Raw genomic sequence first — 72,089 nt, 5'->3', positions numbered from 1 at the left:
GGGTCAAGAACTGCTGTTTAAACCTGAATTTTTATTTTAAGCATCTTGTTGCTACCATTTGTGGAGGCTGACGGGGTTTCAGTGAGTTTTCCAGGATTACATTCGTTAATGTCCATGTATGAGGTTTAGGGATGTTATAAAATGTTCCTGTGCAAAGTTCTGATGGAGATGGCAACAAAACAGGTGATTTGGTGTTCTTTGGTCCTGACTCCCTGCACCAGAAATCTTCTGGCTTCGATAGAATTAGTAAGGAACCAAAAAAACCCACTTTGAAGCCTTGCCACAGTTTCTAAAGTCTGTGTGAAAGCAGCATTGGTTATTTTTTTAAATTAGCATAAAAAGCTCGATGATGCCAATATTCACATTTAATTTGCATTTTAGACCAAAACACTGTTGGCTTCAAAAGATGGTAGACTTGGATAAAAACTGAGAAAATGGATGAGAGCAGGTGAGCTGACCCAGGCAGGGTGTGAAGGAGGCAGGTCTGGCTTTTGTGGGGAGAATCATGGAAAATAACGAGTATAAATCCTGTAGGAAGGACTCAGAAGGAGTTAAGATCAATAAAAGATTGGTCTAAAAATCTTTTTTACTGCTGCTAGTCTCTATTAATAAAATTTCTGAGGCTGGGTAATTTTGGGGGAGGGGAGGGGGTAGAAACTGTGATTTCCTTCTTGAGGGGTTTCTTTGTGTGTGTGTAGAAACACAGGCTTGAAAAAGAGGATGAGTGCAGGGGAACAGGCTCTTTCCTGACATTTGGCCAGAAAATCCCTTTCCCTGGTCTGTGGGACCCCTCAGTGAGGTGTTCCCAGCTTTGTCTTCCCAATCCATGGATGCATCCTGGGCTTCACATCCCTGCACACCCACAAGAGCAGCAGTGCTGATGAAAAGTTGTTAAAAGTGATCAAATTCTGTGAGACAACATAAACACCAAAGGTGGGCCCTGCTTCATCTCATCTAAAATAACAGCAAACCCCTTCTTCTCTTTTATTTATAGCCCTTTCTACATAAAATGTGCACATATATATCCTGATGTCTAGTGAAGAGCTTGCTGAGAGGCTGCTTTGCCTGTGTTGTGAGCAGACTAATAGACAAATCTCCCCCAAATTTGTGCATTTGTCTTTTGGCAATTCTTGCAATCTGTTATATTTGTTACCAAAATATATCCTGGGTCTGATGGAAACCTGCTTGGCCTTTGTTTGTTGCTTGTTTTTGTTTTTTTCCATCTGACTGATTTCCCTCCTTTGGGTTGTTTATCCTTCAAATGTGTGTTAAAGGGATGAGGAAAATATTTACTGAGCTCTTAAAGAATGGGCCATAATCAGGAAAAAGTAAATTCCCCGTCCTCCCTTGGCAAGTGCATTTCAGGAGATATTTTAATAAATCACCTCTATGAATTGAAGGTGTGAATAACACCTGCTTCTCTACTACAGGATGATAAAAAATAATGCTGCCAAAAGTGGGAATTTTGGGATAACTGGGCTTTTAGTTATGCAGGGAAGGGTTTGCAACGTGATGCTTCTACAAGGTTTTTTCAGTGCAGCTATTTTAGCTTGGAATTATTGTATTATTACACAGGTATATATAATTTTAATATATTTTTACTATTGTATGGTATTATTATAGCATTGTTATAATATTGTTATAATTATCTTGTAATAATTATTTTTTTACACCCAACAATGCACCAATGATTGATTTAGAGATTTTTTTAAAATCCAAGTGCAAATGAATCTACTTGAATTAGAGAGGGAAGAAGGTGATGGGTTGTGTTGGAGGGCACCTTATGGAAGAGAAAGAAATAAGGTTCACTTTGGACATCAGGAAGAGTTTCTTCCTGGGAAAGGTGGCCAGGCACTGGAAGGAGCTGCCCAGGGAGGGGATGGAGTCCCCATCTCTAAAGGTGTCCAAGGAAGGACTGGATGTGGCTCTCAGTGCTCTGGGCTGGGGGACAAGGTGGGGATCAGACACAGGTTAGACTCGATGATCTTGGAGGGCTTTTCTGACTTCCATGATTCCATAATTCATACCCACTGCAGCTCTGGATCCACACTAAAAGATCAGGCCTGACTTTACGTAGCTTTTGGCCAAAATTTTAAGCTCAGCTATCTCATTTTTCGAATAGTTTGTTTTATTTTATTTATTTTATTTTATTTTCAGTGAGAAATTTATTTACATACCTATGCTGGGCAATTCCTGTTCAGATTAGCAATTCCTGCTCTACAGTCTCTGGATAGGAAGATGATTCTCATTTGCAGATAATTCCAGCATTTTTTCTGTTCTGTGAGGCTGCAGAGGGTGAATCAAAACAAAAGGTGCTTTCAACCAGATGTGTCTGAAACAATCGGCTCGTAAACAAAATGACTCAGAAAACAGTGCTTTAAAAAACTCTTGTTATCTGTACTCCTTGCTAAATGTTTATTAGAAGCTGATAAGGTAACATCTTAAATGTGAAATCCAACAGAATCTCAGAGCGCTCGTGGGATACCCCCCTGATGCTTTAGTAGGATCTGAAACACAAGATTTTGAAAACATCCTGTGTTGTCTCTGAGTAAAATGGCACTTTTTCATTTAGCTTTTTACCTCTTTTTTCCTAAGAGCTGCATTGCCCACAAAGCTGCTATCAAATTAAATAATGAGGGATTGAAATGTTAGAGGAAGAAAAGGCTACAGCCACTATTGTTCCTTCCAGTGTTTTGAGCTTAAGTAACTTCAGCTTTCTTATTTCTTTGATATATCTCAGATTGGCATCTGCTTCAGTCAGATCACCTTCCCCCTGCCACCAGGAAAAGGCAGGAATGCTTCACATAGCCTTGATTTTTTTTTTTTCTGGGATCCCATCTTTTCTGTCTGGGGACCTGCTCTCTCAGCAGGGTGAGCTGGTCAATGGGTTGTACCCTGGTGAGGATCCCAGAGCGCCCAGTCCTGTCCTCCCTCCGGTGCCTCCCAGAAACGGGGCAGGGAAGGGTTAAACCAGCCTTGAGGTTCCCACATCATTATTCCTGCCCAACTGTCTCCAAGTGGAAACTCCCAATTTGTTCCCACTTAGTTGGTTTTGGTGAATGAAGAGGATTCATTGCTTTTTGCCGCCGTTCAGACCTTTTGTTCCCCGTTTGGAGAAAATTGCAATCTTTTCTTGCTACTGTTCCAGCTTTAGCCATGCTCGGTTAAGCCAATGCTCAGGTTTCTCTGGATTCATTCACATCCACTAATCTGGGAGCATGCAGGGTTGTTTTTTTGGTTGTTTTGGTTTTTTTTTTCCTGGAGTATTTTGTTTCCGAACTGACACCAGCGGAACATTTATTTTTACAATCTTAATATTGTTATGGTGACTCCACTTTCTAAAATTTCCTTCTCTGTGGGGTGGACATTTATCTGAATCATATGTTAATGTTTTCTGAGCTTCACTAGAGGCTAAAGAAATAAAAAAAAAAGGAACCATTGGCATAGACAGAAGTAATAAAAACGATGTAGCAACATTATATAAAGCAGCATCCGTGTGCTTGTTCCTAGGTGAGTTAACTTTGTGAGTGCTGTCAGGAGCTCCCATGGGATAAGCATGACTTGCATCTTCATGGAAAAGATCCCAGAAAGTTTAGGAACTGAGGGGTTATTTTTTAATAAAGAGCGAATGAGTTGTAGCACACGGATCCTGATTAACCAACTGTGACAGATGGTAATTCTTCCCTTTAAACGTGGCTTAGAGAAATTAAATTCAAGGTGATTTAAGAACTCTTTAAGAACTGCTGAACTCAAAGAAAAAAACAAAAAGCAGAGCAGAACACCTTGAGGTATGCTCAGTTTGCTCTTGCATGGGTGTCTCCCAAGATGTGGAGGCAGTACCATTCCCAGGCAATGACAGGGACCTTTCCACTCCAGTGTAGTTGCCAGGGTCTGTGGTCTCGGCCCAGGAAATGTCCCCAATCTTGCAACCCTCTTTCAACCCGAAGAATAGCAATTTATTATCATCTCAGGAAATCCTGCTGCTCAAGATAAATGTTTTGAGGTCAGAAGAGAGAATTATTACACATTTTCTGGGAGGTTGTTTAGCTGAGTTCTGCAAAACTTGTTCCCTACATCTTCTGAAGGATATCTGGGGGCTTGGATCGATGGAGGAGAGCTGAGACCTCCCCATTGCATTCTCCAAGCATTGATTGGTACTGAGATTTCAAGGGATCTCAGTTTGCCAAGGCCTAACTAGTTGTATTAATGTGGTTTCATACCAACAGTCCATGACTAGAAATAGATTCTCCTTCACTGAATTGCATCATCATAAAGTGTAAATACAGTCTCTCAGAGTGCACTGTTTCACTCCAAAGAGTTGGAATGTGACTGTACAGCCTGATCAGGTGGCTTAAAGCAGGGTAGGGAACCTCAGGCTGAGCAAAGCTTGCAGTTCTTTTTCTGCCTGGGAGACTTCCACACAGAATCAAACCATAACCCCTCAGGGCATTTTTGCTAATCATGTTTCGAGAAGCAGCACACAAAGACAAATAACTCCGATTTTTAAAACCACGAGAAAGCAACTTGTGAGAGGTGTGGGAGTTCTCTGGGTGTAGCTGGGGGACAGCATCCCCCTGGATGCTCCTGGCAGATCAAACACAGGATTATACCTGGGCAGGGACAAGACTGAGCCTTGATATCAAGTCTGGTACGAGGGGATGCATCCCGTGGGAGCAGAGCAACACATCCCTGTGCTGGATTAGAGTCTGAATTCCTGCTTGTCCTCCTGTCCCGGTGCTTTAGTTGAGATGCACGTGAAGAAGAAAGTGAACCAGCTGCAAGTGTGATGTTCAAATCCTTAAGGGTTTCCCAGCTTTCCAGGATGGTTCCCTTCAGCTCTTACTCCTTGTGTAGCTGAGCCATTGTAGTGCAAACATAAATCTCTTTATTTACAAAACACGGTGTTTCAGCTATTTTGTGTTATCTTGGTGTCAGTGGTTTCAATGTGATCTCTTGAAATTGCTCCTGTCAGCTGTGGAGTAGCTGTGAGTCTGAACTATATTTATGTGTATACCTTTTTGTTTCATTCTATACATGTGTATGTGCACATCTCTATATCAGATACTATTTTCAATTAAATTATAGTTAAAGTCTTGCACTGATTTCATGAATTATTACAAAATGATGCAGAATTATTCATGGCACAGTTTTTAAGGATAATTTTTGGCCTCAGTGTGAGCTGTGGAGTTTGAAATGCAGGTTGCTTTGCCTGGACACAAGCGATATATTCATTTTCCCTTTTCTGGTTGGGTGAGTTCAGCCCTCTGGAGGACTTTCTAGGGTGCATGTTCAGAGGTATTAGTTGAAAATATTCATTTCTGTAGGTATTCCCTACTATGAACATACACTGCTGGTTGTCCAGCTCATCCCTGGAAGTGTCCAAGGCCACGTTGGATGGGGCTTGGAGCAACCTGGTCTAGTGGAAGGTGTCTCTTCCAACCCCAACAATTCCATGATTGTTTAAATAATCCTCTCATTAAGGCAGAGCCTTATGGGAAAGGAAGGAGTTCTCTTTGGTTTCTGATAGTTGTTTTATTTCCTGTAAGACTTGTGCCAGTGCAGTCTCAGACTAATCCCAAACTGCCTTTTTTTGGACATGCTCCTCTATGATACTTTACTTGAGAGCTGTAATGGTGAAAAGTAAGGGTAAATGGTGAAAATTATCATCCAAAGAAGAGTGTTACAACTGTTACCAAGTGGATCAAACTTAAAGTAAAACAGCACAGAGGAAAGGTTGGATAAATGGCAAGTGATGGCATTTGTAGTCTGAGATTTTAAATATACAGGGATTTCCATGAAGTCATCGTGTTCTGCATCTTGAGGGTTTTAGGGAGAAATGACAGACTGCAATTAACACTTGGTCATTATTCTTCTATCATGTGCTCTCATTGCTTCCTGAGGATTAGTGAGCTGGTGATCATAGATCTGTATTTCTGGGTGCCAAGACATCATCATCAGTATTTCCTCTGGTTCCCCTGGTGGAGAAGATGCTTCCCATCATCACAAAATGATCTTAAGTGGGAAGATTTTGCAACAAAGCCCAGTAGTGCCAATCTGAGGAGATGTTGTGAAGTGTTAATATGTTCAATAATCAATATTTAATAAGAATTACAGAAATAGCTCTTCCTCATGAAGGGTATTTACTGATTGTATTTGATTCTGAAGATTGATTGTGAAGCGTGGTGGGTTGTTTTCTTTTCTGTGCTGGGTTCAGTTTCCGGGGGAAAGCCTCGAATCTTGATGAGTAACTCTTCAAATGAAAATTAACAGCTTTCATTCTGCACTCCCATAGCTCTGATAGGCTTACACACTTCAAAAATCTTTTTTTATTATTATTTTTTCCCCCAGTTTTTAATTTGCTGCAGAGCAAAGATGTTTGAAGTCGTGTTTCCCCCCTCACGAGTGGCACTCATTGGTGGTGAGAGACTGAAAGGAGGTGGCTACATAACAAAGTTCAGCTTTGTTTGCCTTCTACCTGCAAAGCAAGTGAGAAGTGCTCCTGAAAGACAGAAAAGTTCATTTTCTTTAGTAAGGTTACTCTTCTTGATGAGCATTAAAAGATAGCTTTGAGCCATTCACAATTATGACCTTGACTAGGAAAATGTAAGTTAATAAGGCTTCAACAAATTATGGTCTTTTTGGTCGATTTGCCTAGTGAACTGTTAATTGTAAAACTGAAAGACATTATGTTCAGCTTTCTCTCTCACATCTTTTGTGTTTTAACAGTGACACTTCATTGAGTGCAATTAACAAAGCCTAGGAGATTTATTAACACACTTCTTCATGGCCAATGATCCATTCCACTTAAGACATAACACTGTAAAATGCACATTATCTCCTTTTGGCACTTACAATAATGCTTCATGAACTAGGAAGGCATATGTTAAAGCAGATAAAATAGCATTATTAGCTGACAAATCTTACAATTTATTAGACAGTTAATTTATCAGCTTAAAAGACACTTAAAACAGCTGTGCATTTAATGTCTTTTTAATGTATCCAGTAAAACTTGCATAATTGCCTGTAGTGCAATTTATTTTTAGCTATGTTGCAAAATGTCTGCATTTACTGTTTACATCTCCTTTAATTTTTCCTGCAAGGCTCATCACATCTCGGCACAAGCTCTAACAATGAGGGCAGATAATCAGATAAAAGGCCTTCTTGTCCAAATGGCTGCCCATGAATGAACTATTCAGAAGTCCACGCTGAGCTGGACCAAAGAGTTCTCGCATTTTATCTCCAGCCCAAGGGCAGGAGGGAGGGGAGGGGAGCCCGGGAGGGTCACGGGCTGCCGAGCGCGGCACATCCGAGCCCTCGGTGCCTTCGTGGAATTAGCATTTGGAGCCACATGGCTGGGGTGGAAACTACCAAGGCTCCAGGACTGCATTAGCAGAGGTGTTTCATTTTATAATTAAGGTAACTGCTCCCTGCAGATCAATTGCACCAGCCCTAAGTACTGTCTGTGAGGGAAGTGTTGGAGAGGATACACATTTAATGACTCCGCTGCATAAATTGGCTGTGTTTGTTTATTGCTCTCTAATTTAATGGAACCTTTTGTTAAACCTTTCTGCCTTTTTATTTTATTTTATTTTATTTTTAACATCCTGCTAGTAATGATTTCTGTGGGAACAAAGGGTGCTGCTTATTAAAATAAAAAGTCAAACATCGCCGTTTCCATTAATTAAATGTCAGATTAGCTTAATCTTTTTATAAATATTGGATACCATCTATTTACAGAGTGAAATCAGATCTGCAGATGCTGGTGTGGGGAGTAGGAGCGTGGAGGTGGAATTCTGCTTGTTTGGCAGGAATCAGGTGGGGTGGGAGCTGGGCTCCCAAAGCAAGGCAGGTGGGGGACTCACAGAACACCAGGAGCACAGGGATAGAGGTAACCCTTCTGCAGGAATAGGTGAGCCCCGTGAAAGGGAAAAAAAGCTCTTCTGGGGAGTTTCCACACTGAAGAATCTGAGAGGAGCCAGATCCCCGAGTGCCCAGAGACTGGAAATGGAATCCATCAGCGGGGGTTGTGCACCAAAAATAAGTGGATGAAAGGAACAAAGCACAGTCTTATGAAATCACAGAATTGTTTAGGAAAAGCCCTCTAAGTGAGTGAGTTCAACCCTTCTCCCTGCACTGCCAGGGCCACCTCTAACCCATGTCCCCAAGTGCCACATCTTTTAAATCTTCGTAGCGTTGTTGACTCTGCAGCTTCATCTACCGCAGATCCCAACTTTTAGTTCAGGTGTGAGCTGCTCTTTGTCCCAGGCTGGGCAAAGCTTTGCCTCCCTCTTCTCCCTGTGTTTTGGGAAGGAGCAAAAGACAAGAAACAGGGTTTTCACCTTGCACAGCAATCTTGATGTGAGAACTGGAGATTTCAAGCTTAAATCCTTCTGAAATACTTTCATTGAGACGGGATGGTCTTTCTTTTTCCTTCTAAATTTAGTTATCCAGCAGAATTACCGTGTTCAGTGCAAGTTTACAGGAGTGCTGAACACCTCCTGTGACTGTGATAATCCTACTCAGCCTGTAAATTACTGTAAAAACTTTTCTCATAAATGACTTACATTAGTGGTCTGGCAATATGATAAATTATCCAAGGAGGGGATGTGAGGAAAATGGATGAATTATTGAAGTCAAGTATGATAGAGGTGTATGGACACCTATAGCTATTACAAGAAAATGTTCTCTATCACATTTAATTAAACCTAAACAGGTAATAGTGCATTATTCCTGCAGAGCCAGCCACCTAATGAGAGCTGCTACTCACTCTGGCTGGTGCAGCATTGTTGGCTATTCCCTTGGTGCACAGGGAATTGTTGGAGAGTTGTCTCTGTCCCAGTTACAGCTGAATTCTGACATCAGGTTTCTGGTGAGGAGCAACCAGGTTGGCATCTGGTATTTCTTGAGTAACAAATCCTTTACAAGAGATTTTTAAAGGCTACCCCCCTGCAGAAGTGAGGAGCTCTCAAAGTTCTCCCTCTGGACATCACCCTCCATTTCGTGTTCTCCCAATTTCTCATGATGAATTTAATTTCAGGTAATTTAAAGGTAAAACATTTCGAGCAGGAAATTGTTGGAATTATCTGTTCTTGTTTAGGCCAGCACCAAAGTTTGGGCAATGCTGTAGCTGAAGAACAGCTTCAGATTTAAAGCAATATTTCCTTAGGAGGAATAAAATCTAGCCTTTGAGATCTTTCTTAGCCATAATCCACCTCATTGCAGCAATAATTATTTTACAGGCTGGTGGTGTTCTCTCATTTTGTGAGCAGCTTAAAAATAAGCTCATCTGTAACCCCAAACACTCAAGAACCTTTTCATATTCCATGTTTGAAAGCTTTCAGGTGTGGAAAGAGCAAAATCCATCATTGCAAAATGATGGGTTGAAAGTACAATTTTCCCCATCTGTTTGTTTTTTGGTTGGTTTTTGTTTTTGTTTTGTTTTTTCCGTTGTTGAATGAACAGCAATTTTATAAAATATTACGAAAAAGTTACAAAGCCAGGGATTGAAAGAAGTGTTGTTTTTGTGTTTGTTTTTGTTTGTTTGTTTTTGTTTGTTTGTGTTTGGGTTTTTTTTTTTTTTTTTTTTTTTTTTTTGGGGCAAACTTTGAGAGCCCTTCTTTCCAAACCTGGTGGATCCTTAGGAAGGTGCTTTATAAATAAATCTGTGGGGTCTTTGACACAGAGCATGTGGCTGAAGATGTCACCTCTCCTCAGAGGCTTGTTCCTACCTCACAAACTAGGAATGTGTGTGCAAAAAGAACACATTGACTCTGAAATTCAGAATTTTTTGTGCAAGCCCTGTCATTTGAGAGGTAAAAAGTCAAAAAAAAGGTTTAGAAAGCTCATCTTGATATGAGAGAACAGAAAAACTTGATGATGAGCTTCTGGCCAGCTGGGCAAGGGAAGGAGCTGAGGAGCAGGAGACCATAGGCCTGTAATTTTAATTTCACTGGATGACTATTTCCTGTCTTTCCTACTTGAGACCATGCCACTTGAAGAGTCTAAGGAGTAATAATAACCTGGAAACAGGTTAATAGTTCCTCCCTGGGGTTGTTGGTGTATTAAGCAAGTAAACCTTAGCTCTGTTTCCATGGGGCAGCTCGTTGCCTTGCGTAGGAGCCTGAAAATAGTTGGTTTCACTGTGCTTTAATAACATTCCATTCGAGATTATTTGTAGGAAAAATCCTGTTTAATTCCAAGGCTGTTACGCCACTAGGTGGGATTTGCCTTCCCTGATGTGTGAAATATCCCTCCCCACCACGGTAATCTTGACAAAAGCCTGGTTTTAAAAAACCTACACGGGAGCAGGCTGTGCTGGTTTTATGAGAAACACTTTTGGTGTCGTGGGGAAAGGGTCCCAGGGAAGCAGGAATGTGTGGGAGTCCCTGCCAGGGCTGGAATCTTTCAGGGAGAGGCTGGTGGGGGAGCAGTGATGCTCTGAGCCCCCAGCCTGGGATTCTCCACAGCGTTAGTTACTTGTACAGCTCTGCTCGTGCTGAACACCCGAGGAAAGGAAAAGAAGCAGCTCTTCCCATGGGGTTTTACAGGCAGCAATTAAAAAAAAAAATCACATCCAGTGAGCTCTCCTAACAAAAAAATCCCTTAAAACTTATACCTTGTTCCGTCCTCTCCAATAGTGAATAAAACTTCTTGGTTTTTTTTTTCCTCCTTGGTTGTGAATTTACCCTGCCCTCCTAGAAGATGAACCTGTAGTTAAAACTAGTTTTGGATCATGTTGTTTTTCCCCCCGAGCATCAGAAGCCAGATGTTTTCAGTGAAAAGGAAATTAATGGCCTAAATAATGAATATATTGAAGCACTGCAGCCACAGTCCATCTGCTGCTTTAGGCACTGCTATTAATGAAGCAGGATCAGCCCCTCTTGGAATTTTGGAGAATATTTGTGATATATATATATTTGAAATATGAATGAAAGAAATAATAATCTGGTCTGTGAGTAGCTTTTAGCTTCCACCTTTAACAGGAGCAGGAGTAGAAGGGGCTGTGCCAGCTGGGAATGGCTGGAGAAGTCATACAGATCCCATCCCTCCGTGGCAGCTCCTTGGAGCCCTGACCCAACCCTACAGCTGAGGGGGGACCCTCCTTGGCCCATGTTCCAGCAGTGTCCACCCAGGGATTGCTGCGAGCCTCAGACTTTATCTCTAGGAATGTTTTTGTTGTGACCCACCAGGAAGCTGTAATGACCATTTTGGAGTGTCCCCACAGCAATATTTTATATAAAAAGCTGTGTGGGCAGAGCCCGAGGGAGGGAGAGGCACCAGAATAGAAAATGACCACAAAGTTTGAATTTGTTTTCCTGGCAGCTCTTTTTAAAAGGTTTTTTCTTCTTCTTCATTATTATACATGGAAATTCCCACAGAAGGGAGGGACATTTCCAAGTGGAAAGGTGGTGATGCCTTGACAAGCAATGGTCTTTCCAGCTGGTTTTGTATTCCACAGCTTGGGTGTTTGACTGAAGTCTGGTTCTCTTGGATGTGCTACATCCATGACTCCATTCAACCACTTGGAGTTCAAGTCCAGTGAAAATCTGCTCTTTACACTTTGGAATTCACCCCTTCACAGTTCCTCTTCTGTCCTGAATTTCGTGGAATTCCCAAATCATTGCCACCAGGCAGCCAGTCTAGTAGAGTTCTAGTTCTCCATCAGCCTTTTATCATAACCAGACTTACCTGGGCCACCCAGCCCTTTGTAACTACAGTCCTAAATATCTATATAATGATGTAAAAGCCATTCCTAAGTCCAGGTCAGAGCAGTTGGAAGTTCCAACTTCCTGCTATTCTGTGACAAATCTAGAAATGAGCCTTTATTTGCTAAAAGTGTGTGAGAACTTTACACAGATCCAATATTAAAGGAACAGCAGAAAGATACAAATATCTGTTGGCCATTTCAATCCTGTGAATGAAAGATTGTTGCTTATAAAAGTTGGCAAAAATAAATGGTGTTAGTGGGCTGGGAGAGAAATCTGTAAAGCACACACAGGTATAAATGCAAATGGAGAATTTGAATGCATGTAGTGTTTATTTATGTTTGGAAAACATCAGGGGGTCTGCCTGGGTAAGGAACTGGGTGCTCTAGAGAGTGGGAAGAGATGTACAGTAAATTCTTCAAAGTTCTGGTGGTTTGAAAGTCACAGGAAGGGAAGAGGTTTGCCTCCTATGGAGGGAAAATATTTTCTTGCACCAGGTCAGTGATCTTCAAATGAAGAGGGGAAAAAAAAAAAATCTGGAAGTAGGTTTAGAGATATTGGAGAGCAACATCTCCTAAGAAATCGTTTCAGAGGATTGGCCCAGTGGGCTGAGTCAACAACACACTTTTATAGCCCTGTGGTGCTGTGCTGCTGAATAGTCCTGTCATTGTGGAAATACTCATCTGCAGGCCTGGAATTGGGAGTTTTTGCCTGATCTGCACAATACAGACATGAATTCAAGGTGCTCCACTGCCATCAGCCAGTGGTGTGTTGTGAAAGGTGGGAATTTCAGCTGGATAATTTAAGCTCTTGTTGGTGCTCTGGTCCCCTTTCCCCGACCCCAGTTTTGTTCCGTTGGTGCTGCTGTGTCAGCCTGCATTTTCAGCCCATTTAATCATCTGCCTCCGCCTCTCCCCGTGTTTGTTTCTATCCCCACACTAAAGAGGCTGCTCCTAACGGGTTATTGGCTGAGGCAGCTCTCTGGGTGCAGCACAGCACTTTCCCTTAGTGCTGATAAAATGGTGATCAAAACCTGAAGTGACACTTCAAACACCAGCCCTGCTTTGGAGCCTCAGTGTGCGCTGCTTTTTCTCCCCCAAACACAACTCTGGATTTTCCCCTCTCGACAACTGATGGTTTTGAAAGAGAATAAGAAGGATGCACATATGGCACAGCAAAGCTTCCCAGTGTCTGTGGGTGAGCTGCAAAAATGAGGTGATCCAGCAACATATTTGAGCCTTTGGTACTGCAGAAGCTGCTGATGTTTAGGGAGAGTATTTTGTCTGCTAGAAAGGCTTCCATCTCTGCTGTTCCTGTGGGTTGGGCTCCCCCATGTCCTGCAGCTTCCTGTGGGGATGCAGAGCAATATTAGAACTGTTTGGAGTTACCTCTCTATTGGGTTTGCAGCAGCTTTGTGTCACCAAAAAGCTCCATTTCAGGTGCATCCACTCCCCCTGCTTCCCCTCCCACCCTCCCTCTGATGGCCTAAACCAGAATAAAAGTTGCTGCATTAATTATGCTCTCCTTTTAATTAATTAAAGAGGCTCAGAACGTGGATGTGCTGAAGTGTGGCTGCAGGGGCAATTGGGAGAAAAATAATCCAGGCTGAGAGAATCTCCCTTGGGAGGTTCCCTGGAGCTGCCCTGACCCCACTGGTGGGACCCCAGTCTCCACACCCACTTGGTTCAATTTTCTGCACAGAGCTTCTCCAAACCCCAGTTCTTACCTCTCTCATCTTTTCTTTCCTTCCCTCTTCATATTGAGCTTTTTGAGAATCTAATGGTTTGTGTTTAAAAGGAGAAAACACTTTTTTTACTGCCCATTCTTTGCCCTCTTCTCCTAAAACTGGGTGCCTTCACAAAGCAGTGCTGGGAGGGATTGGAAAAAACGCTGTCCCCTGTAATTTATCCTCGAAGCTTTTCTTCATACTCATTTCTGTTTGTGCTTCAAACATTTTTTCCAAGCTGCCTGTGCTGTTTTTCTGAAGCCTGGGGGCAGGGCAGGCTCTGGGTGCTGCAGCACCCTTGCTTAAACAGGGAGCTTTAAGGATGCTGTGCAGGAATCAGAGCTCTGGAAAGGGCCAAAACTGATGAAAGATTCAGAAATAGGGGCTTGGAGACAGGGCTGAACGAGCTGGATTTGCTGGCAGAAAAGTCAATATCTCTTTCTCTCTGTTGGGTTTGGGAAAAGAAGGAATTAGCTTCCTTTGCAGCAAAGATATTGGATAAAAAGGGTGGTTAAATATGAAGACAGCCCTGTTAGGAAAGAGGGCTTCTCTCCTCAGTGAGTTTTTGTGAACAGGTTTGTCAAAGTGCTGCTGGAAATAATGCAGCTGAACTCCTTCCCCTTGCTTAGCAGGGAAATTAACTCAAATTTCCTACCACCTTTCTCTGTTTCTAATGCCTGTGTAAATATGGGAGCAGAAAAATCTTGCCTTTTTTCCACACAGGGCTGTGGAAAAATAAAGTCTGATATGGTTAATATTTTATAACTGCTCTGAGCTATAAAAAAATTGGCACTGCTTCCAAAGTTGCTGCAGAGAGGATGGATAATTTATAAGAAAAATGTGGGGAGCATCCCATCTCCTGATTTCAAAACCTGTCAGGTTGAAATTATGATCCAGGGGGTGAAAAAGTGCCTATTTTTATTTAGGGGTGTGAAGTTGATAACTCCATGTACAATTGTCACAACGACCTTGCAGAAAACTTCATTAATGTGTAACTCCCAGAGAAATGGCCAAAGATTTCCTTTTTTGTGTATTGGGCACTTAATGCAACAGCAGCCCATGGCAAGTAAAAATGTAAATAATTCTTTAGTGCACAGTGAGGGGGTTTAGGGATGGTTGGCATCTGATGACGTGGAGGTCTTAAAAGAGCATCTGTGCATTAATTGTGAAGTTAAACCTTTAGAGTGCTGTGTTTGCCATGGTTTGTTGTGGGTAGCCAGGCTGGATGGGGATTGGAGAAACCTGCTCTGGTGGAAGAGCCCCATGGCAGGGGGGGAATGGGATGGGCTTCAAGGTCCCTTCCACCCCAAACCATTCCACCATCCTACAATTCTGCCACCTCCGTGCACACCCCTCCCTCAGCCCTTTTAATACCCACAACTCACCCCTCTGAACATCCCAGTAGCTCCAGGTGAGAAAAGAAAGAGCAATTTATTAATTTTTTTTTTTTTTTTTAGTTCTGTCATAACCTTGATGCAGATTTCAAACTGGAGTTTGCATTTCATGATTTGCTCTTCCCACACACACTCACATATTCCCACTCCCCCTCAATGAGGTAATTGCATGACAACTAGATTAATATCTTTTACATACTTATTAAACTCAATAAGTGGTCCTGAGCAAACAATTGATATTTAATTAGCGTATTATCATCCTACTAAATTTTAATTACTATTCATTTAAAATACCTCGTATGTTATCATTCATGTTAATGCAGATTTGTTTCTCTGTAAATGTTTCTCTGGAAATCCGAACTTTAAGTTGAACTAACCTGCAAAATAATCTGGATTTCTTGAGGTGATTGGGTGTTTAATGCAGGGCCAAGGTATTGCAATACAATATAGAAAGGGGAATTCAACCATTAGTCCTATTAAAGAGCATGTTTTTAACCAGGATTCAGAAAAGGTTGAATGACTTTACTTTTCAAACCACCTTTCAATGTCATTTCAGCTTAGAAGATGTTAAACCAAGAGAAATTAATAATTAGCAGCTGACAATAGCTGATTGTTACGAACCAGAACAGTTCCAAACTAGGCAAGGAACGTGAGAAAAGACTAAAATCCCAATTCTATGGTAAACTTACCTTCTGCACTGATCATTGTTTTTACCTCTGACAAGTATCAATTTTCTAGATCTCATCCATGAGTCACTTAATTACTTCTGAGAGAAAGGAAAATACATGACAATTTCTGTAGTGAAAAAACAACCCCCTTAGATGAGGTAAAATCCTCACACCTGCAGCAGAGATGGGGGGCTCGTGGTTGGATTTGCTTAAATCTCTTTGGTTTTGGAATTGATTGATCAAGGGTTTAAACTGAAAAGGGGTTTCTTTTCTGTGTTTCTGTGTAGAAGAGCTGGAGCAGTTGCTGATGGCTCTGCTGAGAGGGGTCAGAGGCTCTAAATCAGAGCACTTTGCTCAGCTCCTTCTTGTTTCTTACGCTCATGGAAATGAAATCTCTTCAGAGAGCTCCTCAAACCCATTGTGCTTTTCACAACCAGGCACGTGAAACTATTAATATCTGTACTCTGGCAACAAGATTGCCCAAATTTCTGCAGAATCTTGCATATCTCCTCATTTTTTGCAGTTTCTACAGGGGGTTCTTGATCCCAACTATTTCTTTTCATTGTGAAAACCAAATTCAGCTTGGTCCTTATAGAATTCATAAATTCACAAGGTCTTTTTTTCTTTCCACCTAAAATATATATTGTAAGAAGGAAGTTCAGTAACAGCTTGGAAAAAGCTTCTTCCACATGGTTTGGTAATTTGAGGGGATTCAGTTTTGCGGGATTATTTTGGTTGTTGCTTAGTTATCTTCCAGGAAAGTTCATCTAAAGGACCAGCCTTGTATCAATATGTTAAAAATATACTTTTTTTTTTTTTTTTAACTGCAACCACGAGATTTTTCTTCAGCAATTAATTGTGTGACTCAGTCCCATAAGCTCCTGTAATGACTTTATAGCCTGTCAGTGATATATAACCTATTGACTTTCCTTTGGTTATAGGACTATTACTTTCCTGATTGATTTAATCATTTCATGCTGCCTTTATCTATCTCCTTGCTCTTATGAAACTCTATTGACTGCCTGATCCTTAAAGGACTGATCCAAGGGCAAGGGAAATCAAGGGGAAGGTATGGGAGCCCTCACAAGCCTCTTGGTTTTTTTCTGCTGCCTGAGGTGGACTTTACTCCTGGATGAATTCCAGAACAGACCTCTCAGTATGATAAAATAATAATTATGTGTTTCTTATTGGTGTATTTGTCACAATGGAGAATAGGCAATTTTCCCTCTTCACACAACACCAGAATGGAGTCCCTGGGGGAATTATTGCTTTACTAATTACACCAGGTTTTATTCATTTTTTACTGAGACAAACAATCCCATTCCCTTCAGGTGAGTTGATTTGCATGAATTGTGAAATCTCTGGATTGGCATTTCTATAAATCAGGCAGAAAACCAGAATTGTTCCTGCCCTGTGTATAATGGGTATAATAGAGCCTTAATTTTCCTGGAAACATTTCGAATGCAAACACTTCCCCGAGACCAATTTTACTTATTGGAATGAAATTTGTCCAGTGCAGGAACCACTGAACTTAAAACACTTAAACCAGCACTAGACTTTGGAGGCAATTAAATTATGTGGCAGTGAAGATTTTTTGCTGGGCACGTGGAGGGGGGCACAGGGGAACCCAAAATGTGTCCCCAGGGTGGTTTTTTGGGCTGAGTGACAGAAACCACAAATTTACTGACAAGAGCTCTGCTCTAGACCTCGCCCATTGTAATTTTTATAACACATCTCCACTGTAACACTTTAACTAAGAGAGTTTGTGTATTAAATGATGGTAGATTAGGATATTTAATGGCTTATAGGATAGAGTGAGTACCCGGGAGGCTAATTTGTTTGCATTAGTTGGACGGGTCAACTGCTTCAAACATGCAGATTATAGAACTACTGGTAGATTGCATTACACAATTTAAATAAATAGTAGCAATTTGTCAATGTCATCTTAGCTTCAACATTTTCCTTTTAAACCCCAGGAAATAGTAGTTCCAATTAAATTGACCTTTTCTTTTCTGCATCTTCATGTTATTAGTAGATAATGCTTAGTCTTTTAGCAAGTAAAAAAAAAAAAAAAAAAGAAAAAGAAAACAAAAAGGAATAAAAATGCTTCCAAAGCAATGATGCTCTTGTAGGGAACTTTCCAGACAAAGTGATGTTGTTTATAAACAGATGAATAATATTTAGTAAATTTTACAAGTCATATATATATATATAAATACACACCAGGAGTAAATGAAGACACATGAACTGGTTTCAGGGGACAACTGCAGGTTCTTGTCACTGCAAACTTCAGGTTGTATTATTCATTTTGGGGGCAAAGCAGAATAAAAATGCATATAATGGCTGAATCATCCATATGTGAACCTCTGTCAGCAAATCCAGGATGTCTGGAGCGGGAACTTGCTTTGGGGAGTCGAGAAGGATCTACTGCCTTGGGCTTGGAGCACTAAATGAGCTGGATTTGAAAACCCAAATGTCTTCCAGTAAAATGAAATGGTGAAATGCTTAATTTGTCATCTCCCACACTGGAATATCGTGCAGTGCGTGTTTCCCCATGTCCATGGGCATTAAAAATGCTTTACTGCTTTCTTGTCCTCCTGGCAAACAGCAGGAAAATCAGAATTTGCTCTGATTTCTCTAATGCAGGTTGTTTGGAAGGCCTGGCATTCTGAGGTTTATGGATAAAATTTGGCCAGAGGAAGACCCCTAAAGCTTTCTCAGTGCCCAGGAAAAATGCTGGGACAGGAGCTCTGCTGTAGCTGTGACCTGGTGGTCTTTGGCTGTGCAAGGGAATAGTTCCCTAAATTAGAGCATCTCAGAACCTCAGGATTTGCTGAATAAGGTTGGATTATTTTTAGTTGTTCAGACCGAAAAGTGTTTTTGAGCTACTTTTCTTGCGTGAGCAGTTTGGGACTAAAGGAAGAACAACTGAAATGTGAAATCAAGAAAAAAAATACTATTTTTTTTTAAGGAAGATGTCAATCATCTCTGCTGGAATCCTAGGGAAAAAAACCAACCTAAAAACCCAGGAACTAACCAACCAACAAACACACAAACAGAACTCAACCAGCCAAAAAAAGCCCTTAGTGCTGTTCACCCATCTTCAGTGCCATGGGCTGAGTGGGAATTCTCCTGAGAAAATCCAGATTCAGATTGATTTCAATTATCAATTGTTTCAGTCACCCTATTTATTGGAAAATCTCTTTTCCAGTCCTTTCCTTTTGGCCATTGTACATTTTGCTTCGAGGTGCATCAGTCAGCTTTGCACAATCTCAATGTTTGAGTTGTCAGTTTTTCATCCATTTCTTGTGCCATGCAACAATAAATCCTAGAAACAAAAAAAGGGCCAATTTCTTGTGCTCTTCTTTATCACACCTTCTGTTTATGTGATGTTTTCAGAGTTTGGAGCATCCATCAAAGCTCCTTCTTACACATCAGCAGCTTTTTAAAGTTTACAGTAGCATTGTAGACTCACCTACTAATTAAAAGGAATTTTTTGTCTTCTGAGAAGGTAGAATTAGAACATTCTGAGGCTCAATGCTACCAGAACAGAGCACAGGATATTTAAAGTTTCACTTTATTTAGAATTCAGAGCAGATCATTCAGCAGCCACCATTTGAAAAGAGGCCAGAAAGCAATTTTTAACAATATCACATGTGAGCAGATGATTCAAAGTTTTGGAGAAGGATAATCCTGTAATCTCTGGGATCTAAAACCAACCTGAGGATGTGGCATAACACATCAAATACAACCCCCCATTCCTGTTGCTTTCATTTTTGACTCCCCAGAGAGCAGACATGGACGATGTGGATCTATCTCATCATGCTTTTAACACCATTAAACTGAGCAGCTGAAACTCAGCAATCCCAAATAGCCCAGGAAACCAAGGAAAGGTACTGAATTCCCCTTTCCCCAGGTACAAGGCAGTGCAAGGGCTCTTCAGGCTTCTGGCACGTTCCTGCAGTTCCAAGATGTCCAAAGGGCATTTGGCTTCTGCTGGGAATAAAAGTAAAAGGGAGAGGTGAAGGACAATCAGTTCTGGATTATTTTTTCCACGAGTTTGGAATTTGGGAAGAAAACTGCTAAGAAATATTTTGAGGTTATTTGGAGAATTTTTGCTTGCATTTATTTAATGTGCTATTTAATATTGAAGATGCTACTGTACCTCTTCTTAGCATCCTTACACGTGCTATGGCATCAAGTGCACTCTTTTTGTTGGAATCCAGATACTAAAATGCAGCAGAAACTTTTATGGGTTTGTTTGCTTTTGCATTTTTTTTTGTGGATTTCACAGGTATCTCCTTTATAATCAATCAGTGCTTTTTGAATTCCTTTCAGAGCAGTAGCCACACAGCTCTTTCCAAAGGCCAAGCAGAGGGTAATAAGTTTTTGGAGGCCAATCCTGTGTCTGAGTATTGTCAGTCTTTGGCTGGCGAGTGTTTCATAGGAGGACTCAAGGAGTCCACAAACACAGGGAGGCAAAAATGACCCTCACTGAAGGGTCATTATCCTTTCTCTTTCCTATTTTGTATTTTTTTTTAACATGTTGGTTGCTTCAGATGAGGAGTTTGCTCATTGCTGACACATCAGGGCAAACTGTGGGCTCCAGCAGAGCCAGATCTGAGGGGAATTAGCAGAGAACCAGGTCCTGCCCCTCCAACGAGGGTTTCACCCTGTTCCAGTGCTGCCCCTGCTCATTGCCCAGGGAATTATATCCTATTATCAGCTGGCAACAATGCAGGAGGGTGCATTCTGAGGAGCAAAATAAGTCAGAACCAATTTGTATCGTTTGCTGTTCTCTAAGAATTGTTTAGGAATCATTCTGGAAAGCCCAGGATTGCAGGATATCGCCAGTGTTTTCTCCCTTGTCAGGTAGCTGAGCTGTAACCACAGTGAAACAGCAGATCATTAGTCAGCAGATTAAATAAATATGGAATAATTACTCTTTTTCCTGAAGTGACTCCGTATTGGAACACTTGGATATAGAAGTTCTCTTCTTTTCCCCGTTTCTGTATTTTCTGCATGTTCAGATAAAATAACATTGTGTTGGTTGGTTACAGAGGCTGAATCCACATAAACCAGGGTGTTTGATCTCTCTGAATCTGTTTGAAAAGGAATTATTTTGATGCCTTTCTGAGTTTGCATGAATGTAACTATTATCATTTCCTTTGAAAGTTCAACCCTGTTGCCGAAGGGAAAGTTTCTCAGTGGAGGGAATGAGTAAACAGCAGCTTTTGGTTGCTACATCATTCCATATAAATGAACTGCTTTAATTGATTCTAAATGCAATTAAAGAAAATTATCTATAAATTGGTAAACATATCCATGGCTGCAAATGAAAATGAAGCTGCCTAAACAGGCTTTTTTTCCCCCCCTCTGATAAACATCGTGATGTCACAGATTTTTGAGACTGGTGTAGGAAGCAGTTCCTTCAGTTCAAGACAGATCTTCACTCAGGAGCTTTTCCACCTTCTGTTTCATTGAACAAGGATGGTGCTGGAATATGTGTAAGGATCTTGATGAAACATTCCTGAGAAAATGTATGTGCAAATAGGGTGAGATATAATAGGCATAACATGTGTGTGGAAATGCAGGATGCTTTTTGTGTGTTTGGGCAAAGGGTGGATCAAATTGTGCAGGGAATTATTTGGGGGGGGGGGGGGGGGAGAGAAAGCAGAATTTGAAAGTTTTTTGGTCAGTAAAATCAAGCAAAAATGATGCCAGCACTCTGTGCCTGCTGGGTCGAGCTCTCCACCCCAACACCCCCCCCCGCTCCCAGGGAAAACCTAGGAAAGAGGCTCCTGTTAATCAGATGAGAGACTGCAGGCGTGTTTATACAAAGAATAAGGTTCCTCTGTTAGGTTTTGCTGTGCAGAATTTTGAAGTGATGCACTAAGGAGTGACTCCTGGGGGGTGCAGGTTTCTGTATCCTGGATGAGTGTGCAGATGCCTCTGGGTGAGAAGGACCTGGAGGAAGAAAGCAGAGGAGGGAAGAGCTGAGCTCAGGGAGGCTGATGCTGACGTGGGTTTAGACTTGAACTCAGGGGACAAGAAGGCTGAATATAAATTTGCTCTGCTCACAGTGCTCACTGGTACTGCAGTCCTACAGCTCCCACTTTTCCTCAGTCTAAAAGTCATTGCCAAGGCTTGAGTTTGGATCTCCTGTTTATGTAGGGTTTTGTTACTGTCCTGTCTCTGACTTAAGATGCACTGCAGGGAATTTTTGTTGTGATTATTTAAAGTTTATATTGATTTTTTTGAAGAATGTCTTTAAAAGAATTGCTCCTCATCAGCCATGCTGATATAAAAGCACAGTTACCATAATAATGGCCTTGGAATACTGTCCATTAAACTTTGACATTTAAAGTGTTTACTGTGAATACATATTAAGTTTCTCATTAAAGACGAGGTCTGGCTTTCTTGATGTGACTCTTAGATTAAATCAGTCTAATCCAAAATAAATACAAAGATGGAGAATTCATAACAAGCCTCCTTGTAGATTCCCCGTGTGTAAAACAGCAACTGCTTTTGTGGCAGAGAGATTTCATTTTAGTGTATCCTCTTTGGCCCTCAAGAAAAAAAAAAAAAATCTGTTCATTGTGTACAAAACCTTTTGCACTTTGACATAAGTCCTTCCAGCAGAATCCCCCCCCTCCCTTTTTTTTTTTATTGAAACAAACTTAAACCATATTCCATTTCACAAAAGTGAAATGTGCTGAACATGTGCTTTTTAAAATAGAAGCATGTGCATCAACCCTGCTACAAGAAGATACTTTCTGAGAGGAGTCTCCTGGGAAGGTCCATTACCCAAAATCCAGCGAGCACAGGAAAAGGGTGAAACAGTATTAGATCAAGCTTTACTAGGCTGGATGGCCCAGGCTGTGGAATAAGTGATATTTAATCCAGGCACTTGGAGGCTCCCGTTGAGTGCCCTGTTTGGTAACCCGGATCAGGATGCTTGTTTAGTGGATAAAAGTGTAACTTTAGAAATTGGCAGGAACTTTCTGTGCTTGGCCACCTGTACTCTCAGCCAGATACGGTGGAAGGAGACTCAGACAAGCACACTTTTCAAAGTTTGCTCTGTTTCACTTCCTTACAACTGCCAGGTTCAAAGAACCATTTATTTTCCAAAAAAAAAAGCCTCTCTCAGTTCAAAGATGCATTTATAAAGCTCACTACTCTTTATGATCAAGCTCATACTTTGTCTTCCCGTTACTAAAATAATACTTTTATCCTGCCCTCTTTTTTCCCCCTCTCATATGTTTTGTTATGAAAACAGAACCATAATGAAGGTCCTGGGCTTTCCATATTCCAGACGGTACCATAAGTAATATAAAATGGGATTTTTTTTTTTTTTTTTTTGGGGGGGGGGGTTTTTACTGTCAATAATAATTGTATCAAAAATAATGTGAACTCCCACGGCTGCCTGCATAGTCAATCAGCATAAAGTATTAGCACTTCAGGGACACAAAGGCTCTGAGCCTGATAAAAGAGATTGGACTGAGAATTTTGACCTAAGAATATAATAATGTCTTCCAAGATCTCATTATGCCCGTGCCCATTGGAAACCATCTGGGGCCCGGAATAATAAAAGGAGTGGTGTGAATTTATGAACCCACAGATCTGGCCATGCCCCCTTGGATATTGTGTTGGATTAGTAGATTTACTGCTAATCCAAACACTGTGGGCAAAGTGATGTCTTTACATCTGCACTGCGGCTCTCAGGGAGCTGCAGTGAGTTCCAGGCAGGGAGGGGTGACAGCAGCTCTCCCCTGCTCCAGGCACAATCTGCTGGCTCCCTGCCACCTTCCCAAAAGTGCAGCTCCTCAGATGCACGTCCTCCACGTCCTGCCGTGGCACTGCTCCAAGGGGAGCTGCTGCCTCCTGAAAGAAAGGGGCTGGTGAGCAAAAAAACCTCCTCTAACAGGTGGGAGCAGCCTCAGCTCGGTGCAAACAAGGCACAGTTGGCACAGGGAAGATTGATCCGTCTTCCTCGAGTTGCCTCAGGTGCAGAGCCCGAAGAGAAGAGTCTACATTTAATTGGGGGTGTCTTCAGCTAAATAAAATAGTCATATGCAAATCCTGTTCCTAAGGGGCAGCCATGTGGACTCGTGACCTTTCTTTGGATGGTTTGGAGCCCAGAAATCAATGATTACACTAAATCCATAATTATATTCTTTTCATGTGTGGCAGGGTACTGATAGTGTGACAGATGTGAGACCTTGAAAGCATGGGAACTTCAAAGACCACTGAGATGTGTGAGACACCGTGGACATGTGGAGCAGTGAAAAATGAAATTAAAAATAGAAAGAGGCTGCTCTACCAGTGCTTTAGGTGATCTTGCTCCTTCACACTTGTGTACACACACGTAGGTGTGCACACGTTTGTACGTGACTTGGGTGCCCAGGGAGCAGAAGAGGGAGCAGCTGCTGTAAATCAGCAAGATTTGAACCAACTAGAAGGATTAAATATTTTCATGGCTGTCTCATTCTGGCTCAAGAGGCTTCCCAGAGAAGCCTCCTGCACCAGGAGACATGGCTGGAGACACTGCTGGAGTTAAGGGAGATGAATGTGTACCAGCACCTCCTGGGCTGCTGCTGGGGGACATGGCCAAGCTGGTTTAGTCTTTCAGATGTTGCTCAAACTTATATTTTTGCCTTTAAGGAGGCAGAACTGCACATCAGGGTTATTTTTGTGTCTAAAATATAGCGTATTTTAGACACAACATATACTACAACTTATTACAGATGTTGCAAGAAGAAATAGTGGGTCAGTGTAAGGAGGGTTTGCAGAGGGGGCAAGGGAGGCTCAGCCCTCACACCGTGGTCCACAGGGAGAATGATGCAGGTCCCCACCTGGGAAAGATGCTGTTTGGTGCTCCCTGACCCCAGAGAAGCTCCCAAAGCTGATGTGAAAGGTGGGGTGAAGCACAGAGCTGTGACAGGTAGTAACTTTTCATTTTAATTTTCTTTAAGCACGAGGAAAGGTTCTGGTCTGCTTGGGTACCACGGGAGAGGGGAGGAGCAGAAAAGAGACAACAACTTGGGTTAGACAAACTGCATTAGAAAACCAGGTGCTTGGGCATGTGTAGGTTCTTCATAACATGTTCCTATAACTGGTGTATTTTTTGCTACCAGGATATGAAGTGGGATATGTTGGCTGGGGAGGATCATTTATTTGCAGAGGAAAACAACACAAGAGGAATGTGGTTCACTTCAAAAAAAAGCCTTAAACCTTTTTTTGTGTTGTTTCTTAAGTTTAAATACATCTGAGTGGAAGAACTGCACGTGAAGGGGTTGGGGAATTTAGGAGGGAATGGATCAGTGACACATTCCCTGTCTGCCAGGGGTGCGTTTGGCTCCAGTGGGTCTGTGGGTCTGGGTAGCTGAGAGGGAGCAAAAGTCACCATGGGTAGAAATTTGTAAAATAGAAATAGTGTTTCCCATTTACCCCAAATTTTTAATGTTTTTGTGTTCAGTCAGTGCCCCACTCAGTCTTTGGAGTGGAGAACAAATGCATTATTAGCGAATGGGAAATGATGTTCCCAACAATTCTTTGGCTTTTGCATTGAATGTAAACAAGTGTCTTACCACTCCTCACACTGGAATAGTTTAGGGGCACGATATGGATAGTTGTTATTGATTGTAACATCAATAAGTAACAAAACTATTTAATATTAATCCATATTATTTATTAATAATGTTTACTTCTTGAAAAATTCTGTGTGAATTAATAAAATTGGGGTGTAACATCAAAGTCACACAGTAAATGCAATTATTTATATTTTCCTGGCATTATATATTCCATGGGTGCTGTAACTCTAAATGGATCAGGAAATGATTGTATGAAGTACACAGAGAAGATAAACTGAAGATTTCTGGTGGCTACCATCAATACAAGAAACTTTGTAACTATATAATTCAATCTTACCTGCAAGAAATTGCAGGTAATGTGGAAATCTTAAGTTGAAAATTACTGGGGGGTTGGTTTTTCTGGAAAATTTGGAACTTAATATTAAGACACTTTTTGAGGTCCAGTACTAACATCTCAGAAATAAAAATAGGACATAAAAATTCAAGAAATCTTCCCAATATTGCAAGAATTATTTCGTTTCTCAGGCAAGATCAGAAGATTTCTCTCTTTAGCTTGATCTTGAGATCACAAAATCTGAGAGTCTGAAATGCCTGAATGATAAGCTGAGCTGGTGCTTTCTTGGAGAAAAAATCAGGTTTGGAGGGAACATCCCTTAAGAGGATGATTTTTTAAATAAATATTTGTTGTTTGAAGCTGGTGGGGCATCTCTGAGATTGAAATTGTCTCATCAGGGACACATTAACAGGTAGAGTAGCCAAGTGCACATGGAGTTTCCCTCATACCTGTATAATTCAGGGATAACCAGTGAAGCTCCTAAAACCAGCCAAATTTCAACAAACCAGTTAGTCCAGCAGTTTCTCTCTGTTCTCCCTGTGCAATCCCCATCCTGAGGGAAGCCCTTCCCATCATCCTTCTCCTTTGCCATGTTTAATGTCCACTTCCAATTAGCTTTCCAAATCATCTGCGTTAGTTTCTCTCCTCATCTCTTTCCTTTGGTTCTTATTTTTCCTCCTGCTCCTCCGATGGCACTGCTTGGCAGGCACACTCTCTTTTCCTGGAGCATCTTCTGGAAGGCCACTCACGTAAAGTCACCCAAATACTTGCAGAGAATTCCAAGATACTTGGGCAGAGCCAGTCTCTTGTGTCTCGTAGGTTTGCTCTTCAAGGCAGATTAATTGTTGAAGTGATGCACCAGTTGCATGTCTATTATATAGTCATTTTGTCACTCCTGTGAAAGGAGCATCGTCCCCATTCCTCAAAATATTCAAATCCTACCTTTCCTGGCTAACACAGGGGGCACCAGGCTGAACAAACTAGTTATACATGCATGGGAAGTAGCAAGCTGAAAGTAATTGTGTATTCAGTTTTAATGGAGCTGAATCTCCTGCTGAGATTTCAATATCTGACAGCATTGCTTTCATTGCCCCAAATGCCCAACCTTTCTCTAATGTTTGACCTTGGGTATGATTATATTTCTGGATGTATCTCAAATGATGCAAAATCATTTGCCTATATCAGTCATCTCTCGCTGACAGTCCTGTTCCAGCTCATGGCAGAAGAGAACAAGTCTGGTGGCATTAACAATAGCTGAAATGAGCTTTGATAGATGTTTCTACCCTTTCAATAAATACATAAAGCATCTCTATAATGTCATTTTGTTAACTGATAAACAACAAAAGGATGAAGGCATTCACTTTTAACTACAGTGCATGTCATTATTTTCTCATTGCCTCACTTAGGGTACAGAAGGAACGTGACCTGCAGAGCAGAGGGACAGGACTGCTGCTTTCAGTGCTGGTTATTTATATACTTTGATATCCTGAGGCCCACCTGCTAAGTGAGGGCTGTGCAGGTGTGTGACAGGCTCTACCACAGCATTTTTGCCCCAAGATGTTGACCCACAAACCTGGGTCTGTTCTTGGTGAGTGCTCAACATGATTTCACATAACCCACAGCACCGGCTTTTTGCACCTCTCCGTGCCTGAAGTGGAAGTGCAGTGACAGCTCCTCACAAAAATTCAGTTCTTGGTTCTTCTCTCTTGGGTTTTTTCCTCTCTCTGGTCTAACCCTGTCCCATTATTGGCCTTGTAGTTCTTGCTCCAAGAAGCTCTTGCCCCTTGCTGGGCTGGCAGAGGGGGGTACAGGAGCAGCCCGTTCACGGCAGGTACAGATGTGCACAGTGGTTTGGAGATGACACAGCACTAAATTGCTGCAGTCAGGAGAGAAGGAAAAGCTGCATCCCATTCCTTGCATCCCCACAATGCACTGGGAAGGAACTGGGAGGTGGCAGAGCTGGAAGTTGGTGGCTGTGAGGAAGAGGAGCTTCCAGGTAGATGGGGACAAAGGGCCTGTTTTTCAAGAGTGATTCCACCAGGGCTCTGTGTGATTAATGTTCCTGTGCAGGTAACAAGAACGTTTCCCTAAAGAGGGAAAACTTGATAGGAGCCTCTTTTTTCAGGTCTGTGTAAGCTGGGCACATTATTTTAATAGTACACCATTAAGGTATTTATCTTAATTTAAAAAAATAATATTTCCCTTGTTGTTTGCAATTGCCCACTAGAAATGAAATCCCTTTCCTGGCTGGGTATCCTTTGCAATCCTGAGCTGGTTGTTATTGCAGGTTGTCTCGGGAATACCGAGTTACTGAGTTCCAGACTTTCTTCAGAAATTCTGAGGGGAGTTTAACAGCATTTGAAAACACAGATAAAGAAATACATGGACCATGCAAACAAAAGTAAGTGGGATAAAAAGGGATGTGTTTACTAGAGTGGTGCATGGAAAAGAAAGGTCCACAAAGAAGCCCCTTGGTCTGACTACGAGACTTGTTAGGGATGCAGAGCACTGCCCAAGCTCACTGGAGTTTGAAATCCCCTGGGCAGTTTTGGGTTTCTTGCTGTGGACTGCAGAAGGTGATTTAATAATTCATTTGAAGCTGTGCAAAACTTTCTGTTGACTTAATCTACTCCCTCTTGAAGCAGATTTTTGGTTTTGCTCAGAGATTTTAACCCACTATTGAGGAACTACAAATAGATGGAGATCTAAACCCCCAGACTAAAGAGCTTCACACGTGTCTGAGTTGAACATGGACAATCTGACAATTGGTTTGTCTGAATTTGCAAAGGAAAGAGGGCCCAGGCAGGCTTAAAGGTGTTAAATCTGCACAGGCCTGGCTTAAAGCAGCCTCTCTGCTTCCCAAGAACAAGGGCAAAGAGAAAATAAGGTAAATAAAGGCACTGATGTGTGGAAGAGGATAGAGATTTTGTTTGGGTTTTAATGGTGAAATAGAACTTATTAATCAGAATAAAAAGGCTTCCATGAAGAATTCATTAATTTATGCATTTCACACAAATGCAAGACGTTGCCTTCAACACCTTTCTGTTTCTACTGCTAATAAGCCTCCCTGGTAAATTTATATTTGCTTCTCACCAATGTTTTAATGCTTCATTAGTGATTGTTGCCTTGTTTTTTAATGTTAACAGTCTCTCCTCCTGAGTGGCTTTTATTGTGGCACATATTCTAAATAATTTGTGGAAAATATGCCATTTCCAAAGAGATCAAAATGCTTATTGGCCACTTCATTCTGGTGCCTTCCTCTGTGGTGGCACCTTGTCTCTTAAGATAACATACTAAAACCCTCCGATTACTGTTCATTAAAGTACTACAAGCACCCACATTCTTCTTTAAACACATTTTTATGTCATTTTTTTCAATTTTACTCTTCCCAGGATGTGAACTTGGCTTCCAGTAGGCAACCAAGTTTCCTCAAATTTCTGCAAAACAGATCAAGAAGTGAATCCATTCATAGCTCCATCTCAGAAATAGCTTTTAAAACAGAAAGAAGTCTTTCCCAAAGATAAGGAGCTTTTGTTTTAGGGAGGGAAAACCAATCTTCATGTGATACCACAGATAAAACCATTAGCACAGTCTGAGTAGCTGCCCCAAAATGAAACACATGGTGATTTTTTCATTGCAGGCACACGGGGTTGTTGTGAAAAATGGATGTTCCAACTCAGAAAGTCAGAACAACGTGTACAAGTGGCCCAAATTGGTTTTGATTAACAAGGTTTTCTGCCTGGAAGTCACTTTATCTTCATCCCATTAGCTCCACTCCACAAAACAAATGAATCCAATGCATTAGGCTGAAACACGGCCTTGCAGGGGGAACGCCAAGAAAAATCCTCTCTCGAGAGCCACGCAGCCATTTTATGTTTATAATGTAGATTTTCAGCTCAATATTCCCCTTGGAGTTTATGCAGTGAGGATGCAGAGGTTTTTCTGCCTCCTTCCATGGTCAGCTCTTGTTCTGCTCGTGTCTGTAGTTCCCAGCTGCGGGTCCTGGAACCTCGGGGTGGGTCGGCTGCTGTGACGTAACGTTGGTCGTGGACAGGGCCCATTCCATAGAGGTTTTTTTAGCTCTCATCCTATTGCAAATACATTTCCTGGGTTCTGGTGGTTTTTTTGTTTGTTTGTTTAGATCACATAAAGGTGATATTTTTGTAGTGGGATCAACAGGTGAAAAACTGCTGTGTAAAAAACTCTTCGTGCCATGAGGGCCCCGTTCTGCCTCGTGTGCCAGTCAAAGCTTCCAGAATCCACTTCCACATCTCAGCCTAGATTTCCTCTTCTTCATTTCTCCATGAGGAAGTTTAGTTTACCTCAATTATTTCAAGTTGCGTGCTTAGAAAGTCAGGTGAAATGTAATTTTTTTATTGTTCACACAAAAGCGTGAATTTTGGTGCTTGTTCCGTGACTGTTCAGAGGTTATTCTAAATATTCAATCTCCACATTGATAATTGTTTTGTCTTCACAACTGTTCCAAATAATCTCTTTTCCAGGCTATTAATGGATAGCTGAAATGTGTTTTTGCTTCGAGGCATCTCTTCCTCTCATTCCACTCTATCCTCAGTATCTCTACCACAGAAAATATATTTAGTTTCAAAGTGATCTTGGGAACTATTAGTAAGTGCAGTCAAACTCATTTGGTGTCTGCACAAGTAAATGTGAATATCCAGACAGGGGCTATGATTGTGTACCCTAAATAAGATCTATTTTTCATTATTTAAGCCCCAAAGATGACTGAACTTTCATATTTTATTTTTTATTTCTCTAAGCGATGCAATGCATGGCTTTGTTTTACTCTCAGGAACAATTATCACTAAAAAGTAGCAGTTAGACAGGACTCTTCCAAATTCTGCTGAGCAAGAGGGTGATATCAGCAATTATTATTTTTACCAGCAATAGAAAAATTATGTGTTTAACCAAAGTCCAGAGTGTTCACTGGAAAACCAATGGCAGTGCCAGCGCTGCTTCTGGTTATACTCCAGAATAATATCTAAATCAAAGGGCCTAGAGAATAAATTTCCACATAACATCTTCTCCTATTATGTTATAATAATATGTATTTCCACATCATTCATTATCTTGTTACTTAAAAATTGCCCCTGAAAACATTTACAGGAACACAACTAAAATACTCACAGCAGAAAATACATAAAAACAAAATGTTATTCAAATCAAATAAAATATACAATCACAACAGACTGTTCAGCTCCAGCAGACACACTGGATTGTTTGCTTTTTTTTTTTCTCCAAATGGATAATTTATTTAATTAACTAAGATGCAGCAAATTTGAAATTTTATATTAAAATGGCAAATTTAGGTCGTTAGGAAAAAAAAATGATGTCGTTTACATTCTTACTCACTGCTAGGAAAAGTTTTATTGCCAAATTAAAAATTGCAGTTGGCGCTTTTTTTAACATTAATTTTGTCCACCAGAAGTGTTTTGCCTGACTTGACCTGATGGAATAATTTTTTTTTAATCTTCTAAAATTTAAATGAATGCACCTGCAAAAAAATTATTTTTGCTCCAGTGCAACTTTTCACAACAATACTGAAGATTTTTTTATTGTTGTCGTTTGTCATCTGGGAATACACTGAGGGCTTAACAAGAAGAAATCTAAATGTGCTTTTTGTTTGTTCAGTCTTTTAGAGTTTAAACAGAACTGGCACGTACAAAGTCCCTTTTTTTTATAGATAATTTGATACAAACTTTATTCTTCAGCTTCTATCAGGAATTGTACTTTGCTGCATTACACCTCTTGATCCCACTTATCTGCATAATTCAAATGCAACCCTGAAAGATATAAACAGAGTGACAGTTCTTAAACATATTTGCTGATAATCAGCACAAACTATTACTTGAACCCATTCAATAACATCACCCTGACAGACGGGATTCAATGACCCTCAATAACAAACAGATACAATCTCATTGTAAAAAAACCACATTCTGACATGATTGTGCCGAGTTCTGCCTGGGGTTGACTGCAATATGGCACACGTTGGCTCCAGGAGAAGATGATACTCATTGATATTGAGATAATGCAGCATCGAAATTGGGCAGCCCAAGTTTCTGTCATGAAAGAAAAAATTTAAAACAATTTAAAAAAAAAATCCCCAAATAGTAGAAAAGATGTGTGAGTACAACCAGGAGATAAATTGTCATGTCTAGTGGTTTATTAGCACAGAATGTGGCTGTCAGTTGGTGGGAATTTCTTTGCTGGGGCAGATTCTTTGGTGGCTCGTGTTGGTCTTGGGTGGCTCAGTTCAGTGTCCTGTCAGGAGAGTGGACCATGGCAGAGGTGATGGGCACCCAAAATCTCTGCAAGTGGCTCTCGGGGAGAGTTCTCCTTCCAAAGGATCTGGCAAACCAAGCTGATTCCTGAGCTGAGACAGTGGCATGTTGTCCATACAGATATTTAGTGGCCCAAATAACCAAAGTGACTTAAGAACATGAGATTTGCTGAGCTGTTGGGGCAACATGTGTTGATCACAAGATGATGATAGTTCCTGGCCTTCTGTCCTTCCTCTCTTGGTCTGAACTCAGAATTCCAGAGAATGTGGAACACTGTGGAAATTATTGGGATGTCTGGTGGGGCAAAACTGCTTAAAGGGAGAATAACACAAATGATGTTTAACACTCCTGTTGCTGCATCATTGTCAGTCTTTGATGGCGCTGATGATTATTGGCCAGGTCTGATCCAGACTGTGTTCTTGGTGTCCTGGAGATCTGGGAGTAGACATGTGATCCTTGTGTGTGTGCTTTTCCTCCAAAGAAAACCACCCCAAAACAATGAAAATAGAAGAAAATGCAATTTTTTGTATCTCTGGGAAAGGTATTTTTATTTACAGCGAGAAACTTTCCAGTGTCTTCAGTCAGATTGAATGAGGTAAAATAACCATTAAAAAGTGCCCAGGAAGGACAATTCTCTTGTGCTTTGAGAGCAGGAAAGATTTTTGTCCAAAATCCAGTGCTTCTGAACATTGATATTCCCAGTGCGTTCAGATGTCGAGGGGTTTGGGTTTGTTTGCCCACATCATGCAGCAGAGCCCAGGATTGTATAAAACTTCATTATTACAAGCAGGTTAGAAACACAGAGCTTGTTTATGAATAAATAATTCTGAATCCGTTCTGCAAGGTAGGAAGGACACCCAGGACACTCAGCGTCTCTAAGGATGCCGTGAGCAGGAAGTGGATGTGGCAGGAAAACAGATTTATGGTCAGGTAAATACAGGAAGGAAATGACATGCACAGTAAATGGCAGTGCTGGGGTTTACGTCCAAAGCAAAGCCAGAGCCATTGAGGGCATCCACAGGTTAAAATTCAGCATGGATAGAGAAGTGCAATATCTTGAGTTATTTCCATTACTGGTGAGATAAAAATCAATATCCAAATACTTCCTTACTGGCAAAAAGCCACTGAAAATACTAATCTGCTGTATAATATGAATATCCAGTGTCATTAATTTGAGAGAGGATACAAAACTACATTCTGCCTTCAAAGAACTGCTTCTGTTGTTTCCTGAAACAGGGTTTCCACAAAAATATTTCATGGAGAGATGAATCCATTGGCTGTTTGCTTTGCTGGCCTGGAAGGGGCCTCTCTGTCTGTCACGGTCCCCCATCAATCCAGGGGCCCCAGGGGGATGTTTGGATCTTGTTGTCAGAGAGGGATTGCTGGGAGAAGGGTGTTAAATCTGTAAATGCCGCGGTCTAGAACCACCTGCCCTGGGTGATACGTGAATAACCCGATTAATACAAGTTTTCTGGAGTTGGGGCAGGCACGTGGGATGGTGGGAAAGCCCTGCCCACCCTCTCTGCTCTCACACAAATAGTCTCTCTTACCTCTGAAGTTTCCCCCTCTCCTGCAGCAGAGCCAGGGGTCAGGCACACAAAGGTGCTGTCCCCTGATTGCAGCAAACACCGCCATGTGTTGTATGTTTGATGAATTAAAAGGATGCTGCCAACTTAATTACACTGTAACCCTTCAATAAAGGAAGGGCAGAGCTGATTAACTAGTGAATAATTGGGGGCTGATTGATGGCTTTCTCCCTCACTGCTAAAGGCTGTATATATAATTATTTTGCCTGTGGGCCTAATTTTGCCACTGTTAGCTTCCACTTTTGTCATCAGCTGTAATTTATGGATGGGGCCTGAAGCCTTAAAAAAGGCTGGAAAATGAAATAGCCCCAAATCCCCAGATATGTCACCTGGAAATGGCCAGCAGGCAGCCTTTAACGTCAACATTTGCAGCCATTTAGCAGCATTAACACCTCGTGCTTAGCTGGAAAATAATATTATCATTTGTCAACAACTATCATAATATAGATTTTTTTTCCCTGACACGTAATAAAGTTGCATCACTCACACCAATGATTTAATATATGTTTTAAATGCAAGATCAATTTGTTGCAACTGAATAGCAAATTCTTCTGGTAATGCAGCAAAAGAAAATAAGAGAGAGCCAGAGGAGGAAGACTCACATCCCCTCACTGCACTGGAGGGTTGGCTACAGAATTAGTGTCTAAGTCTCTAACAAACCCCCAAAATCACAGAAGCTAACATGAGTTGTGAAACTTAGTTTAAAAAATATTTTTCCTTTGAACTTTGGAAGATGCAGTAGCAGCTTGAAAGAAAATATAGTTAATAAAGCACTGAACTTCTCCCCACTGTGCTTAAAAACCATTGTGGGACAATTTTCTAGTGACTGCCAGTCAGCAGAGCTGCACAGGAGCCCGTGGAGCTCTGCTGGTTTGCATGGGATGGAGCTCTGGCTCTTTGTATTTTAAATTGAAATAAGATTTCTTATGGTTTTGTTTTCGGCGAGACAAACCCTAATCGTTAATGCCACAAAGTAACAGCAGAAGCCAACGTGTTTTGAAGGATTGAATTGCTTCAGTGGCAAAGAGGACAGACACACCCCCCCTCCAAAATTCAGCCTGGTTGGGGAAAACACAAGATGCTGATTAGAGCTGCTCCAGTGCCTGCCTGGTTTATATTCCACAAAGATTTATTCCGATAAAGTAATAGCAACTTAGACTCACTTTTTTTTTTTTTTTTTTTTTTTTTTTTTTTTTTTTCCCCAACCCATATTTAAACATCGTGGAGAGGAGGCTTCTAATTTCGAAGCCAAGATATACAAATCCTCTGTCTCAAATTTCCTTTGTTGTTTTGTCCTCGTGGAGCCCTCCCTTGCCTGCGAATCACAGAAAGGTTTGAAGAACCTTTCAGTCAAAGCTCAGTTTTGTGCCAGTGGGCACTGGCCAGGAAAAAAAAAAAAAAGAAAAAAAAAAGATTGATATTTGCCCTCTCTTCTTATCTGCACTTGATTTATAAGTCAGTGCGAGTATGCAAGAGAAATAAAGGCAAAGACCTTGATGCCTCCCTGTGGAGAGTATGCACCATTTGGATTGAAGGCATGAAAGAGGAGAAATTAATGGTAAGCTGTTCATCTGTCACTACTGCCAGGCTGATGGTTTTGCAGAGAAGGAGAGGACTGGATGACATGCCCTCCAGTCAAGGGCATGACTGCCCGCTGTTCTCATATTATAAACACAGTGCTTTGGGTTTCTGGGGGATTTAAATTTAAATTATACTGTACTTTGGATAGGCAAATCTTTACACAAGTTTATTTTCTTGAAGTATTAACATGCAGGATTTCGCCGGCTTTATGGGGAAGAAAAATAAAAATTAAGTCCCTCTATTTGATAAAAATGTGTAGCAGACTCTTAAAATGTCTCCGTGTTTTTAAAGCAGTGTGTTAGAGTGTAATGAGATTTAAATTTATATATGCATTGAAGATTTAGGCACAGGCATAAATAGATAAGCTTTGGTTATTCTACTTTCTGGCACACAGGGAAAGATTAAAAAGTTCAAAATAGGAGTTGGGTATTTTTTTTCTATTAAAATGATATAATACCAAGGGCTGCTATCGACGACAACATTAGGGACTCATCTGGAGGATAAAAACTGACACAAAACTTTCATGTTGTGCTAAAAGACACGAAAAACGTACTTACTGCTAAATGACTTCTTGTCAGGGCTGAGCATTTGGGTACTTCTTGCTGCTTTTGGAATGTTTTGGGTTTGCTCAGCTCCTCAAGATGCTCCTGTGACTCCTAACGTGCATCACAAACGATATCGGGGTTAATTGGAGCGATTTTGGGGGCCTGGCAGGGTCTGGGGAAGTTCACATGCCCTGAGAACTGGTTTGCAATGTGTCCAGGTTCAGGGTTCAGGTTTGGTGACGTTGCTCCCACCCACACCAGCTATTTAAAACCCTCTTTGCTGAGCTCCAGCAGTGGGCTGGGAATTCCTGTTTTCATTTAAAAAAAAAAAAAAAAAAAAGGAAAAGTGAGTTGCTTGTCCACTGGTTTCATGTTACCATAGTTTTATAAACCAGAAGCCAAAATAAGAGACTCTCCCACTTAGTTCTGTTAAAATCTCCTGAGTTTGGAGCTAAGTTCGTTATTTCCTGGGGCTTGAGTCATGATTCCTGAAATCCTGGTTTAGGCAGCAGATTCCAGTGATAGTTGTGCTCAAGTAAAGTGATGTTTGCTCTTCCCACAGAAAAATTAATGACTTGCATGTCAATTCTGAAAGATCTGTGAATCCTCCACAAACCTGATGAAGATCAACCAGTCAAAGAGGAGATGGAGTTTGCTCAGGTATGAGATGGTCCTCCAGGATCTTCATCCTTCCCTCCAACATGACTGGGATCTCTCAAAGCCCTGCAAACCTCGTGAAGCTCAACAAGGCCAAGTGCAAGGTGCTACACAGGGCAATCCCAAACACAAACCCAGGCTGGATGGAGCAGGGATTGGAGGTGTTGCTGTGTGAGAGGCTGGAGATGCCCCATGCCCTAGCCTGGCAGCAGGATAGGGGGAGATTCTGCCCCTCTGCCCCCTCAGGTCAGACCCCACTAGCAGAGCTGCCTCCAGCCCTGGGGATCAACAGCAGAAGGATGTGGAGCTGCTGGAGAGAGTCCAGAGGAGGCCACGGAGCTGCTCCCAGGGCTGCAGCCCCTCTGCTCTGGAGCCAGGCTGGGAGAGCTGGGAGGGTTCACCTGGAGAAGAAAAGACTCCAGGGAGACCTCAGAGCCCCTTCCAGCGCTTAAAGGGGCTCCAGGAGAGATGGAGAGGGACTTGGGACAATGGCCTGGAGGGACAGGGCATAGGGAATGGCTTCCCACTGCCAGAGAGCAGGGTTAGATGGGATATTGTGAAAAAAAATCCTTCCCTGTGAGGGTGGTGAGGCCCTGGCACAGGTTGCCCAGAGAAGCTGTGGCTGCCCCATCCCTGGAAGTGTCCAAGGCCAGGCTGGACAGGGCTTGGAGCAACCTGGGGTAGTGGATGGGGCTTTAATGTCCCTTGCAAGCCAAACCATTCCTGGATTCTATGCTTTTTTAAACCTTTTCTCCCTCCCCACACTGTTGCAGGTTGTCTAACCCTGCCTCTCACTCCAGGGTTGTGGCACAGAGGCTTTGCTTTCCCAGGCTCCTTGTTCTCTGAGCCGATTCACCTCCTGCCTGAGGGCTTTGCTTCCTTGGGCACCTTAATCAACCTTCTCCATCACCAGGATAACCCTCAGCAGGGTGATTTCCAGCCCTGAGTGAGGAGGATCCAGGTGTTCACAGTCCTGTGAAAATTAGTTGACCAAAGATACCCTGCAGTCACCAGGGCTGAGAACAACCCACCTTCATGAATTTACAGCTGCTCTTGTCTCCCTGCTGCTGAAGCATCTCCTCTGCAGCGGTGACAGGCTCTGTGTTTTAACTCCCTGCTTGAATCTGCCTGGAGTTTTGGCAGACTTCAAATGTTGGAGGGTATATTTTCTGTGCCAGCTGTGAGTTAAGTTAAGCAATTTTTTTAGAAGCTTTTGCTAAAATGAGTCAGATTTTTTTCTTCTTTTTTTTTTTTCCTTTTTTTTTCTTTAAGAGATTGTGGGAAAACGTGCTCTTTCACAGTCTTCAAAGTTATCCTAATTTTCCTGAGCAGCTCCAGTTCCTCCAGGCTCCAGAGCAGGTAGTTTGTTACTTTGACGGGTTGTGGGATTTTTTTTTTTTTTTAAATTTTTTTTTTTTTTTTGTTCTTGTCAAAAAATCCTCCCGTGCCCCAGTTTATCTGCATGTTAAAAATCTGTTTGCACTTGCTGAGTCCATCTGCACCGAGGCTGAGCCGTCTCCTGGCAGCTCCACACCACCAGAGTGTGGCAGTTCCACACCCATAGGGAGCAGATCCTGCGTGTCCCCGGTACCTCCGAGGGGGTGAGGAAAGGACACCACCCCCCCTCTCTGCTCCCAGGTCACCTCTTGCTGCTTCAGGGACAGCACAAAACCCGCTGAACTGAGTGTGATTTTTTTTTTTTTTTTTAATCTGCGCTGAATATTTGTGCAAATCACGCGTTTTCCGTGCCTGTAGCGATGGGGGAGGTACAAAAAGCTGTTCGCTGTCACAAAGTACGTGGTGGGCTCGGGCACAGGAGGTGGCAGAACAAGTCTGGAGGTCCCAGTTTTGCTGATGAAGTGAAGGGAGGTGGTGTGGTCCTGCAGGCTGAAGGTTTTTCAGCCTTGACTTGTTGGTTGGTTGGGAAACAGCCCGTGAAAGAGGGTAAAAGAATGCAAAGGTTGTGAAGCTGAGGACTGAAAAGTAGGAAAATGCTAATACAGTCATATAGAGATATATTTATATGACTTTGGTCATTTGCTGTGCACTAGAATGTGTTCTGGGATTGTTCAGCCTGGAGAAAAGGAGGCTCAGGGGAGACCTTGTTGTTCTCTACAAATACCTGACAGGAGTAGGGGGCAGAGGGGGGTCAGGCTCTGCTCCCAGGGGACAAGGGACAGGATGAGAGGAAATGGCCTCAGGTTGTACCAGGGGAGGTTCAGTTTCGATATTAGGAAAAAATTTCTTCATGGAAAGGGTTGTAAAGCCTTGGAAGAGGCTGCCCAGGGCAGTGGAGCCACCATCCCTGGAAGTGTTCTAAAAGCTTGTGGATGTGGCACTTGAGGACATGATGCAGTGGTGAACATGGGGATGGTGCTGGTTGGTGGTTGGATTGGTGATCTTAAAGGTCTTTTCCAACCTTAATGATTCCAGCTGGGGCTGCCCCATCCCTGGAAGTGTCCAAGGCCAGGCTGGACAGGTCTTGGAGTAACCTGGTCCAGTGGAAGGTGTCCCTGCCCATGGCAGGGAGTAGAATGGGATGAGCTTTAAGCTCCCTTCCAACACAAACCATCCTGTGATCCCATAATTTATGGTGTATTCACCAACTGCAGACAGCAACAAAACAAAAATCCTACTTTATTTCCATGCACAGTCATTCCATGCACTTATGAGCCTGGGTTTCTCTGGAAAAAAATAGAAAAAAAAAGCTGTCTGTGAGCAAGTAATTAACAACCCCATCACGGTAAAGACAGGCAAGGGCCAGATTAAAGTTGCAGAGGGACCTTTAGTTCCAGCATTTCCCAGCTATTGAGCACTGCAGTGTGTGGTATTAGCAGCCTTTCAGCCCAGTTTTGGAGATAAGGAGGTATCAGCAAGAACTGAGACACTGCATCCGAAGGCACCAGGGCAGGGAAAGCACTGGAAAGCACAGGAAGAGAGGGAAACTGCAGGAGGAATTCCTGTACCACGGTGGGAAACCGGTCCTGCTCCAGGTTAACTGTGAGCTGGGTCCAAAGTGGAGCGGCACAGCCAGCCTGTGGACCAAACTCAGGCTGGTTTAAGGTGTCAGCATCCTTAAAAACTGGTGGTTTCGGATTTTTCCACTATATTTTAACTTCTCGTTTTTAATTCTCTCTTTACAACCAAATTCTTGACGTTAGTTTTAAAAAAAAAAAAAAACAACCCTATCAACATTAATTGGAATATCAATTAAAAAAAAGACTAAAAAGTGAATTCATTTCCTGTTCAACTTCAGAGCGAAATCCTTAAGTTTCTGTGCCTGGGGTGGCCTAGTTGTGAAAATATTTTGGAATTTCTGGGGAGCAGGTTTTGTTCCTCTGCAATGGAAAATGCATTTCACTGGAAATGACTTTCTCTGAGGAAGGAACGAGTGTAGTAAGAAAGCTTTATTCCAAGGTGAATATTTTGTTGAAGATTTTCAGAAAATTCCTCTAAAAAAAACCCCACCAAAGTTCTCTCTCAGCTTCTTAAACAGGGGGATATTCTCATATGTAACTAATGAGGAAAAGGCACTTCTTATCCTTGCAGGAGACCCTCTATCGACATCATTGCCTCGTTGTGAGGCAGAACTCAGGGATTTGCTGCTATTTTGTGTGCCCACAAAACCACCCAAAACTCACTTTAAGATGTAACTCTAAATTACAGCAAAATTATTCCCCAAAATTTCAGTTCTAAATTTGAAAATATATGGGGCCAGTAATGCTTCCTGTAAATATTTTAGTGTGTCTGAACTACATTTGTTCAGCTGCTCATTTTAGGGTTTTGGGGGATTTGTGTGGGGTTTTTTTGGTTTTGGTTTTTTTTTTTTTTTTGCTGGGCACTTGATTAAAACTTCGGAATTAAATGCAATTTTTATTTTTATTTCATCTCTGAAATATGATTATAAATGACCTTTGATAAAAAGTTAACAGAGAATATGTCAGGAAGCAGCTCAGAAGGGAAAGATTAAAAGCAGACAGTCTAGAGAGGTGTTTAATTTCAATTTTCTTTGTGGTCTGAGAAATCTGGAGATTTTAAAGCCATCGTGCCATAGTTACTTTTATCAGTGGGGCTCTTTTGTTTTGTTCTGCCACCTAATTCTTTTGATGACAATGAGTCGCCAGTTTTCCAATGACTGATTTCGATTTGCATGCTATTGTCAGCCTTTTCTATTTTATCATATCTCCACTTTGGTTTTTATGCAGATCCTCACATCAGAAGGCAAGGGCAGCCCGAGCTAAACAGCTGGCTGGATTTGCATGAAAATGGGCTGCCCTTTTTCATTTGTTTGTTCTTGGGAAATTACAGTAGGTGAGTATCTGCCTCAAATTTCCCAAACAAATAAAGATAAAACTTCACAGATATTAAACGGTGGAGCATTAAACTGTATCATTTTACATATAAAAAGAAAAGGATTAAATAGAATTAGGCTGTTGAGCTGACTGAGGAGAAACAATGTGAGTGACGGCCTGAAAACTAAAGATACAAAGGAACTGGGGTGTCTTCAGGAGATTTTTCTCTCCAAATATTTTCCTTTCCCGTGTTTAAAGGATAAACACTAATAGAAATATTTCCCTTGTGAATTCAAGATACTTTTGCTAGGGAAGAGAAAACCATAATCTGTTCTAAGCCATTATATATTTGATAGCATTCATGGATTTTATGTATATATTTTCTACACAGAGCACTTACAGAAGCCTCTTAGCAGTGGATGGATGTTCTTCACAACCTGGGCTGGCCTCGTAAAGCAGCCAAGGCGTAAATGTGAGCAGGGACAGGTGACATTTAGGAGCCCATATTGTTCCCAAGAGGCCAAACCTGCAGGGTGAGCTAAGATCTTTTATTAGGGTGCCTGATAAAGCTGGGAAAATTGAACCAGCTTTGGGGCACAGAGAACTTTAGAGCTGATCCTTTCCTCTGATAAAGTGGGAACTGAGTATGGAGAGTCAAAGCTGTGCAGTGCTGGGAGAGGATTGTCCCCAGGGAGTAGCACAGACCAGGGAACAGCCAGGAGCCCAGGCAAAAATTACAGGGTAAAATATATTCTCACCTCCACTTATTGATTTATGTGCTTTGTTATTCTGATTCCTTCCATAATCTTTCCTAAGTACATACAGGAAAGTCTGGAGAACACTTTAAATCCGTTTTCTTCTGAATGCAGGAAATCACACCAAACGCTCATTATCATTATACATTAAAACTTATCAGTATTCTAAATAATTTCTAAAGCTTGGTGATATGTCCAGGCTTTGCTTTGGTGGTGGTGGTGGTGTGCAGCCTCACCAGCAGAAGCAGCAGATAACCAGTCCCAGGTGAGTGCAGAAGGTCCTAATCCACCTCCTGGGAAGCTGAAATGATTGTTTTGGGAATTTTGGGGCTCAGCAGGTGATAAAATTGTAAATAGTTAAAAGGAGACCTGGTCCTGCAAGACTAAGGTTGTTCAGCAGGGTGTTCCCTCAGATGGGCAGGAGCCTTCCTGGAAGGCAGCAGGCTGCTGGGAGCCTGGAACTTGGGACAGCTGAGGACATGGCCAGTGCTGGGAAGCTGTGTGTGATGGACATTGTGCCTGGGACACCGGGCATGTCTTACCTGCAGTCCTTCTGCTGTTCTCAGCTATTTAAAAAATTAACAAATATAATTGTTTTTTAAGGAATTCTGCATAGAGAACTGCTCCTGCTTTACTTGTCTCCCTGCAGAGATATAAGGTTGGGTTTCCCATGGGCTCAGCAGGAATATCTCCAATCTACAATTCAAGTCTCTGTCTGAAGGTAAGAGAAAAGTGGGGGTTTGTTCTGAAGATCAGGGTCCAGCAGTCGAGAAAGGATGTTCTTGGATAAAATGGATAATTTTGCTGGAGCGTGTCCAGGGAAGGGAACAGAGCTGGGGAAGGGCTGGAGCAGCAGGAGCAGCTGAGGGAGCTGGGGGGGCTCAGCCTGGAGAAAAGGAGGCTCAGGGGGGACCTTCTGGCTCTGCAATCCCTGACAGGAGGGGGGAGCTGGGGGGGTCGGGCTCTGCTCCCAGGGAACAGGGACAGGAGGAGAGGGAACGGCCTCAAGCTGTGCCAGAGGAGGTTCAAGTTGGACATCAGGAGGAATTTCCTCCTAGAAATCATTGTCCAGCCCTGGCAAAGACTGCCCAGGGCAGTGGTGTTGTGCTTAGGGTCATAGTTTAGTGTTGTATCTGCAGTGTTGGGTTCATGGTTGCCTTCAGTGATCCAGGAGGGCTTTTCCAACCTTTATGATTCTGTGGATTAACACTTGGCACGTCTTTTGAGCAAAGAATCTCAGGGGTAAGTGTTTGCTGTCACTGCACTTCCCCAGAGCTGTAAGGAGCGTCATACACCATGTGCATCTTCGGATCCATGTCTAGAGCTCCTTAAAATTCCTGCAAAACTCCTTCAGAAAGCACCATTATAAATCCCTGCCTGTCAAAGTCACTGAACCTGCAGAAATTTGCTGCACAAAACCCAGAGGCTCTGCAGAAACTCCTTCCCCTTCAGTATTTACAGAGTTGTCGTGGTACTGCAAATAATTCCTGGCTTATTATTTATCTCCCATGGATTTATTTGATTTTGTTATGTTTCATTTCTGGACTTTTTCCTGAATATTTTGCCTTTCCATATATCAGGAAGAGACATGAAAAAGTAGGCATTTTTGAGAGCTTTCCGAGGTTTTGCTGTTGTTCCAGTTGCAGAAACCACAGCCCTGGTGTAGCTGTGAAGGACTGGAATCACAGGCACCCAGCCTGACAACTCCTCAAAGTACTTTGATGTTACAATACCTAAAAATAATGCAGGAAACAAGACATTTTGGCTTTGGGAGCTGACCTGGAAATGGATTGGTGGAGGAAGTGGAGTGTTTGACTTGCTTTTCATTTAATGAATAGGAACAAACTGTCTCAGATTTGGCTGAGTTGAGCCCTTGGAATTTTTTTGGTTGGGTTTTAATCTGGGCTCATATGAGATTTCCTTCAGTGCTTGGATCTGATTGAATGAACTCTTCCTGCTATTGCTGTTTTAATCAAACTGGCCTGGCCTAGACACACAAAAATCAGCAGCACTGGGAGAAAGAGCCGGTGCTTCGAGGGTGCTCTTGTTATCAAGCTGTGATTTTCCTTTGGACCTCTTCAGTTTTGCAAACTCTTGGTGGATTTTTGTTCTGGTTCCAGTGTGATAAAAAGAAATTAGAGAAATTGGGGGAGGTGTTAAGAGTTAAATCTTCATGTGATATCACACAGCTGCTTGAATGATATGAATTTCCCCCTGGGGAGGGTCAATTGCAATATGTAGGTCTACATTTTGCAGAAAATATTCTGATTCTGTTTGAAAAAAGACATTTTTTTTACATTGGATTTGTAATGTAACTTCCATAAATCCATGGCTACAGTAACAGTGGGGTACCACTGCCAGACTTATGAAATCTTGTGTAATTTGGGGGATCAGCACTTTTTTCAGTGCAAAACAAGCTGGAACTCCCTGTGCTGCCACCAAAACACCTGTGGCAAGGCCTGTGCACCCACAGCAGTGGCTGCTTTTGCTGCAGGAGGCAGGTGGAGCTCAGCTCAAGTCCCTATTCCTGTAGGACAACTTCAGTTCAAAGATATTTCGTCCTTTTTCTGATGTTTTACTGGTGCAACTAATTGTCTCCTGTGACTCTGTTGACCCAAGGGTAGTGCCAGGACTTCTCTGAGCTCAACACCTTCAGATTATGCATCTTTTCCCCAAAAATCCAGTTGTTGGTTGGGCTGCTGGTGCGGGTGAACAATGTGGGTGGGAGGTTGCACTGCGGGTGAGAAAGGGAACATCTGAAATGTAGATGAATTTGGATTATTCTGGGTGGGGAAAATGCTATATTAGAGTTTGTTATGGTCTGATCACTTCCAATTTCCACCTGAATTATGGGTACCCAAACAGAGCCTCCACAAGCTTAGTTTTTCTGTTTTTCCCCAAATAATGGGAAAACAAGGATCTCCATAACCCTGGGCCTCTAAGCAGTTGGATTATTTTGTTTGTGAAAGAGTGTTTTGTTTTCCAAGCCTTTCACAATCCTGAAAGGACACTGGAAATGTTTCTTAAATTTCAATCAGGAAAAAACAAATGTGGCTCTTTTATGTCAATATTTTGTGTCTCCCTGGGTTTTGTGTTAAACTCCTGTACAGAGTGACTGTGTGTTATTGATAACGTGGGACTGGACTTGGTGGATTTTAATGTCTTTTTTCATGTTTGTATGGAGCATTTTTGAAGCAGCAATTAAAATAATTAAGGAGGGTGAAGAAATCTTTAGCATGCAACAAAGATTTCTGCAAAATGTTAATTTCTGTCAAATAAGTGAATATATGCACAGATGCCTCCTGACAGAGGCTGTGATTTCTGAGTGCTTTGCATGCCAAATAACTTGTTTACCCCCTCAATGTTTGCCAAGTTTACTGTCAATTTACAAATAATTTCCATTTTGCTGTTTATTCTGCTGCCTTTTGATGGATATGTCTTCCAGACTTTTATCTTGCATGTAGACAAACTAATTAATATTTTCCCTTCAGGCAAATATTTTTTTCTTAGATCTAAATGTGGGTTAGATTCTTCTTCGTTTCCATATGCTTTGTTCTGTCAATCATTTCTCTTCTATGTTGCTAAAAATGTACCTTTGTGGATGTCATTTCTCGTGTTTTACAGATTTATTTCACCTACATCTATATGGGAGTGTGTGTATGTGGAGAGACATATTTGTTATATATGTGTTCATGTATGTTTAAGGAGAAAGAGTGAAAATACCAACTCTGTGGTAAGGTTTGGGTTATGAGGCTGAATGAAAATGCATTTTTGTCTCGCCTGTTGCTGCCATTTCCCAGGCCTGACCTCACAGTTTGTGGTTCCTGCTGCCCATATGGCTCATGCAACACTGAGCGAGTCTCTTCTGCAGTGTCAGCCCTGATTCCTGCATGTCTTTTTGACCTAGGCCAGCCCTTCTAGCCACAGATAAAATATTTGGGATATCCCATTTCCATCCTTGCACTGCCATCCCAGCACAGCCCACAGCGGGCTGACCCTGCTGAGAGCAGCAGGACGATGCAGAAGTGGTTCTTTGGCCTTTGTGATCCTGCAGGAGGGATCACAGAACCCATCACTGAATGGCTTGGGTTGGAAGGGACCTTTAAAAAGGGATCCTTAAAGGTCATCTGGTCCAACCCTTTGCCATGAGCAGGGACATCTTCAAGCAGATCAAGTTGCTCTGAGTCCCGTCCAACCCAACCTTGAATGTTTCCAGGGATGGGCATCCACCACTGTGCCAGTGTTTTACCATCCTCACTGTAAAAACATCTTCCCCCAGACTGCTCTGGCCAAGCTTTGCCAACCTTAGTCCCCAAAACTCCTCCTAATGCCTCAGCCCCAGCCACCCCTTCCACGATGCCCTTCATCAACATCTACCCACGCCTAAAGATCTCCGACGGCCAAATATTGTCATACCCCAGGAACGCGATTTCCACGTGGCCTCCTCAGCTTCCACAAAGCTTTTAGGGGGTACTGGAAGACACAGCACAGGATTAAAAAAAAAAAAAACAAACCCAACAAAACTGTTATGGGAAGGCTGCCTGTTACCCACGTTCTGCTGAGAAAAACCCAGGTGGTCACCGAGAGCGCAGATACCGCGAACAGATTCTCGCGACTTACCAGTCGTAAAAATATCTCTGAAAAAAAACAACAACTCCTCCCGAGGCCTGTGTTTACAGAATGCCTGGTATTTCCTATATCTGGAAGTATTCTCGTGGTAGCTCCATATGTCGCAGCTAGTCTGACAAGCTCTCTTTTGAACTGTTTGCAGGTTGCAGTCTGTCTGGAGGGCTGGGTGCTGATGCCTTCAGGTTTTTAGGCCCCGCATTATGGGCATGATTATCTTGTTCACTTTGCAGGCATCGAGAAACGGGAGCTGGGATTCAGCAGGATTTGAAGAAACTTCCTAATTATGCCAAGTGCAGAGCTGCCTGAGTGAAATCTCAGCCAGAAGCCCAGGTTTTTTATTACCGGCTCTGTTTTAAGTGTATCTCTATAATTTTCTGTGTTTCTGCTTTTGTTTATATCATCGTAGTCAGCAGGACTGGGAGATTAAAAACCGAAATATATTATCTTTGCACATCCTCAAAACCTGTCGAGAAAGGAGGAGAAATTAAACAAGGACAAAAACTCGCAGTGAAGTGAAGCTGTTTCCTTTGAGCTGCCTTATTAACCAGTCAAGTACTTGACTGCCACTGTCAGCGAGATTTCTTTAGAGAAAGAGTGGCATTTTGAAAAATACAAATTCACCGCCTGCACAAGTTAATGAGGCCCTTCAGCAATGTTCATTGATAGTGTAAATTCATCATAATACAGTGCTGCAAACCATAAATGGGATCTGCATACAGGAAATCAGCCACTATTAGAAATTTGCCAGACATGGAAAGAAAAAGAAGCCATTGATAAGCAGAAAACTCAGCTCTGTGCTCAGGGTGTGCAGCACATCAGCAGTGCCAGAGTGCCACGAGGAGAACTTACTAAGGTGAATTGAGGTGGCTCATCAAGTTTATTTTGCTCCCCTTTGTTCGTGTTTTATGGGCTCTCAGCTGCCTCCCTCGCATTCACCAGGGTGGGGTGAGAGAAAGTTTGCTGTGTAAGGACTATCAGTGACACAAAGGCACAAATGTCTCCAAGCAGGGCCCTTTCCTGGGCACCACAGATGTGCTTCTGCTTTTAATTGATTTTCACTTGCATTTGCAAGGAATAGCTTTGCAGACACCAAATGATCTGGAGGGCTGTCCAGGACACCAGGAGTGGACAGTAACAAAACTTGGCAACGCCACAGAAATAATAAGCCAAGGTGACTTCCTGATCTTTGAAGTAATTATCGAGCGGTGCTATTTTGCTGTCCCTATCAATCAAGAAATCTCTCTACATGCAATACATTCATTATCCCTACCCTTGTTGGGTTGTGTCAGTTTAAAAATCTCTGGGACCATTAGGTCAATATTTTAGTGTGATTTGTCTGTTGGCTGGTTTCCACCATCCTGCTCAGGAAGTGAATAGAAAATGAATACCTTGCATCATGGTCATAAAAGAGGCGGCTTCTGAGGAGAAGAGGTGACCAAACTTCTTAAAATCTTGACGTCTGTCTCCCCTGATGTGCAGGATACCACCAAATTATATGGATGAACTCTAAGAAATAAAGCAGACTGGCATGAACAGGCTTTGAAATACCTGTATCCATCTCCTGTGGTCTTGATTCCAAATATATGGAGATCTGAGGGAAGACTACACTGGGTTAGGCACTGAGAAGTGTCTGGAAAAAGGGAATTGCTACCCCCAGCTCCCCACTGTCCTGACTCCCCACTTTTTAGTGGATCTGCTTGTTGGGGACCAACTAAGGACAATCAAACAGAGGGGCTGGAGAGGCTGCAAATTCTTCTTTCCCTCTTCCCACAGTGTCTTTGGTTCCACACATGAACACAAGGCCAAGGCCATGAACCCTGGTCTTCTGTCCCAGGGGATTTGCTTTCAGCTATCTGTCGGTTCTTCCCTCAGGGTGTGGTTCAGAACTCATTCCGTGGCCACCTCGGAGCCCAAGTGCCCTTCCCTCGGTGTCCCCCGTTTCACTCCCCTGCTGTGTGTGTGTCACCAGCTGTGCCAGCCACTGGGCAGAGGAGCAGCAGCCTAAGCAAACATGTCACTCTTCTGTAAACAGGAATAATTATGCTGACTGGAAGGTAACTGAGCAGAAACTGCTTTCTCTCCCCACTGCCTTTCAAACCCTTTTGGTGGCTCCTTTATGCTGCTCCTGTTCCCTCTCCTGGAGGCAAATCCCCGTGGGCATTTTTTGTGAGCCCCTCCAGTGTCTCTTTTTGTGCCTCTTATATCTTTCCCATGTTGCAAAAGTATTTCAAAGCCCATTGGTCTTCTCTAGCCTCCTTCTCTTCCTCCTCCCCTCTTCTCTACTGCAGCTATTCCTCTTTTCTTTCCCCATCACCCCACCAGAGTTTGGGCTGGCTTTGGTTGCCCCACTCTTCTGAACCAGTTTTTCCTCTCAACTCCTGCCAAAGTCCACGGGATGATCTCCAAAGGGATCTCAGAGCTTGGCTTCTGAAAGGGTGGTTTTCAAACAGAGCTGGAGTGGAGGTTGTTTCATGCACCGTGGGCTGGAAGAGATGAAACAGAGTGAGATGCTTTTGTTCCTTTTGCCCGCTACTCAAATCCCCAGCTGATAATTAGGAACAATGGACGAAAATGTGTTTGGGATATATCATAAGAAGAGATCTTATGGAAACATTAGGCAGCCTATTATTGTAAGGCTCTTGTAAATACTGTTTTGTAAGAAGAATCTATCTAAGATGATGTAAAACTTAATATTCCTATTAACAAGATGTACTATACTCTTTCCAATTCATATCAGTGAAAATGCATTTTAAATTACAAAGTACTCGTATTTTATCTGAGCCAGTGTTCTGATTCGTAGGTCTCCTCTTTAATCCTCTTCTCATTCAAAGTTTCACAATCCACATCTTTTCCCTATTTTCTGTAATACTTTCTGTGTTTTCAAAATGTAATCAAAGCTTGTTAGCTTCTACCCAGCCATGTTTGGGTGAATGGGAATATTAATAATACCAGCTATTGATGTCTTTATGTTAAAATTTGATTTATTGAGCAAGTGGCACATAATCTGTGGGGAAAATACCTAGAGATAACACCTTGAGATGATTAATTGTGTTTACAGTGCATTTCTGTAATAATTGTTTACAAGGAAATTTATGCATGAGTTGCTGCCCCAGTTCAAAAGAATAACTCATCAGATTGTCAAGCTCTCTGCTCTTGAGTATTCCAGCTAATTGCTATCTTTGCTAGTTGAGCATCATAAATCCTTCTTCCACAGAGCTGAGAGCAGGATTTTTGGATCCTGCTTTTTCAGGCAACCTTTTCATCCCTGGGAACATCAGTTTTCTCCTGCAGGAAAAGCAAAGCAATGTGTAAGGGGCTGATATCTCCAGAAGATTGTGACAAGTTGCCCGGTGGCTTTGGGTATAACTTCTGAAATGAGCTTATACAATCGTGTGTTAAAATCTGTGTTGGGCAAATTTGCCAGCAATGCTGCAAGATAATGAATAACAGGAGGATGAGACTCAGTCTCTTAAATCTGAACCCATTAAATTCCCAGCTCTGCCACTTCCCTGCTCCTGTTTTTCGCTCTCCTTCGAGTGCTGCAGGGTAGGGATGGCAGGATGGGTTGGAGAATGGCTCCTTTGCAGCCATCTGGGCTTATTGCTGCTCTAATAACAACTGCAAAATTCTCTCTTTTGGAATTAAATCCACACTTATAAATTCACGGAGATAAGCCTACTTTGCTTTTGCGCAGCTTCATGTGTTTCCAGTTTGGGGTTTTTTTTGTTCCATTTCCAATTTTTGGGCTTAATTATTTCATAACTAACTCTCCAGTAGTTACAGGAGTGTTATCCCAGCAGTGAGTTGCCAGGAAGTAGTTGATAATGTTTAATAATTCCTGATTACATTCCTGTTCCAGTCCATGATCATGATTATACAAATGTTTCTGGTGCTATTTTTCAGTACAAATCCTCCTTTTCAGTTTTTTCCCCCTCCTTGTTGACAGTGTGTTGGTCAGAATACAAGAGACACCGACCTATTTGCTGGTTTAATTAAAGATGTCAGTGAAATTCTTAAGGTTTGCCTGGGAAGGAGCAGATTTACTTGCTGCTTTTATGCACACTGTGGGATTTAAACATTTTGAGAATTGCTTTGGTGATTTTTCCCAGGAGATAAAGGAATGGATTAAGTGAAGTAGTTTCTGACTATAATTGGTCTGGTTTAAACACTTAAAAATAACTTTAAGAAATAAGAAAACACAAAACAGGTTTTCAAGTAGGGATTTAACCTTTTTTTTTTTTTTTTTTTTTTTTTTCCTTCTGTGTTTGTTTGAGCTTTGGTGCCTCATTGTGAACTATCAAAGTGGGCTGTACCTGAGGTGGGATATCTGTCCTTTCCCTGCTCGGAACAGCAGCCCAGGCAGAGGACAGATGTCTGAGGGAGAAGAAACAAAAGGACTAAATCTGAAGGAACAGCAGGGGAAGAGAAAAAGAGAAATGAGGGGAAAAAAAAAAAAACACAAAACCCAGAGGCTTTCAGCCTTTGGATCAGTCGTTTGCTCTGTTCAAACTGGGAGTGCTTTCAACCCAGGTTTTGCCGGCAAAGCAGCTCCATCAAAGCCAGATCCCAGCACCTGTTGCTCAGGTGTTCCTGGCACTGCTGCCGCTCCTCCCTGCCCGTGGATTCCATCAGGGATTCACAGGGGGCAGCAGGGAAAAGCTGTTCTGTCTGGTTTTCCAGTCGAACACATGGGCTCTGCTCTGTGCCTCCCTTTGTCTCAGGTAGGTGAGCGGCCAACACCGAGGGATTGCTGCCAAATGATTCATGTGGTGGTCGTTTAGAGAGACGGAGGGAGCGTTGGCATAAATCAAAATATTCACATGACTAAACCAAGCCTAACACTGTCACCCCCCAATAGCATCAGCTCTCACGGTACCAGCTGCACCGGGTGAAGGCAATAAAACGCGCTGCTGAGCAGTCAGAAAATATCAATTTAACAGCTAAACTTAAGCTTGTGGTCCAAATAAATGAGGGTTACTACTGTGCATGTAGTAATATAGTTACTATCAGAAGTTAGCAATATGGGAATTCTTGGGAGGAGAGTTAAAAAAAGCCACCCAAGACTTTACAAGCAGGTTTTGATCAAAGCAGACGCAATAACACAACACATGAAGCAGATTCTGGAGGAAATATTAGACTAATCTTACAAAATATTCCAACCATGCCTATCAAGGAACATTAATAACAGTGTTATTGACAGAGTATTCATTTAAAGTCATTCTGTTGGATACAATTAACATTTAGATGAGAGACAGTTATAGGTACTCGGCTGATATATAGGAAGGAAACAATGACTCATCCCTCCGACAGCATCAGCACCAAACCTCTCAGCAGGGAAACTGCATTTCTTCCAGCTTCAAAAAAAGAAATTCCATGGACTTTGCTGAAGAAATCAGCTTGTTCCTCTCAGGAGGATTGCTGTGTTCTGTTTCCTCAGTCAAAGAGGAGATTTCTGGGTGGTTTGCAGGTGGATGTGTCCGGTGTGAGGGTAGGTGATGCAGCCCAAAGGGCTGGGATGGACAAGCTCTGGGGTCAGGAGGAATCTGCTGTGCTCTTCTACCAGGCTCTTCCTCTCCAACTTGTTTATGCAGTTTAGATTAATTGTTACATCACCCACATGAGCAGCAGCAAATGCTGAATATCTGTGTAACCAGGGTGAGGGCAGTGCTCGTGTCCACATCTCCTGCTCCTGTGCTTGTGCTTCAAGGCACAAACCAGAAGTCCTTTCTTGCCAACACTGTGTCTCCCCAGCATCAAACCAGACTATTTAGACCTGGGTGGATGGTGAAAAGGATGCTGGAAGGATACACTGAGACAAAGATTTCCTGAGCTTCACAATGTGTCCAACCAAACAACAAATAAACTTGGGGGCTTGGATTGGTCTCACTTGCCTTTAGTTCTATAAATTTAGTCTGTACTTGGTGTTTGACAGAGAGAAGTTTGGCCTGAAAGCCCTTCATTGTGGACAGATTCAGATCCCTTATTTTTAGAAGGTGGAAGTGTTACCTGAATGCCACATAACAAAAGAATCCATGGCAGTGTCTTGTCTAAGCCTCTTTGTTATGACCACAGTGAGCTGGCTCAGGAGCCTTTGCAGTAGTGAGATGTTACATTTGGACCTGCCTGGAGGTCTCTCCACCCTACTGGATCTTGTGCAGCTTTAGAAGATGCTTGGTCAGACAGAGACTTGCAAAAATACGTGAGCACAATCAACTGAGGTTCAGAAAATCCTTAACTGTGACAGAAATTTCCAGTGTAAACACTCTCTACACCAACAGCCTCTGTGTTGGTAACTAAGAATATTATAATTCGCTTTAGAGAAAGAGGTTTGGTAGAAATTAATTGGGAAGAAGTGCCTTGTATTCCAAACAAAAATTTTAGATGACATGTTGCCACAATAAAAAGTCATAAAATGGAGTTCTCTCCAACCCTGCTGCCTCAAATCTGATCTGTAATAGCCTGGTAGTAGTTTATTTCTATTAATTCTGCACTGTATATTTTGCATTTTGTAGGAATGCCTCGAGCATGCATATTAAGCAGTTAAGAAAATTGATCTGCTTGAGCAGTGATAACATTTGTAGAATGAAATCCTCACAATTAGAAAGATGTTTGAAGAAACCATGTTAAAAGGTGCTGAAATGTTCTTGAAGAAATGCCACGTGTTGCTGGGGGCAGTAATGAAACATTTCCATATAAAGTACTACATAAACACATAGAAAATGTAGACATATGTTAGCAGATTATGGGGTGTGAGAGTGATAGTGATGATTATTTGCAAGTGTTAATGTTACCAGTGCTTGAGGTTATCTCCTGGTCTTGGACCCTGTATGTAAATAATTATATCTGAAAATATGTGTCTTCAAAGCTCCCGAAAGTAATATACATTCAGCGCTTCTGAAATCCTGTAGGATTATTGATCTGCAGTATAGAACAGTAAATTTCAGTGGATTTATGCTCAGATATCAGGGAACATATGGCTGAAGACGTGCAAGTTTGAAATCAAGTTATTCGTGTTACGTTCGCTCCCACATGGTGAAGTATCTGCAGCCTGGAGGGTGATCAGCGTGCAAAAGGTGAAGTCAAATATCCATTATCTAAAGGGAGGCATTTTCTATGCACAGCACACAGCCCTTCTATCAGCAAAGCAGAGAAATTTGATAATTTGATCTCTGCATCCATCTATCAGGTGTTTCCTCTGAATATGTCCATCTACTATGTAAATAGATCTGTTCTAAAGGTCTGTTTGTGTAAGTGGGGATAATGCATATTTTCATAGCCTGCTGCACCCAAATAATATCTAAAAAAAAAAAAAAAAAACAGAACATACAGCAATTTGAGAACCAGCTCTAATGACTTCAGCTTTGGGAACATGCTCTTAGTGGGCTTTTGATTGGGGGTTTATTCCCAACGTACCTCAAATCCTTTCAAACCTCATTTTTTCATGAGTGACTTTACATTTATCCTTATATTAAAAAAAAAGAAAAAGATTACATTGCTCCTGCTCCAAGATCTAAAAGCACAACAATCAAGTAAGTCGGTTGAATATTCCTGTGGAGATTTCTGGTGTTGTTTTCCTAATGAGCATTTTCTCACATCCTTTTTTGTATTTTTTCAAAATGTTTGCTTGAATTAGAAAACAATCTCTGTACTCCAAAGTGGCAAATCACTTGAGACTCCTTTCTGAGTAGTGCTGAGAAATCCCTCTTTGCATATCTTTAAAGATGTTGCTCCAAGAAAAACAGGAATATGTAGCTCTAAAACCTTCATCAGCCTTGTAACTTTGAAATAAATAGTTCTTGAAAGAATTCAGTACTTGCCAGGCCTTCTAGTTGTGTTCACTGAAGCCATGGAAATTCAAGCAAATCAGACTTGAGGATCTTAATCTATGTAATAGATTAATCTATGTAACAGAGGGTGTTTGTTTACATCCCAGAATTATGTCACCATTTTCCATGATAAAAAAAACAGAATTAGAAGAATCAGAGAAATTAATAATGCAATTTATTGCAGAAAACCTTCTAGCATGTCTGGACGTTTTTATCTATATCCCTATCTATACATTTTATATATTTATAGTTATATTTCTTAAAGACTACCACTGCAGTCAAATATTGGCCAAAAAGAGCCTCAACTCCTTTCCTTTGATTCTGTATCAGGTCTGTTCTCACACAAACAGGAAGGATATGTAGGCTAATACGGGGTAGATTAATTATAAATTATAAAGAGCATGCATTTAGTTATCAATTCCCTGAGTCTCATTGATTTCATACCACCAATATCCTGTATTTACAGTGCACTGTGCTGAAGGCACACAGACCTCAAAAGCCCAGTGGTGTTCCCACTGTCAAAACCCACGTCCCACGTGTGCAGAGCCCAGCCCGTGCCCAAGGTGGGGAGGAAGGAGTTGATGACAGCATGGCCTGATCTGAATTTCGAAGGACTGAACCCATATTTGGGGTGCAAAGAGGTTCTGCAAACACAGTAAATAATCCAGGCCATCCCACTCCTCTCCAGACTGGACTCCTAGCAGGTGGGGTGAGCCCAGCACTGACGACTCATGAGTGAGTTATCCTGGGATGGGCTCCTGATCCCAAAGTCCCTCCACCCCCCAGGGCAGTGAGGTCAGTGCCAGGTCCCCACTTCACAGAGGGAAAGGGTATTTCTTTTTTTTGATACATAACTTGCTGATTATTGATGATAGCACATAAGCAATGGGTTAAATTGTTACAATTTAAGTAAATTAAAGTAGAATTGGCTCAGTTTCATGACAAGAAGCTTTGTTGCCAAGTCCTGCACACAGTGCATCAGCAAAGGTTGAAAGGGGATGCATTAAAACTGGGAAACAAGTAATCAGACAAGTGTATTTTCCAGGTATACCTGTTTTCAGTAACCCATCTATCTCCTTTCCAGAAAGGAATTAACTTTCAGGATGAGTCTCCCCTTCTTCATTAGCTCTTTATTAACACTGGGCTAATCAGGTCAGGTAGAATAAAAACTCATCAGAATCTCCAGCTAAAGATCAGAGGGAGCCATTTTTCCTTTTGAAAGTTACATTCCCTTTCTTTTCTGCCTTTTTTTTTTAATCATTTCTTTTCCTCCTGTTGAGATACAGGAACAGATGTGAACGAATTCCCCAAAGAAAATTTGTTCTTACAGCATTCTGGTTCCATTTCTTTGTCCATACCCAGCCCCAAAGATAGTAAACAGTTATTATTTATAGAAAGAATTTACGATCTGTTTACTTCAGATCCTTCTTGTATATTTAGAAAAAAAAAAAATATGAAGAAACCAAACTAAGTGATAAAATAGCAGCTAGAGCTGCCTTTTCAATTTGAGCATTCAGTAAATATTGCACTGCTGGTAAAAAAAAGTCAAATTGAAAACTATTAAAATCCTTCTCATAAGAGCCTAATAGGGGAGATAATATTAGTAGTTACCATAAAAGCTGTTTTAAGGAATATCTCTAATAACAAATACAAACCATATAATATCAGCATGACTCTTTTCCATGTCCTTATAGGCCTCTGTAGTGGTTTAAAACACTGATTTGGGGTTTATGGATTTGGATTCTTGTGGGTGCAAGGATCTTTGACTGGGTCCTTGAAGGTCACAGCTCTAAATGCCACCTTGGGGCTGCTTTATCAATACCCTGTCAGATGCCTAAAAAGTGGGATGACTTTTTGTTAGGGTTTACTCCATTTTTGGCAGAAAATGACCAGTCAGTAAGTTGATGGAACTTAGGTGCAGCTAGGTCTAATCTTAGTCTCAGACTTGGATGATGGTTTAGGCCTACTGGAAGTATCTATACCAATTAATAATAACTCCTAGCAAATATTTCTTTTATTCGTGTTAATTCAGCATTCCATCAGTCTCTTACTGGGAAGGGTATGATGGGACTCCTTGTACCCACAGATGTCTTTGTTCCTCGATGAAGGGGAGCTGGAAAAGCCACCTGCTGCTCGTGATTGATCACGTGGTTGGTGTTCCACAGCTGTATGAACTGGTGCTCACTCAGTCACTGCTCCTTTGGGGGGTTTCTAGAGGAGTTTTGGCCCAGCTTTGGCCTTTCCCTCCTTTGAAGGCTGTACCAAAACACTGCTGGTTTGGGTAAGGGGTCAAACCTGTCCCCCACACACCCCAAAACCAGAGCCTGGTACTGAGAACACTGTAGGTGCTTTTTTAAGAGGGTGAAAAAAAAGATTTTCACCAGTGCTTGTTGATCTTCCAGGAGCTCCATTTTGGTCCTTCTCAGGGTGCTTTGATGTGCAGCACTTTGGTGTTTGGCCACCTCCTGGTGGGGTTTCCATGCTCAGCACTCAGTGGAGCAGGAGACCCAGGCCCCAGAGCTGCCTCCTCCAGTACATCACTTTAAACCATCTCCACCATCTGTTTCAACCTCTAATTACAAATGCAAAATAACACAATTCGCAATTGCATCATAAAAAAGTAAAATATAAGTGATTTAAATGCATGTGTGTGTTCCTTGTGCAAGGCAACATTCATCTGTTATGTTTTACTGTCTTTTAGAAACAACTCCAGGGTGAAATCCCTCTTGGTGGAGAGAAGAAAAATTATTTCATTGTAAGAAGACAGTTTTTTAAAGGTATTTTTCCAGATTATATTGCACCATCTCTATTTCTCTCTTTACTAATTCTCCTTCTTCCACCAAAATAGCAATATTGATGGTAGGGATGGTTTGAGCAGAGCAGTTTGCTGTCCTCAAACACACGAACTGGGGACATCTTTGGCTGACTGTGCTCTCTCCTGGTTTCCCCAATCATCAGCCACCTGCCACTGCTGCTTCCCCCCTCTTCCAGGTCCGTATTTATTTCTGTCATTGTGTTTACAGAGGCTTTTTTTAACCTATAGATGGAAAAACGAATTAATTCCAGCCAGTTCATCTCCTTCACTGGGCAAAGGCACTATTTTAAAAGCAACCTTGGATTATTCCATCGTGGAGCTGTTCTCAGGTTTGCCATCGTGGGAGATGACATCACCTGGCTGTGTGATATGTACCCAGCTAAAACTCAGCTTTCTAAAAAATTACATGAATTAGGAGAGGTTTTGTTTGATGAAATTCTAAAATTTCATCATCACTGACATATGTGTGCTTCACTTTTCATGTCCATCAGAATTTCTTGTTTCAGTGCACCAGCCACATTTCTTGGTCTTGAATAAGCCTCTTGTGATTTCTCAATATCTTTTCTTGAGGTAGCCCAAACCAAAGCTCACGTGCTGTCTAGACCTTCCAGTGTTCTCCATCTGCACTTCTGCCTTGAACAGAAATGACACCTCAATGTGTCAGAAGAGCAAACTGAAAAATGAGCTCCCTGGAGAGAAATTATTCCCAGTGAGCAGCGACTGGGGAGCTTTGGAGTGGCTTTCTGAGCTCAGGTCTGCTGGTGAGCAGTGAGCATCTGAAATGCACAATACTGTGAATTTGTGAACCCTTTGTGAATTTGGAGAACCCTTTGTGAATTTGGAGCCTTTCTGGATAGTAAAGTCCGAGCCCTGTGATGTGTCCCATGGGCTGTATAACATCCACACTTCCAGCCTATGCACAGCCCTGTCCTGGGCTTTGTCCTCCCCTTCCCCTCCTCTCCTCATCAGCCTACTTAAAATAAGGGTCCAATATATCAAGGGGTTGAACTTCATGGGTTTCCAATGAAAGCTGAAGAATTTGTTTTCACTCTAATGTGAAAGGAACAATTAGCAAGGGCTCACCCCCCTCCCCATCAATGGGAGACTTTTCAATGGCCTTGAAAGGCTTTGGATCAGGATCTAAAAGAGCAAGGACTTACTCCTAACAAAGATGCTTGAATAGGGATGGAAAACTGTTAATCAGACACTCCTGGCACACTGGATGGTAAAACAAAACCATCAGCACAGTTAGAGCCTTCCCTTCAACCACTCCAGAGGCAAAGGGATGGTGGGACCACTGAGGAATCCTGGACAACTTGTGTTATGGTTTTCACTTCTAATGCAGGTTAGAGGGTTACAAGTGCAACTCGTTTATTCAATCTCATGGAAAACACCTGGGAGAGTCCTTGTTTTGCCTGCAATCAGCGGTGGGAATGGGGAGAGGGAGGTGTTTGGTGCTGGGCACAGCCAGGTGAGTGTGGGGCTATGGGGCTGTGCCGGAGCATGCCTGGGGTTTGGGAGGACAGCGAGGCTGAGCTAAGGATCCTCCACTCATCCCTGTTCCTCATCTTGGTTGGGTGAGAATGGCACTGAAATACTTCTGGTGTGGGATTGCAACCACAGTTTGAATCCAGGTGAGGCCAGGAGACAGCAAGAGGGAGATCAGGAGTTACTTTTCCGGGAATATTTTAGTTTTCATGTTTCCAGTTTCCAGCGTTTGGCAACCTGGTCATTCAGAAACATTTTGGAGTTGGCTGTTTCTCTTTTCTTTTCCTTCCAGCCACCTGCACTTTGATTTTCTTACCTATTCAATCCTGTTATGGCTCTGTGGAATTCTTAAAAAGCTTTGTAACTGAATGTTGGGTTTGGTTTTTTTTCCTATATGTAATTTGCTTTTGAAGTTGTCAGGGAACAATTTTGTTCAGAAAATCAACAAACCCACTTGTATTGTGAATTAGTTTTATTTGAAGAAAATACAGTTCCAGATGCACCAAGATTAAGCTATTTGGCAACTAGAAGTTTTGGGCACATTCCCTCTGGATGGAACAATTGCTAAAAGGAATTTATTTTAAAATAACTTGACCTGTGCTTAGAAGAACTTGGCCTCAGATAGCCCAGCAAGTTGCTTTTTCCCAGGCTTGCTTATTGTTTTATTTAAAAGCTTGTTCAGAACAGACCCATTAAGTGGTCATATTCACTAATTGTGAGCTTGTCTTTTCTTTGGCTTAGAGAGGCTTTGGATCGAGGTCAAAAAGCAAAGGAATGTAGTAGGCAATTTGAAATTGCCAATTTTTCTCATTTAAATATCAATTTTGCTTGGCTTGTCCGTGTTGTGCAGATGGAGCTGTGGCACCAGAGCCCAAACCCTGGAGGTGTCCAAACCTCTACTTTGGGCCCAGGGGTTCCTCTTGGGAGCGGGGAGGGAAAGACCTTGAAGTTTGTCCTTCATGATTTCACTCCTTTTCTGGTTCTCTGCTTTCCTGTGAGACCAGTTGGTGATGCTGCTTTATTTTGTGCCGTAGAAAACATCCTCGGTGTTTTCTTACTTTGCATCAGTATAATATTGAGCAAGAGCTGGTTTGGGTGAGTCCCCTTCCAGCTGGGTATTTTTTTAGTCTTTTTTTTTTCTTTTTTTTTTTTTATTCCTTAGACTGAAAAAGAACCCTAAAAAATAGTTATTTTTCTAAAGGAGCTCATCTGGAACCTGTGAGGATCTTTCTTGCTTGTGAGGAAACTCAACAAAATAATTGTCAACATCTTTCAATTGCAAACCTCAATCTTGACTCTCCAAAGCGCTGTGTATCTTAAATTAAGCCAGAATTTGGACTCTCCTTGGTTGTGTTTATCTCCACATATTTACAGTAGTGTGGTTGGGTGTGAAAAGTGGTATCTTAGTACACAATGAACATTAAAAAGTGGTGCTTTACCAGGCAGGTTTCTATCCAAATACTCTGCATGCCTTTGGCCTGGGGAAACCCCCACTATTTTAATTTTTGAGAAGTGAAAATAATTTATTGTTCAGAAATCCCTATAGTTTTAAATCAGTCACTATGTGAAATATTTTCTAGCATTACATTTTTTTTTTATTTTTTTTTTCCCCCTAAAAGCACCGTTTCTGTTAGTTGGAGAATTCTGCTGCCTACCAGAATGTGAAAATAGGTTTCATTCAATTAATGGTCTGGAAACAGGAAGACATTACATAGTAAATGAGGTTTACATATGATAATGTTGGATTTGTCATGTAAACGATTGCTTCCTTTCAGCTCCCTGAAAGGACTAAATTTTGCTTTTGTACAGATTGTACAATGCTAATAAAAAGAGAAGGCTCCATGGAAAGTATAACAATAAACTATATCTATAATTCTAATGTGCAGGAAGAAAAAGACGGTGATATTTTAATACACAAGTGGATCAGAGTTGGGAGAAGTGTCAGAAACTAAAGGCTCAATCACAGCTTTGCAACAGACTCCAAAGGCAGGGCAGTGCAGGGGGAACGGCTTTGAACTGAAGGAGGGGGCATTTGGATTGGATATTGGGAAGAAATCCTTCCCTGGGAGGGTGGGCAGGCCCTGGCACAGGGTGCCCAGAGAAGCTGTGGCTGCCCCAGCCCTGGAAGTGTCCAAGGCCAGGTTGGATGGGGCTTGGAGCAACCTGGGCTGGTGGAAGGTGTCCCTGCCCACGGCAGGGGGTGGAATCTTTAAGGTCCCTTCCCACCCAAACCATTCCATGATCTTATTCTTATGAGTCCTGACCTGATCATTCCTGCTGTTCTCAGCTGGACTTTGTTTAATCCTTTCCAGCTTCCTTGCACCTTTTTAAAGACATGAGCTCAAGAGAATTCCAGCTGAGCAGAGAATTCCAGCTGAGCCTCATCGCAACAGGGGTGGGATAACTCCCACAGTAAGATCTCATAACATGTCAAGTTGGAAGGGACCCACAAGGATCACCAAGTCCAACTCCTGGCCCTGCACAGGACCCTCCCCAGGAGTCACACCATGGGCCTGAGAGTACTGTCCAAATGCTTCTTAACAAATCCTTGAAATCACCTTTTCTGGAGCAGTTTTACTCCTTTGTTTGAGACAGAGCTCATGGGCCACTGTAACTTTGAAGCTGTAATAGAGCTCCTTTACTGGCAATTTCTCATTTGCATCTGATTTCTCCTCTCTAAGTGCAACACTTTACACTTGGCTTTATTGAATTTCATCTTAATTTCAGACCATCACTCCAAACTGTTAATATCTTCTTGGATTTTGATCCAGACGTCCCAAGGGTTCCCACCATCCCAGCTCCTCAACATTGCAAATTTTATAAATGTAATCTCTTTTCCCTTTAACTGAGTCATTATGAAAATATTGAACAGAGCAGGAGCAAGGACAGATCCCTGAGGAATCTCACCTGAAATTTCCTCCCAGTTTGACAGTGAACCATTGATAGCTACTCCTTGAGAGCAGTTTTTCAGCCAATTGTTCTCTCCACCTTATGGTAATTTTATCTGGTTCTAGACCATATTTTCTTCGTTTTATTATAAGAATGGCATGTGAAACAGTATCAGAAAGCTTCCTAATAACAAGATGTATCACATCGACTGCATCTCCCTTCTCCACAAGGCCAGTTATCCTGTCAAAGAGGGAAATTAAATTGGAGAGCTCTGTGCATGAGACTTTTTTTTTTTAATCAAACCATTTGAGTTATGACCCCTGCAGTATTAGATAAATTTTTCAGGAATAACAAACGTGCTGGTTTTTTTTCTAGGCTAGCAACGTAAGACAGTTTGCTTGTTTGTTGCTGTGTTTTTTAAATAATCTGGTGACGTGAGATTAACAATAATGCTTTGAAAGCTAAAAGCCATTATCTGACTGTTACCAAAGACAAAAATGAGGGTGGGAGCAACAAGCCTTCCTCCATAATAGTGTTTCCTTCATTTCAAGCTGATCAGTAGGAAGTGGCTTTAGAAGTGCTTTAAATCATTTCACATCATTTACTGGTAATCTAACCAGCATGAACTGCATGTACCCTAAGTGCTGATTTTTTAAAAAGCACAAGAGGAAGAGCAAAAGAACTTTTTATTCTAAGTCATTCTGTAATTTACACATTTTTGTATCAGCCCACTTACTAGTGCCATACATAAGTGTTTCCTCTGAACAGATTTAATTTTTAATTTTCCTGAATCAGTGTTAACCAGGAAAAAGGTAATTGTTGTCAAGAGTATTCAAACTGTCAGAATATCATTCAATCTAAAAGCTGTTAGAATCTGTGCAAAAGTAATTACTGAAACTCTATTCAACTGTAATAATAACCTGCCACTGATGACAGCAATTACTGGGGAAAGTGTAATAGAAATCAAAGGCGCATTTTTCTCTGACAAGTACATTTCTAACTAAGGTTTACATTGGTTGAATAGTGTTGACAATGATGATGTGCTGTATCACTCTTAATCACGGCTGGCATGATGTTACGGTTTGAGCTGCTCCCTGCTCGAGGGGGACTAATTGCCTGTTTCATTTGACACTGGCCATGCTTTCTGTGCATGGGAGTGGAGATTAGAGATGAGCAGAGTTTAAGTGTTGTGCCTCGCTGCCTGACTTGCAGCCTTCCTAAGTGCAGGTTAGAAGTACTTTTGTGTTTAACATAAAGGCTCCAATTAGGATGGACCAGTTTAGGTCAGCGTGGAGTAGGTGCGAAACACAGAGGGGTGGGAAGGAGAAGGGTGGCAGAGTCAACCCACCTTCTGCCTCCTGGCTAATGAAGGCCATGCAGAGTCCTGCTCCTGGATTTACCTCCCAGGAGCTGCCTGATCAACCGTGGTTCTTAAGTTGGTGACAAAGTCACTGAAGCAAAGGGTCTGTTGTTATTGTTGGATCTGAGTGTCAGTGCTGCCCTTCAGCTTGAAACCCCTCCATGACTCTACACTGTCACACCCAGGGACACAGCAGGAATAACTGCCCTGGCTCTGGTGGGCTTGTGTTGGGAGAAGATGTGGCTGAATCCACTATTTGGAGAGGGACAAGGAAAGGACGTTCTTCTTGACATAATTTAGTCCTCTGTTGGTGAATTTTGCCTGCTTTTTCAGCAACTGTTGGGAAGTTCCCTCCAGAACATTTCCCCTTCGTAAGAATTCCTTAGGAACAGCTCAGTTTCAGAATAATCCATCCAGAAATCTGTTTCATCATCCCTCGTGTGTTATCACTGCAACAAGCCCTGTTCCTGAGAATGAGCTCAGGAGAAGTGTCCTTTGGGAGCAATCTTGGGGGAGGTGTCCAGAGTGACAATGTGTTGGTTCTGCTCAGTCATCCTCAACATAATGCCCAAACCAAGTTAAAACATCACAGGAGGAGTTAATTTTAGCTCTTCTTTCTGCTTCTTCAGGTCCATCAGAGTAACTTTAAGGAATGGGCACGTGCAGGAGGTGATGTGCAGGTCTGGAGCAAAGATAATGAGAGCGCTTTCAGAACACACCAATGGTCAGGTTTTTGTGCAGGAAATTGGGTCCATTGATTTTTATAGAGTGGAAGAAATGAAGGTAACTGGGTGACATTGTGTAGTTAATCACATTTCTCTTGTGAGGGCTGTTCTGTCCTTCATTTACTTCCACAGTCCATAAGCTCACACTCACCACAAAGACCTAAACTTGTCATTATTTCATGGCAGAACCAGCTATTTCCACCACTGAGACTCTGCAGGAAAACACAGCATAGAATTTGGGTGTTGAATAGGGAGATAGAGAACTAACCAGACCATCCAAGGCCACCAAATAGAATATATCCATTAAAGTTAATCCAAAGTGTGTGCAGGATGTTTTCAACACTTCCAGGGGACTTTTTGAAATGGCTTTCAGGTGGTGCCACATCACAACAACAACCATTGACTGTCCCTGCAATCCAGTTTCCCTGAAATATTTCTAGGCCTTTACAAACCACTCACATGCACTTTAATGTGTGAGCAGTCCCAACAGACTCCCAGAATGATCCTGTGGACTTAGACACATGCCTAATTTTCCATGGAACTGGGGCCTTGCTTGGCTCCAGAGAGGAGGCTGCCAGGAGGAGTTTGTTCTATCGTTCTACTTATTGCACTAATTGCCTGTTTGTGTGTTCTGACAGCCAACACTACCCAATAATTTTTATAAACAGAAGCTTTCACAAAATCTACTAAATAAAAGTCACAGCTCTTGAAAACCAAACTGATTTTAAAGGGAAACTTGATGTTTCCCCTCTGATTTTCCTATTGATGTTTAACGGTTGCATCAGCTTGGGTCCCTGGTGCTCTGTTGCCATGTGGCTCTCTTTTATTATAACATAACAATAATGCAATTCAGCTGCAAACATGTGTTAAAACACTCTTAGATTTGGTGCACACCTTATTAATTATACTAACTGCAAAATGATGGGGTCTTTGACAATGATTTCTGTAAACTCTTCGGGTTTTCTGAAATGATGGACTCCCTGAATGAAGGCAGAGCTTTCCTGCTTTAGTGAGCAGCGTTTGTGGAGCTGGGTGATACCTGTATTTATGTGCCTTGTGCTGATCAGCACTTTCACTTCATCCCTTGGCTGAAACAAAACATGTGAGAATAAAAACCAAAACATGCCAGGACCTCCTCCCCCAGCAGAGTTCTCTACCTAAGAGGAGAAAAACATGAGCTAGGTCTGAACAGCGCCAGGGAAGAGCTTGTGCAAATTCTGTGCTCAGCTTTGCTCAGTACAGGTCCTGGGTTTTTTCTTGCAGGGTTGTAGGCACATCAGGGTGTCACAGGCACTCTGCCATGCACAGGGTTTCCATAGGGTTCTTTGCATGGGATGAAAGCACCTGGGGCAGAGCGTGCTGGGGGTGACAGTGCTGGTGTGACCATCTGTCCCCCTTTTTATGGGGTAAGACAAGAGAGAGTTTGAAAGCCTTTTTTGTCTGTTTGTGCCACTTGCACTTCCGTGTCCAGGTGGAAAGGTTAGGCAGGGATCTGTGTGGGTTGCAGGTGTGTATGTGTACCTGTGCAATGTGTACATTATGTATGTAGTGAATTATGGGAAAGGTCACAAAAGGGTTGTGACCTCTCCTATGTTACTCATGCAGATTTGTTTGGGAATTTAGAGATATTATTACTGATGGCTTTCCCTTTGCCCATGTGCCTTTCCAGGGTTACACTTGTAAGAATTCCCCATCACCAAGTGCTCAGAAATGATTAGTCAGACCTCCCCGACATTAGGACTTGGGCTTAAAAATAAAAAGCCAATTACTTTCTTTTTTTTTCAACATCCTTAAAGGTCCACATTTTAACTCTTTTCTCTGAAAACCTAAGTGACATATATTTATATTTTTTTAAATTATATAGATAACATAAGCAGAAGTACCTGACTTACAGATGCAACATTACCTTCTTATCCTGGTGTGACCACCTCAAATGTCCAATTGGAGAGACAATGGTGACCAGGCCAGTGATGAGACTCCAAGGAGTGGCAGTAAGGACAACATCTGCCTGGCATATTTCTGCCTGCCTGCATAATCACACCCAGCCTTCTATTGTTCCAGGACTTACTCAAGCATATAATAGAGTTTCAATGAGTTCAAACCTCCTGTTTTAGATGGTGTTTTAGTGAGTTGTTTTTCTGCCTCAGCATGGATTGGATTTTTTTCCCCCCACCCAGCTCTGTCAGATGTAGGGAAGTAAATGGAGAAGAGAGTGTGAGGGAAATCCTGGGTTGTAAATGCTGACTACACAGCTGTATCATGGATTTTAAGATGCAGGAAACAAACATATTGCCTAAGTGATATTACTTGTGTTACCTGCTCAGTACTCTCTGTCTGTAGTCAGAAATAACCTCAGACCCCGAACACCTCTTGCCATGCACAGATCCTGCATCCACAGGTGAAATTCCAACCTGGTGCAAAGGAACTCGTGTGGCAGAGCCAGGGATTCACCCAGGGAATGTGGCAGTGCCAGGCAGGTTTTGTACCCTGGAGTGTTGCCTGATAATTTGGGTGCAGATTCACAGTGTTAGTTCAAGGAATCAGTTCAGTTTTGCTGGGATCACATAAGGAGTCATGGGCAGTGATGCTGGACCTAAAGGATCTTTAGGATCTCTTGAGCCCTGGGCTGTGTCCTCTGAGTCATGTGCGATTCAGAAATGGAAGAAATCCATAATTCGGGGGGAATAGAAATCCCTATGAATTAATGAAGGAAAATATTTTAAATAATGTATTGAGTGTTTCTGGACCTATTTTGTAATAAATACTTTTGTTTAAGTACACAAATGATTGACTCATGTGGGACAGGACTGGGAGCAGGGTTTGGGTGCCAGCTGAGGCAACACTCACTGGGATGAGCCTGGTGCTGAGCCAGGTCTGTGTGCCCCTGCTCCGAACCCCTCTCAGCCAGGCTGGTTTAAACTGTTTGAATTACTGGTCCCAGCTACCCCAGCTGATTTTTTTTTTTATTATTTTTTTTTCCTGCCTGAAGAGAATTAAAGTGCTCATTTGAACTGCTTTGCCAACAGATCTGTTCAGAACCTCCAGCAAGAGGGTTTTAATGAGCAGCTGGGGGAGCAACTTCTTCCTGGCACAGGCTGCTCCTAGAGAGGTTATCCATGCATATCCTTAAGACATTTTAAGAGACTGCACATTTTTCCATCTTTAAATCATATGAAAAGTGACTTCAGGTGTTGCAGAGCTTTAAGTCATTTGATTCCTGGTGCCCACACCTGTCATTAGCACATCCCTTTAATGATCAAGGCTGGACTGTTCAAACGAGGGATCCCTTGGGCAGCCAGCAGGACAGAGCTGAGCACATCAGTCCTGCTTCTTAATTAGATCCCAAAATCTCCAAGTAAAAATCCAGTGATGTTTTAACCAATTCTTGTGTAATTGCTATCTTGGTTGTTTTTTTTTTCCTGAGGATTTCCAGCCTGGATTTAGGAGATCACACTTCACCTTAAGCATGTAAATAAATAACCTAATCTCTGCACAGCAGTAATTCAAGCAGCTGTTCAGTCACAGGAACACCTTTGCAAGTTATGGGAGTGCTTAAATGTTTGGCTCAATAGATATCCAACATTAAACAGGTATCTCTGTGCTTTGCTCCACCCAGACCTTAAATATGTAATTTAAGTAGATGGGTGTCTGGTTCCAATGATTTTAATAAGAGATCAGTGAGGGAATGTGGTGTGTCAGGTGCAGTGCTGGCTCTGGAGAGTGCAGGGATGGATTAGGAAAATTCCCATGTCTCTTACTTTCCTTTTTCAAGCCTACAAAAAAAAGGAATCTCATCCTTTTCCTCAGGTGAGTAAATGAAAGGGCTGCTCTCCAAACAGCTGCATGTAAATGTCCATTTTCTTTCTGGGTATTTGGACATTTGAAGTAAAAAAAAAAAAAAAAAAAAATCTGTCTGGTGGGCAGATGTGCTTTGAGAGACTTCTCTGAGCTTTCTCAGAGGGAAAATGTTTAAAAAGAAAAACAAACTCACTAAGGGCAATACCATGCATGGTGGTTTATTAGCCATTGTTCTGGGTGTATGACCCATCATTCTGCCTTAAGTACACACAGCAGCAAGTTTCTGTGGCTTAGGAGTCCCAAACCTGTGCTGTTTGTCTTGTTTTCTCTGGTGGACAGCATCCCATTATTTTCACACTCCCTGGTTATATTTAATGCAAGGAAGATACAAGTCCTCTAAAAAAAAAAAAAAAAAGTCACTTCAGTGGTGCTCTATGCATTTTTATTCCTGAATATTAAGTCCCAATTTTTATAGCCTTAGCTCAATCTGGGGCTTCATAAAACATCATAAATTGGGGCTTAGCTTTACAGGCAAGCAAGATGATTTGATAAGCACAGGATTGCCCCTACTACATCAAATAACGTTTCCTCTCTGAGTATCCAGCAGCTCTGAGTTATGGCTCTGCTCAGTAGCCAGCCAAGACATATAAGAGGCCCCTGCAATTAACTCCTTACATCTTGTCTCTCTCTTTTTTTTCTTTTCTTTTTTTTTTTTTTTTCCCCCACGGGGAAAGAACGAGAAAAGTTCTTTAAACCAGGTATTTTCTTCCAATTTTACCTTGTAGCAAAGTCAGCCAAGTGCAACCTCTTGTCAGCACAACCATTATCTATAATTTACATGCAAGGAGCAGCGAAGTTTTCGGGTGAAATGGATGCAAACCCAGGAACCTCTGCCTGTTCCATCATCCAGCCCTGCAAGTACAGGAGCTGTGTCAGTGGCAGTATTAAGGGCTATTAAACTGCCTTTGATGTATTGCTGGGGTTTGGGGATGATTTTCTAGTTTTTATTATTCCTCTGCCTATCATTTGCTATTTTTAAGTGGGATCTGCTATTATGGGATACAAGCAGCCTGTCCTTCAGAGGAGACTCTGCACCAATAGCCCTTGTGCTCGTGGGTGGAGGGTACAGGGGGATGCTGCTGCTCTCCTGGTATTTCGGTGTCCTAGGCACCATTTGTACAATTTATCATCGAACCAGGTTGTGATATCCAAGGTTGTGAGCAGGCACAGGAGCTGCATACGGAATGTTTCTGCTGTGTGAAGCCACGTGGGTTTTTAACTCGATGCAGATCCCCATCAGTGCTGCCAAACCCGCTGCTCCCTCTGGCTCTGCCCTGCAGGGAACTGGGGCTGCTCTCCCCAAATTCTTCTCCTTGGTTCAATATTATTCTCCTTAGGTAAGGAGGGCAATGAGGATGGTGGTGAGGCACCTTTAGGAGGGCAATGAGGATGGTGAAGAGCCTTGATTCGAAGCCATGTGAGGAACTGAGGGCACTTGGTGTGTTCAGCTGGAGAAGAGGAGACTGAGGGGAGACCTTATTGCTGATACAACCTCCTCAGGAGGGGAAGAGGAGTGGCAGGCTCTGAGCTCTGCTCTGGGGAGAGCAGGGACAGGACCCAGGGAATGGTCTGGAGTTGTGTGAGGGGAGGGTCAGGTTGGATCTCAGGGAAAGGTTCTTCCCCCAGAGGGTGGTTGGCACTGAACAGGCTCCCCAGGGCAGTGGGCACAGCCCCAAGGCTGCCAGAGCTCCAGGAGGGTTTGGATGATCCTCTGGGGCGCAGGGTGGAACCCTTGGGGATGGACCTGTGCAGGGCTGAGGGTTGGACTGTATAATTCTGGTGGATCCCTTCCAGCTCAGCATAGTCTGGGATTCTGTGACCTTTCTCCATCCATGGTCAGGTAGCACTCACTCAGCCACAGCTGTTTCGAGGGGTTTTCATGGAATCACAGACTCACAGGCTGCTTTGGGTTAGAAGAGTCCTTAAAACTCATCTAGTTTCTCTGATGTTTTTCTCCAAAGCCCTGCACAGTTTTAGAATCACAGAATCAAAGTATAGCCTGAGCTGGAAGGACTCACAGGGACCATCAAGTCCAACACAGAGCTGATTTTAAGGCTAATTCAATACCTGGGTGACATGTAGAGGTGAGAAAAACAACGAGGTTGTTGAGGAAAGAATAGCATTTAATGAACACTGAAATGTATTATTCCCTTTTTAACAGAGCTGCCTAAAAACTATTGATTTCGCTGCCCACAGATTTCTAATAATAAAAAATTTAAAGCCTTCTTATCATTCCCCCAAATCAGGTTTATTTCCAGCATGAGTGAGCTCAGAAATTCTCCAGTTAGAACTATGGGGATTGGATCCTCCAAATTAACAAATTCCTCTTCAAATCTAACAAAATGCTGTGTTCATGTGCATCCTCACCCTGGGAGTTGGCCTTGCTTGGCGAGAAAACCCAAAATGTGGTTGGTGTTTGGCTGTTCTTCCTCTTCCCTCTGGTTCAGCCACCTTAGTGGACCCTCCCCATACAGATTTATTTTCGTAACTCTATTTACAAATATTCTTTGACCCAAATTAGTGATAACAGTTTGTTTTGTCACTGCCTGTCACTCCCACTGAACCTTTAACCTCCCATTAAACTTTTTAGGCCAAATCTGGGATGACAAGACTTTAGATGCAGCATCGAGGCACCTCACCTGGCCCTCGAGTGCTGCTGCAGCTACATCTGTGTTCATTTTTACTGTTAATTTGACTTCTTTTCTTTCTTCATTTCACCACTGATAAAGTGGCTCCAACTTTTGGCCAAGCTGCTGGTTTTCCTTGCAGTGGGGTTATCCAGTGTATTGCTGGCAGTGCCTTTAGGGGGAAATACATAAGTTGGAAATCAAGCTTCCAAAAAAACAAACAGCACTTCTGATTAGGATCTCATATTGTTATCCTTCCTGCTTCATTTGTTTTCCAGATGGGCGAAATAAAGGTCAACAACCCCAGGGCAACGATCTGATTGGAAAGAAATGTGATTTCTGAAGGGGAAATTTGCAAAAAATAGCCATAACCAAGAAATGAGAAACATTTTAAGGAATTGGCAGTTCAGGCTGATTTTCCTTGTAGTTTATCTTTGCGAATCGGTGATATTTTACTGTCCATGCAAATATACTCAGCGTCCAGTCCTTCTCTTTTTGTGGTGGTTTTGAGTCGTTTTTCTTTATTCAGTTTTGAATTTTGTATCGTGAACAAGGAAGAGAAAGAGGACCGCCGTGCATTTAGTTAAAAAAGCGGCACGCTGTGGTTACTGCAGCCGTAATTCCCCCGGAGGGAGAAGCTGGAGCTGCCACCTCCCCAGGTTGGCCGGGAGCTGCGCTTCCCACATCCCTCCCCTCTGGTTCCCTCGCGCGCCTCTCCGTGTGCTTGCCCTGGCACATCGTGGGATGCCCTATCCCTGCATCCTCCGCAGTTACTCGTGGGTCAGGTCAGTGCTTCCCCTGGTTCCTCCAGGAGGTCCTCAGCCCCCTCGCACCCATGGCAGGGCGAGGCTGTGACCGGAGCATCCCTTTTCCGTGTCCCATCACGGGACGCGGAGCCGCTGCCGCATCCCGAGCGTGCCTCCTCCCAAAATCGGGGTCATGTCTCCCTCTAGGGGCTCGCGACGAGGATGAAACCCGCCCCCCCCTCACCTTTCACTGCCAGAGGAGGCTTCAAACTTGCTGCGAGCCTGTGCCGGAGAAAAAAGGTGTTTCAGGGTGTAGGGGCTGTAACGTGACCCAGAGCGAGTGCCCGCGGAAAAGGCAGTTTAAAAGTTATATGTTAATAAGGTTTTCTGGCAGAAATTAAATTCCTGCCTCCTCTCTGGGCTAGGAGGAGGCTGGACTGTGAGCTGATGTGGTTTTGCTGGATGGATGAAGGTCCAAGGGGTTTTGTCCTTGCTCTGTGCCGTGTCCCCAGCCTGGGCAGAGTGACGCTGCTCCTGCCCCCTCGGGCTGTACCCTGCAACCCTCCAGACCCTCACTGTGTGCCCATCACCCTCCTCCGGAGCATCCTTAGGCATTTTGGAGGTGGATGCTGCTGTCTGCTCTTCCAGAGGGTGCTTTGCTGATCACTGATGCATCTTAGTGTAAGGTCAGGGATGGGGACATGGATACAGTCCCCAGAGCAGAGAGCAAAGAAGAAAACTGGGTGGAACATCAGGCTTTTATTTCAGTGTTTGCTGAAATGGAAACCCAGAAGAGTTTAATTGCTGTGATACAGTATTTAAACATAATTCACTGAGATGAATTTCGAGTTTTCAGTTCAATTTGACACCTTTGTGGACTTTCAGGGGAGTTCATGTTTTTGGTTTTGCAGTAACAAGAGCAGTGGGAATTTCCCCCTGTTTAGTGGCCAGGCAGCCATGAGAATCATTCTGTGCCACTGTTGACCTGGTATTGATCTGAAAGTCTGGGAAGAAAAGAGGTCTAATAAATAAATATAAATCAATAAATTCAATCAAAATATAAAGGACAGTCTTCCAAGAGGCACAAGTGGGAATTGCAGAGATTGAAAGCCCGTGGAATGTGAATGACTGGGCTGGTTTGGTGGCAGAAGTCAAGCCCAGCTCTCAAAGCTCTCTCTTTTCCTTCGGGGACGCAGGGATTCATTTCACCAAATTTTAATAATCTAAAATTTAGGCTGAGCCTTCCTCCCAGTCAGCTGAGAGCTGGGATGAGTCATGTTCTGGAGGAGGGTGCTCATTAGCTGCAGTACATCATCGGATGGGACGTCAGTGCCTAATTTTTGGATGGCCCAAGTTAGGCGCAGTTTATCTCATCCCTCTCGACAATCCCTCCGTGGGCTGTTGCAGCCTTTCCCCCAGGGGTAACAGAGAGTCCTGTTTACCACAGCAATCATCTCCACTGCCCAAAAGCAATTCATCTTTTTTGAAAGGATGGTTCTTCACTCAGCAGAACTGGAGGATCTCTAGAAAGACGTAAGGGGGAGTGTTGCTGATAAATAAACTAATGAATTTTAGAAAGAGCCAAACCCAATTTGGCTGATTATTTTTTCCTCCACTGCAGTGTAAATCAGGAATAGCTCCTGAACACCCAGCTTGGTGTGTAGGTTGTATAATGCTGATGAGCCTTTGGGTCTTGCAGGATGAGGTCACTGCTGAAACCAGGATACGTCAGATAGGGGCAACCCCTACCAAATAATTACCAGTTCTTTGTTTATATTAACCCTAACTGGGGCTTGCAATGAAATGTTCTTTAAGGTCCCTTCCAACCCAAACCATTTGGGGATTCTAAATGAAGACTTTAGTAATGCTCAAAATGAAACTGGAGCATTTGGGTGATTTGGGGGTTTGAGGATGTTCTGTACGTGTTTGTGCTGCAGAATTAAACTTTACTAAATACAAGCTCTCACAGCCCAATGGAAAAAAAACAT

This window comes from Myiozetetes cayanensis, unplaced genomic scaffold (assembly GCF_022539395.1).
Source record: "Myiozetetes cayanensis isolate MyiCay16 unplaced genomic scaffold, myiCay2020 scf15, whole genome shotgun sequence".
In the NCBI taxonomy this organism is placed as follows: Eukaryota; Metazoa; Chordata; class Aves; order Passeriformes; family Tyrannidae; genus Myiozetetes; species Myiozetetes cayanensis.
This window is presented reverse-complemented; position numbering follows the sequence as displayed.